The following is a 72,089-nucleotide window of genomic DNA, read 5'->3' as shown; positions in this document are numbered from 1 at the left end:
TTTTTGGAGTAATTCTCACATAGGGCAAAAATCACGTGCTCACAGCTACCCCTCTTTGTCTGAAACCACGAAGAGTTTTCGTGCAAAGATAAAGTGAGCAGATACGAGCGATTTTTTTGCCCATCCGAGTACTCCGTGTGAAGTAATTTTTTGAAAGATTTAACTGAACCTTTGCTTCAAAGGTTTCCTACATATCCCTGGCTAAAAGGGAATCAGGCTAATGTAGTTCGGGAAATTTTGGTAGCTGGGACTACCATGGGACTGCAATTTTGATGTTGCTGCTGTTGTTGTTGATGTTACCGCTTACTGACCTCTTTATTACACCTTGATGAAAGATAAAGAAGTTATACTAAGTTATGATCTATGAATTACAAAGATTTATTCTCAAATTTGGCCATGTGACTGTTGTTGCCTTGTTGTTTTGCAGTCTTGCTGTCTTGTGTTTCCTCTGATGTTTCTTTGCTTCTGACTTGACTCGTATTCTCTCTTGATTGCCGAGTTTGAACTGCTCATTTCCTTCTTGTGAGCTCTGCATTACTTTTCCGTCGAATCTTGAACTGCCTTCCTCTGCTGGGGATTTTTGTTGTTTACCGCTGGGGATTTCGGTTGTATTCCTCTGCTTTACTGGCTTCAACTTCAATGTATTCCCCTGCTGTATGGGCGGGCTCCCAGATTCAAAACTTGAAAATAAAACGTCATTCCTTTCTTCAGGAGGGCTCCTAACCTCAACAACAACTTTGAAAAACAAATCGCCATTCCTTTCTTCAGGCGGGCTCCTGACCTCAACAACAACTTTGAAAAATAAATCGACATTCCGTTCTTTAAGCGGGGCTCCTGACCTCAACAACAACTTCGAAAAGTAAAGCGCCATTCCGTTCTTCAGGCGGGGCTCCTGACCTCAACAACAACTTCGAAAAATAAATCGACATTCCTTTCTTCAGAAGGGGCTCCTGACCTCAACAACAACTTCGAAAAATAAATCGTCATTCCTTTCTTCAGGCGGGCAACTGACTTCAACAATAACTTCGAAAAATAAATCGTCATTCCGCTCTTCAGGCGGGGCTCCTGACCTCAACAACAACTTCAAAAAATAAAATGTCATTCCGTTCTTCAGGCGGGGCTCCTAACCTCAATAACAACTTCGAAAAATAAATCGTCATTCCTTTCTTCAGGCGGGCTCCTGACCTCAACAACAACTTCGAAAAATAAATTGTCATTCCGTTCTTCAGGCGGGCAACTGACTTCAACAACAACTTTGAAAAATAAATCACCATTCCGTTCTTCAGGCTGGGCTCCTGACTTCAACAACAACTTCGAAAAATAGATCGTCATTCCGTTCTTCAAGCGGGACTCCTGACCTCAACAACAACTTCGAAAAATAGATCGTCATTCCGTTCTTCAGGCGGGGCTCCTGACCTCAACAACAACTTCGAAAAATAAATCGTCATTTCATTCTTCAGACGGGGCTCCTGACTTCAACAACAACTTCGAAACATAGATCGACATTCCATTCTTCAGGCGGGGCTCCTGACCTCAACAACAACTTCGAAAAATAAATTGTCATTCCGTTCTTCAGATGGGGCTCTTGACCTCAACAACAACTTCGAAAAGAAAAAAATAAAACGTCATTCCGTTCTTCAGGTGGGGCTCCTGACCTCAACAACAACTTCGAAAAATAAATCGCCATTCCGTTCTTCAGGTGGGGCTCCTGACCTCAACAACAAATAAAGCGTCATTCTGTTCTTTAGGCGGGGCTCCTGGCCTCAACAACAACTTCGAAAAATAAATCGCCATTCCTTTTTTCAGGCGGGCTCCTGACCTCAACAACAACTTCAAAAAATAAATCGTCATTCCGTTCTTCAGGCGGGCAACTAACTTCAACAACAACTTCGAAAATTAAATCGCCATTCTATTCTTCAGGCGGGGCTCCTGACTTCAACAACAACTTCAAAAAATAGATCGCCATTTCGTTCTTCAGGCGGGGCTCCTGACCTCAACAACAACTTCAAAAAATAGATCGCCATTCCGTTCTTAAGGCGGGGCTCCTGACCTCAACAACAACTTCGAAAAATAAATCACCATTCCGTTCTTCAGACGGGGCTCCTGACTTCAACAACAACTTCGAAAAATAGATCGCCATTCCATTCTTCAGGCGGGGCTCCTAACCTCAACAACAACTTCGAAAAATAAATCGTCATTCCGTTCTTCAGATGGGGCTTCTGACCTCAACAACAACTTCGAAAAGAAAAAAAAATAAAACATCATTCCTATCTTCAGGTGGGGCTCCTGACCTCAACAACAACTTCAAAAAATAAATCGCCATTCCGTTTTTCAGGCGGGGCTCCTGACTTTAATAACAACTTCGAAAATAGATCGTCATTCCGTTCTTCAGGCGGGGCTCCTGACCTCAACAACAACTTCGAAAAATAGATTGCCATTCCGTTCTTCAGGCGGGGCTCCTGACCTCAACAACAACTTCGAAAAATAAATCGACATTCCGTTCTTCAGGCGGGCCTCCTGTCCTCAACAACAACTTCGAAAAATAGATCGTCATTCTGTTCTTCAGGCGGGGCTCCTGACCTCAACAACAACTTCGAAAAATAAATCGTCATTCCATTCTTCAGATGGGGCTTCTGACTTCAACAACAACTTTGAAAAGAAAAAAAATAAAACGTCATTCCGATCTTCAGGTGGGGCTCCTGACCTCAATAACAACTTCGAAAAATAAATCGCCATTCCGTTCTTCAGGCGGGGCTCCTGACTTTAATAACAACTTCTAAAAATAGATCGTCATTCCGTTCTTCAGGCGGGTCTCCTGACCTCAACAACAACTTCGAAAAATAGATCGTCATTCGTTCTTCAAGCGGGAATCCTGACCTCAACAACAACTTCGAAAAATAAATCGTCATTCCTTTCTTCAGGCGGGCAACTGACTTCAACAACAACTTCGAAAAATAAATCATCATTCCATTCTTTAGGCGGGCCTCCTGACCTCAACAACAACTTCGAAAAATAAAACGCCATTCTGTTCTTCAGGTGGGGCTCCTGACCTCAACAACAACTTCGAAAAATAAATTGTCATTATGTTCTTCAGGCGGGCTCCTGACCTCATTTTCCTTCTAACTTGAATTATCTTTCTTCAAAACCACTTCCCTCAAAACTTGTATTGTCTTCTCTGCGAACTGCTGGGGATAACATTTTTTCAAAAATATGTTATCTTACTCCTTCAAAGGCTACTTCCCTTAAGATTGATGTTTCATTCCTCTGCAAACCGTTTCCTTTTGCAAAACTGGTCTTCTTTTTTTTTTCTTTTTCTTTTTCTTTTTTTTTCTTTTTATTCTTCCTTCAAAGACTACCTCTCTTAAAACTCGTGTTATCTTCCTCCTGACATTGCTTTCTTTAAACTTGTTTTGCCTTCTCCCGAAAACTGCTAGGGATACCGCTTTTCACCAAGCTTGTGTTAGACTTCCCGAAAATTTCTGAAATGAATGAAAATTTTCTGCCCCAGTTTGACAATCTTTCTTGTGGTGCATATTTCCGTCGTCAGTAACATTCCCTGTCCCTGCTGGAAATCAAAGAAAATTTAGTCAGTTTTAAATGTGGTGGTTGGTTGTGTTACTCCTGTTGGGGATGCTATCAACCATTTTCCATCTATGCGTTGTTTGACTATCTTGCAGCTTGGCTGATACCTTTCGACTTTCTTGACGATTCCTTATTCACAAACCTCGTGTATTTTCATGACAGCTGATTTTACTTGAAGATCTTGCATGTTCATTGATTAACCACTTCATCCATCGTCTGTGTTACTGAAATACCTTTTTCGGTGCAAACCCAATATCTTCTTTTGCGGTACTGTCCGTGAACTGGCATTTCCCCAACCTTTGAGTCTCCTATGAATTTCCCAATTATGTCCATTCCTTTCCGCGATGTTCTTTCTTGCTGGCCTTAGCCTTATAACCCTCGATTTCTGCTGGGGATATCTTTCTTGACACTGGTCCATCCTTTTGTCAATCTCATCATTGAATATACCCTCGGTTCAATCCCCCTGGCCCTCTTTTTGTTGCATTGTCCCTGAATTGATATGGACCAATCTTGGGTATTTTGCGCGAACCTCAAAGCACGTTGACTACTACCAGCTCATTGCGCTTGTTCTTTCCTGACTTATACCACTTTGATGTACTAGTCAGATCTCGTCTTGCATAATTAGAAAGCTGATGGCAAATTTTGAAGTCATTTCTCGCTTGTTCTGACCAAAGAGACTCAAGAAGAGGAAATGACAAGGGTAAAAGGAACAGAGTAAAAGGCAAAAGGAAGAGATGACTCCTAACGAGAAAAACTACAAAGTAAAACCTATCAGATGTGGATACCAACTCTATTGGCCATGACATGCACATGTGGCCTATCCTTCATCATTAATCGCCTGTCACAATCTTCGTCTGGTGCTTTCCTATTTGATTCTCAATCTTTATTCGACTTGTAGTGCCCGAAGGGTTTTCACTATCAAGCCTCTCTCATTTTGATTTTTCTCTCAACTTATAGCCGCCTCAAGGTGCCCGTGAAGGTTTTCACCGATAAGACTCTCTCATTTTATTACTTTTCTGTCGGAGATCAGAGTGTTATTCTCGACTTCCATTTGTATGACTTGGCATCTTTCGAAGACTGGTCAAAAGGTCTTTCTTGGGACCGTAACGTGGGGTTTTGGATAGGGCTAGAAAGAAATGGAATTAGCGGCTCCAAACGAATCAATTTGGGTTCAAAATTTACAACCTTCGGAACTAGATTTCTTTACATCAAACACAACTTCTGCCCCAGTTTCTTGCTTGGGGATTTTTGATTTTTTGTTACACTATGTTACACTATGACCGAGCCGTGAGGCGCCTACGTATCCTTCTTTGAGGAATCAGGTCAAACGTAGTTCCCAATTCCTTTTTTTTGTTTTCCTTTCCACTTATTTATTATTTTCTTCTTCTTTATCTTTCTCTTTTGCTCATTTCTCCTTTCTCCTTTATCTTTTGTTGTTTTGTTGTTTCTGTTGTTTTCTTTTCCTTTTTCTTTTTCTTTTTCTTATCTTCCATGCTTGTGTTTTCTAATCTTTGCTACTGATTCCGAACGAGGGGTATGAAAGAAAACCAATAAGGCTCAAAGGGTTAATGAAGGATAAAGTGTTTAGGTAGAAGAATAAAATGCCTTCGTCATTCCAATCTTCAAAGCATGCCAAGCACAAACAACACAATCAAACATTTTCCACATCTTCTGATTGTGCCGGACTTGATAACCATACTCACACACTCGCCTTTCCATTTGTCATTTTTAAAGCATCGTTGGGCAATATTCTTACTTTCGTTACCATGAACGGCCCTCTTGTCAATATGGCTAACTTGCTTTTATGGTTTTTCTTTATGTTTTACTTGCCCTAGTTTCACGTGGCTCAGACTTCAAATGATCTCAAGCTGTTCTTATTTCCCTTAAGTGTCCCGACCATCTCCCAATGGCTTTATAATTAACTCTTAAGATTAGGCCCAAACTGTGCGTGCATGTCATGTCACTAGAATCGGCGTTGAACAAAAACAAAACAAAAGGATAAAAAGAACTAAACAAAGAAGATGACTGGAGGTAACAAAAGACCGGAATTTGCATTAGACAAGCGGTGGAACGATTCGTATAACGAAACAAGCAAAACAACTGGGGTACAACCTAAAACAATCCTAGACAACACTAAACAAACCGCTATGACAAAATGGAAGGATAAGAAGGTTTGACACAAGACAATGTCTGGATTGCAACCTTGCAAATAACCCGGACAACAGAAATGATAACAAAATGAACCACCAAAACTCCTCCCTGACCAACCAAGAAAGGAGCGTCTTTCCAATTGCCAAGCTCGGCATCTTAGCCACAGAATTCGGCATCAACATTACTGGGACCTCCACCAACTTCCATCTCATTGTTCTTAACAAATTGCTTTTGGGTTCCCTTTGCGGGCTCGTTCTTAAGAGCAACCTCTGATAGCACTGAAAACTCTGCAACGCGCGGACCTCCGAGGATCTCAGAAGACTTCTCATAGTCCTTTTCAAAACAAGTCATATTCGACGTATGCATCTCATTACGAATAGGCGACGGACTTTGGCTAGTGTCGGTTGCATCTGGATTTTGCATGGCAATGTCACCTGCATCAATAAGCTTCTGAATTGCTTTCTTCAGCTTCCAACACTTCTCTGTGTCATGCCCCGGGGCGTCTGAGCAATATGCGCACCTTCGAAAGAAATCAAACTTCTTTGATAGAGGGTTTGGCATTTTTATATGAATCGGCTTCAACATGTCCAATTGCTTCAACTTTTGGAACAAACCGGCATATGATCCTCCAATATGGGTGAAAGCCTTTTCTTTTTTCAGCAACCTCTCATTCTTAAATGCTTGATTGGGCCGAAAACCTGATCCAGAGGGCTTTCAGTAGGCTTGTGAGGGTGGATAGGCATTTTGTGGAGCTGGGTACTGGGAAAGTGAAGCATGTTTTGGGGAGTCCTGTGGAGAGAAGTAGCATTGGGGAGGGGAGTACTGTTGGGAGAATATAGTTGGACGACGAGTGATGGAGCTACTCGGGTGGCTGGGAAAGCTGTTATAAGTTGGTTGATATGGAGGGTATGGGGGATCATCCGTTATTGTGTTAGGTGTTTGGGTAAAGACAGAGTTCAAGAAGCTAGGCGGTGGCGGGGGTGGTGCTTTCCCAGTCATCCATGCCTGATAGATGTCTGCCACATGCTCTCTTAACATTTTTACTTCTTCTACCAACCTGTAGTCCTGTTCAACCAACCGCTTTCGGGCATTGGTACCAACCCACTCAGTTCTGTTGTTCTCTGCCATTGTCTTTTGCCTTTGTGTTGCAGGGAAGCGTTACTTTCAGGACCACAACCAACCACCTTTCTAAAGATTGAAAAGGATCAAAAATGAGAGCAACCGGTTAGCGTTAGGGTTTTTAACAGATAGGAAAAACACACATTGAGGATGCAATGCAACTAGGCAGTTAACCCTTTCTATCATGCATTTGCTTCAGTTACGAGCGTCATTCTGGCTTCTTATAATTGTGCTCCTTTTGAACGCCTTCCTTTTTTTTCTTTTTTTTCTCAATTTTTCTCTTTTTTATATATTTTTCTTTTTTTATGGTGGTCGAATCTTATGTGGATTGCCTATGTATCATGTCCCCGCATGAATCAGACCGGGCGTAGTTCTTCCACAAATGCGAAAAAAACAAAGACACCATTTTTGGATTTTTCAATCTTTATTAGCAAAACGATCTATTACAAGGCAAAACACTTTTGAAAGGAAACTGACGGATTTGACACAGACTACAAACTTTATGCAAAAGGGAAATTACAAACTCCAACGGACAACAGACTCTGAAGACAAAGAAAATACAGACTTCAAATTGTGAACGTCTCAGAGTTTTTTAATTTTGGCGCCCGCGGGGCGTCGTTCGGCCTCGCCGCGGGTTTTGGTGCACAACCCCTCTGCAGATCTTTTAAATCTTCCATAACCTGGTGGACATGAATCATTTTTGAAGCAAAGAAGGTGGTACGGGACATATCATCACCAGCTAGGCACTTTATGGTGATATAGTGCCTGATATCATCGATTCTTCCCTTGATTCTGTCCCTTTCCATAAGCAATCACTCTATTTGTTGATTCCGTATCCCCAGCACTTTGAGCGTTGTAAAAGAGTTGATCCTGAAACCCATTCATCTGTTTCTCCATCCGGGCCATCAGATCATAGCAGCGCTTCCTATCTGTTCTAGCCTCTTGGGCTTGTCTAAAGATCCGCTCTTTGAGAGTGGATATTGTTTTTCTCAATATAGTGATGTTACCTTCGTAGTACCTCTTTATTCGCCGCGTATGCTTTGCTCGCGCTTAATGTACCCCTCGAAGAAATCGGCCTCGGCTTTACAAGTTGTGAGAGCTTGGTACATCTCGGATGTCATCATAGGGCAAGCGTGCTTTTGTTGCTGGTAATCAGGGTTTTGACGACTCCTGCCACCTTTAAATCAATATTTCTGTCTTTCCGGGGAAACACCACAATGCCTAAGGATGCTACCATGAAGGCGAACCGCCTATGTTCATCTTATTTTGTCTGCCTCCCTTTGTTGCAAACCCCGCTTTTTGGATCGTCGAACCCTCCTATATGCCCATGAACTGCAGAGTAGAAAAACTTTATCCGACTCAGAGTACGAGACTCCCTTGCTTATCCTTAGTAGATCAACGAACTGGTGTGTGTTGACGGCTCTTGGAGCAATCAGATATTTGTGCCTTAGCCCCTCAGTAATGTCCCTATAACCTGCTACCTCTTTTGGGGTGAGTTTAAAATCTTAATCTTCAGCAACCCAGTGAGGTCTCCCAGGTATAACTTGACCATGTCGCGCCCTGATTCGCACCATATGTGCAACTCCCAAAGGGATCTTGTTCACTATTGTTATGTGTAAATTTTGATTTGTGCTTATTCTGCACATTTATTAGGGTGTTTAAAATTTAAGACTTATTTGACTCAAAATAAAATTAACACCCATTTTTCAAAAATAAAATAAAAACCCGATTTCGCAAATATGGCCTTTCAACGCTTCGAGAACAAAGATTTTAAGGCTGTGTTGGCTCACTGATGAAAGCCTTGCAAAAAATGACCACATGTGGCTGTTCTTGCAAAAACGGCCTTCCGGCGCCCCTTTTTAAGGACATTCGGCTATTTCTGACAAGAATGGCATTACTCTAACTATTTTCCAAATAACAATAAATTCTGTTCTTTTGGCTATTTTTGCAAAAGGGGAGGTTGGACCCGATGAGGGTTGCCTACGTATCTCACATCTGGTGAGAATCAAACCGGCGTAGTTCGGGCCGATAAAACAAACTCTTTTTTTTTTGAAAAACAGACTCCTTTCATTGGCAAAATAAAACTATATATATCTTTTTCTTTTTACCCTTTTTTTTCTCCCACTTTCTCAAAAAAATCGGCAGAGTTTCGACACTATCTGGACATTGTTTTTTTATCTTTTTCTTTTTTTTTTCTTTTTTTTTTCTTTTTTTTTTTCAAAAACAGGCGATTAACTCTCCTTAACCCTCATACTGCTATTTCGCTTTCCTTAAAAAGTCGGTCAGCATGCAAGTCCGAAGCAAATAAATGCACAAGTAGAAGCAAGTAAGATGCATCAGGATGGTCATTTTTATTTTTTGGTACACCTGTCCTAGACAGACCCAACCCATGTGTTGAGCCTCCAAAGTCAAATGCACGTGATGCAAACAAACGTTCCTACTAGGGATCCGGCATAAAGCTGAGTTATTCTAGGTTCATAACGTGGGTATTTGTTCTACACTGTGTACCCGAGCAGACAACTCGAGTCGAGGAGGGGGCTACATACCGGGAACCAAAAGGTCATCCGGCTTAGTAACTTGTCCGGCCTCTTTCTTATTTCAGGTATTGATACTAACAGAATAGAGAGTCTCGACCAGCAAGCACATCCCCGGAGGTAAGAAGAGAAGGGTTTCGGCACAGTTTATATACAGTTCAGATAATATCAAAGCGGTAAAGTAGCATTTAGCACATTAGGCCCAAACATGCAAAAATCAGATAAAGCCAAATATAACAATTTATCTAAGCTCGAATTCTGAACCCTGAACTAGAGGTTCTGGGTATAGTCCCCAGCAGAGTCGCCAGAGCTGTCACACCTCCTTTTTCACCTACACCCCCGCTAAGAGACGTAAAGGGAGTTTTTCCAATTAAAGGACAATCGAAACGGAATTTTATTTAAAGGTTCAGAGTCGCCACTTGAGAGATTTATGGTGTCCCAAGTCACCGGTTGAATCCCGAATCGAGGAAAAGAATGACTCTGTTTAACAGTCTGCGCACCAGAAATCCGGATAAGAATTTTGTTAATCCGGGAGAAGGTGTTAGGCATTCCCGAGTTCCGTAGTTCTAGCACGGTCGCTCAACTGTCATATTCGGCTTGATTATCTGATTTTATACAATTATGAACCTACGTGCAAATTTTAGCTGTTTACCGCTTTTGTTATTATTTATTCAAAGAATTATAACATCGTGAGAATGCATCTCGAATTGCGCCACATAAATGTACCCGCAATTTTCGATACGTTCCAACTTATTTGAGATTTGGATTTGGGTCACATAAATGTGCACCCGAGTTTATGAAGATAACATTATTAAATATGCGCCTAAAGATACTAACACGTTGTTATTTTGAGAAAAGCCGTAAAGTTCGCTATGCGACCTGTCTCAAAATCTAAGCATTTGAAATAACTGCCTGTTGAGGGCCCCGCAGTTTGTGTATTCTTGTTTGTCGAGGCTCGTCTCATTCATTATTTTTTTAAAAAGGAATTTGCAACATCATGGAAATGCATCTCGAACCACGTCACAATCAATGTACCCGTGATTAACGACACATTTCGACTTCGTTGAGATTTGGATTTGGGTCACATAAATGTGCACCCGAGTTAAAGAAAGTAAATTATTAAAAGTACGCGCCTAACAGTGACTAACGCGTTATTACTTTTGGAAAAAGACCGTGAAATTCGCTAAGCGGCCGATCCCGAGTTCTAAGTATTTAATATATATACAATCGTGAGGGCCCCGCAATCGGTGAGTTTTACTAGGCGAGGCTCATCCCATTTATTTTGAAAGGACAATCCTAAAGTGACTACATTTTCTATTAAGTTCGTCTGTAAAATAAAAGAGAAGAGATCCTAATTAGTTACATGTTTATAAGCTCGTGCCTCTTATTGTTTATTAGATTAAGACAAATGCAAACGGAAAATTGCAACAGAGCTTACTCAAGGGAGATCGTATGGTTCGTTATTCTATTAGTTAATAACACTAAAGTTGAGATTATGAATAGAACACAAGATTGACACCCAGTAATATCAAAACTAACTAACTAGTCGTTGATTAATTTAAACTAACATTATTAGATGAAATGAACTATTGGAATTAACTATGTGTAATACATAGCCATTTTTTTTTACTCTTTTTACGACTTGTCGAAGAAATGCGTCAATGCTTAAAAAACTGACATTAGGCTAACATCAATCACTAACATTTGAGAATATTAGTTACTAACATTATTCACATTGCTATTTAAAATGATGTTACCTACTCAAGCGAACTCGCAATTTCAGAACTAACCCTATTAAACCAACATGCTGATTTCCATAAACTATTTGAACCTGTTTCGTGGCATAACCTATTTGAAACTATTGCACGACTACTGAAAAAAAGAATTAACTACACTATATTTCGTAACTAGTAATCACAAACTAAGATTAAATACAATTGATATTCACATGTTTGTAGAAATAGATTCAACAATTCAGTTTATGCATTCTAGAGTCATTCTAATACATGCTATGCGATATCAAGTGAACTACTGCTTATACATTAAATTAAACACAAAGAAACATGAGACATCCAGAAATCCATTCCAACAACTCTTTACTGCCTTTCCATTAAATTTGAGAGCTTTAGAACATGTACCTGGATAATGAAAATACAAGAAGATGAAGGAGCAGTCAGCAACAGTAGTAACACAGTAAAACAACAGCAACCCAACAGCAGCAGTTCAGACCAAATTCGAGGCTCAGAAAAATTTGAGGAAAACCAAACAAGCTCGATAGAACAGCCCCAAAAGTTTGTAAAAGACTAAACAACAACAACCAACATCACCACAAACAGACTCAACCACGCGTGTATTAAACCCAAAACTGAACTCGTAGACCAATGAACCAATTAAGCATTCAAAAAGGAATCAGGTTCACTGTCCCGAATTCGAGTTACTCCTACAGATGCAATGAAAACCCTTATCTTTCTTTTTGTTTTAGTCTTTTTAAACTCTCCAGCACTCTTTTAAGATTTTTAGAATCTTTTTTCTCCTCTAAAAAACCAGCCCCTTTTTTTCTGTCTTAAAATGACCCTATTTATAACCCAAAACAGGTATGGGCAACATATTTTAATCAATCCTTTTTTAAGCTTTTCATACCATTATGTTTTGTTCCCCACATTTGCATGTCTTGTTCCCCACTATATTAAATAAATGTATTAGTTCTCACTACCACATGTCTTATCTTTATTTAGTTCCCTTATTCCCCACTACTGCATGCTTTGTCCCCCACTATATTAAATAATGCATTATTGCCCACTACCATATGTCTTATCCCCCACTATGTATTAAACAATGTATTAATTCCCACCATCATATGTTTTGTCCCCCACTAGGTATTATTTTAATATTATTAATGCCTAGTGGACGGAGCACTCAAATTAATCTTTTTTTTAAGACTCATTTCCCATACTACCCCTGAAACCACTGAAATTACCATTTTACCCCATCCACTTTGATCTGTATTACAAACCATATCAGCTATAACCAATTCATCTATTTAATTATCCAATTAATAATCAAACTCTGAATAAACAAACTCGCCAAACAAACTCCTAATCGACAACGTTCATGAATTAACAACAGAGTCAAATTCATATCAGAACAAACATAGCAGAACAAACAGGTAAATCCAAATCACTAAACACAATCATCAATTGAACTCAAACTAGATCAAACAACATCATAACAAAGATGAATGATTCAGAACAAAACTATGTTGAACTACTACGGTCAGATTTCAGACTACGATTGATACACAGATACATGGGCTGAAATAACACAATTCTAAGTTAAATCCTGTACAAAAATGTAGGAATATTGAAAGTATATCGACGATGAACCCTGAAGTTAAAATCTAAGGACCAGCACATAAAACACTCGACATTAAATTGTAGTCTATATTCCTGGGTTCGAATTCAAACTAATACAAACTAACAAACTGGGGTTCCTACATTTAAACCAGAACTAGCAAACTTCAAACAAAATGACCATGAATTATCTATAATACAAACAAAGACCTGGGTTCGAATTCAAACTAACCCATCGGAACACAAACACAATCAGAGCTTGAACGTATGCTTGTTCAACATGTATTCCCGGAATTTAGCAGTCCTGTGGGCCATCTTCGAGCCAAGGCAGCATGGGTTGCAGGACAATATGCCCATGTTAACTTTTCAGATCCAAATAACTTCTGCAAAGCATTACACAGTGTTGTGGCTGGAATGCGTGATCCTGACCTCCCTATTCGTGTTGATTCTGTTTTTGCTTTACGATCGTTTGTTGAAGCACTTGAGACTATCGTTGACAAGTTTGGTGAGGAGATGGCTCCTTATGTTAAGGGGTCGTTGGCGTGATAGTGGAGCTGGAGCAACAATGGCTTGGAGATGTTGCTGCTCGACGGAAAAGACTGGTTGATGGTCAGCTGGCGACGGGCTGGCTGTGCTGGTCGTGAGGCGGAGCTGGGGCGGTGACGACGTGGTTGTGGTGGACGTGAGGAGCAGTGACTGACAAAGAAGAAGAAGCAGCAACGGTTGGTTTGTTTTGGGCGTTGAAGGGGTCGTTTGGGGACGATGAAGACGGGAGGGCAGTCATGGGGGTGGTCGTTTGGACGACGATGACGAAGAAGGCAGCCATGGGGGATGCGCGTTTGGATGAAGATGAAGAAGAAGGGCAGCCATGAGGGTGGTGGGTTCGAAGAAGAAGGAGAACGAAGAGGGGGCGGGTGTTTAGGGTTTTGGGGGTTGAAAAAAATGAAAAATGGAAGAATGGGGGGTTGGGGTTCGTTTGGGTTATGGGGCGGACCGGGTCGGGTCGACCCGGTGGGGGTTTGGTTCTTTGGGCTTGTGGTTTAAAATTGAAGAAAAGGCCCAATCCGATTTTCTTCTTCTTTTATTTCCATTGCTTCTTTTTCTTTTCTTTTCTTTTTTTTTAAAAATAAAACTAAAATTCTAAAAATTCTAAATTAACCTATAGAACTAAATTAATTTATAAAAGTACTAATTAACTCTTAACAATTAAGACACAATTACATAGCAATTAACGATAAAATCACACAATTTGGACATTAAATGCTAAAACTACGACGTACATTATTTTTATGATTTTTTGTTCTTGTAAAACAAACTTAATTGCTCCTAATTGTAGAATTAAATCCTAAATGCAAATGCGACATATTTTGTATTTTTTATTAATCTAATAAATAAACATGCACAGACAAATACAAATAATTATCCAAAAAAGCCACAAAATTTCTCAAAATTGCGCACAAAGGAAATTATTTTATTTTGAATTTTTGGGAGTAATTCTCACATAGGTCAAAAATCACGTGCTCACAACACATATGTCAAATTCCAACATAATAATAGTAACTTCCACTACAACTTAAGATTAGAAAACACAATAAGTTTATAACCACATTTAACAACGAAATTTCACTTTAATTGCATCACTCATTATATGTCAAGTTTTTAATGAATCATTATTTTTGTATTAGGATGTGTAGTTTAAAAAAATAGAATAATAAAATAAATAAAAAATAAGATATAAGCAATTACACGGAATCACAAGAAGTAAAGGTAGAGAAATAAAAGATAAATAATGTACAAAGAAAAATATTTTTTCAAAATAAAGAAATTAAAAAGTAAAATAATAGAAATTAAAAGTTATAAATAAAATAAATTAAAATAAAAACAAAAAGACAAGAAACTAAAAAGCAACCTTGTAATTACACAGTGTAATTACTACCAATTCTCACCTTTCCTTTGAGAATTGGAGAGTGTAATTACACTCCTCCAATCACACCCAATTTTATGCTGTAATTATTTGGTCAAATAAATATACCAAACTGTGTAATTACACCCAATTACACTTAAATCCAATTCCTAAATGGCTTTCCAAACAGGCTCTAAGAAAATTGTCCAAGCCATAAAGGCTTTTCAAAACCTACAAATACGTTAAAATCCAAATCCATTAAGGCTATCAAAAGGTCAATTAACTTTTCAATAGTAATGTTCAAATTGCCCACTAATGAGCATTCAATAATCAGATTTATTTTGACCCAATTAAATTCAAAATTAAAATATATTTTTGATACAAATATAATTAAAATAATTACTATAATAAAGACTCAATAATATAATAATAAGAAAATGAATCTAGACATAGTTGTAGAATATTTCTATTTGAGATATCAAAGTTATTTTCCTATCACAACATACTCTACATTTTATTGAAACATCATACAAACATATGCTTTACTGATTTTTTACAAAACTCCAATAATGGTTAGACTTAAATTGTGATGTGCATTTTACAGTAACCAGTGATCACATAAGTTCTCCTTATTTCCCCAAGTAAAGTTTATATTATGAGGTTCTTCACAAATTGATAAGTATTACGCTTGATTGTCGATATATTGTACCTCTCTTCCTTTATTCGAGTTTCGAATTAGCAATGTGAGCAAGTTCGCACGAATAGAGTTCCAAATAAGTAAAGTACATTATCACAAAAAATAATTATTTTTCCAAAATTTTAGTAAAATTAGGATGTTAAGTTTTTCTTTTAGGAAAAGAGTGCGCAGTTGGGACTTGGGGTTGGGGAAAGGAAAAAAGTTTGGTCCGTGATGGAATATTGATTAAATACGACTCCGCGATTTAAGTTGTTTCAGTGTAAAAATTACAAAATTGGAAGATTCACAAATATTTTCAGAAAACTTTATCATACTTTAATATGTTTCGTTTTCACCGATCAGACATTTGTTATGGAATAATTGTTTGTATGCCGTAAGATTAATGATCTAAATCTTTAGAAGTCAATCTATATATAATTGTTTGGTACTATAAAAATTTTATTTTACGGAGTTATAATTTAACTTTTTTGGTATGTTATGATTCGCCACCACCTTTTGCATTGGAGACCCACCACTGTGAATTCACCAATGACTAGGGTTAGACATAGTTTTCATCCCTAGTATGAATCCCATAAGTATTTCCTATCGAATTATCACTTATTTGCAAAATATTTTTCCTTATCATGCCTCCTCACTACAATCAAAGTGTTTTATTGTAATATTGAAAAGTCCTACTATTTCATATTTCTAATAACTTAACAGTAACTAAAATGGATTAAAATTTTGAAAATAAATGACTAAAATATCACACGCACAAACACACACTATTTGTTCCCCAGTTCTCCTTTCTCACTTTCTCTTTTGCACAATCGGTTGGTCGCATCCGCATATGAAATTCCCGATTTGTCCTCAACCATGCCGGCCTCAGCATCATCGGCGCCGCCGCCTCCGACTCACAGCCGTCGCGAGGATCTAATCGGAAAATTGAGCTCTTCCTCCACCGATACAAAGCTCAAAGCCCTTCGCGACCTCAAAAATCAAATCATCGGTAACCGTACGAAGAAGCTTTGTTTCCTCAAACTCGGTGCCGTTCCTTTAATTACCACTATCCTCTCTTCCGCCGCCGGTACGGCTGGTTCTGCATGTGCCGGTGATATCGTGGAACTTAACGATTCGCTTATTATTCAATCGGCTGCTGCTATCGGTAGCTTTGCGTGTGGCTTTGATGACGGCGTTAAAGCTGTTTTAGATGCCGGTGCTTTTCCTCTTCTTCTTCGCCTTATTTCTTATCCTAATGATAAGGTAAATTTCCATTTTTTTGTTGCTCTTTTACTCTTTTTTGTTTGCGTTTTGGCTCTATTATGAAGCAAATTATTAGTTGTATAATTTCTTTCAACATTTAATGCTAGATTTTTAAATTTTTATATTTGCCTAATTCTTCTGTTTGTAGTACCAGAGTTAAATCTTAATTTCGAATTTTCAGCCTTTTTCGCGCTTACATCTAATTTTCAGATTAAAATCTTTAAAAACTTAGGTGAAATAGATTCCTTCGTTAGATTTTAGAATCTGAACAGAAAATTTATAATAGAACAAGGTAAGTTTGATTCTTTATATTTTCTTTTCCCTCTTTGCTTGGTTTTACATTACTTATGTGGCTAATCAGTTTAAAATAAGTTGAAAGTAGTTAAGGGGAAGAGTAGATGAAGTAGTTGTTTTACTGTTCTTCAGACGAGGCCTTACCTTTTGACTGATATGTCCCATAATCATTTTTTCACGAGTATATTTCATGATTGGCCTTACTGAGATCTGATGCAGGTGGTGGATGCTGCTGCTCGTTCCCGTAAGTTTATTTATCAGTCAAAGTTAGCCCCAAGGTATGATTTTCTGCAGGGGAATAATATGACATTCATCTGGTCGCTATTGAATAGTGAAAATGAGAATGTGACTGGACTTGGTGCAAGTATCATTACACATTCTTGCCAGACAAGTTTGGAGCAGAAGGCATTAAGCGATTCTGGTGTTTTAAAGAAACTCACTTACATGCTTGGAGGGTCTGTAACTCAAACAGATGCTAGTCTAGAGTCTGTTGCCACTATCCTTAAGGGAAATCCTGACGTCGTTTCAAAGTTCACGGAGCCTGAAAATGGAGGAGCATTGGAGACTATTACTGAATTGACCAAGGATAAAAGTGCCCGGACAAGATTGCTTGCTTGCATATGCTTGATTGTCATAAAGAACTCTGCTCCCTCTTGCCTTCAAAGTTTACGAATCAAAACAAAATTGATATTAATACTACTTGAGCTTCTTGAGGATGATCATGTTGGAGCCGAAGCTCCTTTTGCCTTGTCTAGTTTAATTGCAGAAAAGGAGGATTTGCAATTATTAGCATTCGAGGCAAATGTTATTGATAAGCTTGTCAACCACCTGCGAAGAGGTCCATTACAGTCGAGACGTTTAGAGGGTATACTTATTGCTTTGGCTAACATGTGCTCCAGATTGGAACGGTGCAGGGATCGGCTTCTGTCATTAGAGGTCAGTTGCTTCACAATGCATAAAGACTTGTTTTGTCGTGTATATTGTCATTGTGTGGCAGTGAGGCTGCAAGGGAAAAAATTTAATTCTGATTTCTGCACTTGGGCCTTGTTTGCCTGTTCCCGACTTCGTAGATAAAGAAAGTAATGGATATTAATCCACTGAGCTGAATCTAGAATTAAGCTTTTAAATGATAAATGCTGATAGATTCAGTTGAAATGAGTATGTTAATTCTACATCTTGTAAAAGTAAGTGGCATAAATTTCATTTCATTTTTTGTACTTAGAGCTGCAACTGAATCAAATGTAGCTGAATCCTTAACTGTTTCACTTTGCTCAAATCATTTAACTTGAATTGAAGTGTTGGTTAGATTTGAGCTCAAGTTGTATGCTTGAATGCATATATGATAGGCTTGAGCTCGTCTCATAAGCTTGGCAGTTAATTGAAACTATGGACTGAATTTGAGCTTGAATCATCAGTCTTGTATAAAATATTCTTTGTAGATAGCTGAAGTTAAACGATGAGCCTGGTTTTGGTACAAGGGAGAACAATAAAGGAGTGTTTTGAGATGCAAAAAGCGCAAAGTAACCGGACTTCAAGCGAGAAAGGAAGTGCACACCTCATTGAAGTGAAGTGCATATTTTTGCAAAAATACACAGAAGAATTACCGTCATGCACAAAATAAATTTTCATACCATTAAATAACAACTTATATTAACTTACAAAGTCGAGTAAATAATATAAGCATAGAGTCAATGCAGACCAAGGTCACCAATGTATTTTTTATGTTAAAAGGAGGATAAATGCGAATTAATGCACAAAAACTAAGTCATAACACAACAAAAGCAATAGGAATTAATCCTCTTCCTCCTCAAGATTGATCATATCCATCAATATCTTATAATTGTATTTGCCGTCTTCCTCCATTTTCATATTCTTTATCTACTAGAGTCTGTTTTGATGACGTAGAAGTTGCTATTCCTTACTCTATTTATTGGAGCTTGAATTTTGGCTCAAACCATACAAGTCCCTGTCACTTCACTTCCCTCAGCAACATCACCTCAAGTCAAAGCAGAAACATCTTTGTCATCAAATACTAGACTGGAATTGACTAGCAGACAAACATGGTTGAGAACTAGGATATGCTGCTGCAGATGAAACATGCTCATCAATCAGCATGTGTCCAAATTAAACTTAGTTGCATTAACAGTTGAGGTTGCTAGAAGTTTTGTTAGGAAAAAAAACAGCAGACACATTAATGGAGAACCAGACAGTGCTTTAACAAGCAGAACATGCTGAAGATGTTTGATACTATGTTTAGTTGTGTTAATGACTGAGGCATGCTGATATAAGTGTGTCATAAATAAGTCTGGAGGCCTTTCTGTTTAGGAACCTTCGAGTGATGTGGAGGACATGCACCAAATTTTTGATAGTTACTTCTATTTATTGATGCAGGCTATGAAGCTTGTAGGTGATGCCCTGAGTCATGACAGTGGTGAAGTGCGTGCTGCAGCATGTATATGCTTGAAAAATGTTTCTCGCTCAGTCAAGGTTTGTGATAGTAATAATAGCCAAAATTAATTCTTATTAATGGCTATTCATGTAATGATCTTTGCTGACAAACTACTTCTCAGAATCTTAGTGCAGGTCTATTTATGAATGAAAGCTTTGTTGTTCCCTTGGTTCGGCTTTTAGTTGATGATTTGACCTGTGTCCAGGTAATTGTTTTTTTTTTTTTTTGCTTGTGTTCTCCTATGAATCTGTTTTTGCAAACTTTGGCACCATCACTGATGCAAGGCTGCTGGCTTTCATGTCCTATATGTCGTTGAGCATTATCCTCATAGAAGTTGTGTTGATTGGTTTGAAATTGTATGTTCATGTTAGTCTGGGATGGGCATTGGTGCATTAGTAAAGTGAAGCTTAGGAGATTTTGACCTTATGACAGCAATGTTAATTATATAATGTTCTTGGTTTTAGTGACTAATAGGTCATACTAATTAGTTATTATAATGTTTAGTAGTTGAGGACCTGTGATCACGACGAGTTCTTTAAGTTTGATTGCAGATTTGTATGTTAGTGTGGGGTTAAGTGTGAGATTTGGAGAATATCTAGTTTTAGAGGAACCCCAGTTTGTCCTGATTACTAGAATGAAGTGATCCAAATGGAGCGGAATGAATATAAAAGATATATGTAGTTGATTCAAGCTAGTTTGGGATTGGAACGTGTGTTTTTGTTGTAGTAATAGAATATTAACAACTCGCACCCTCCAAGTCCTTGCTTGCAGGATTGGGAAGGTGGGATGGGGTGGGGGAGTTTTTCTTCCTCTTTTTTAGACCAGTTAACATAGGAGTGCTACATGTGAGTAAGACACGCAAGAAACTCACAATTAGTTAGAATATTCTCTCGGGCACCACGATAACACTTGTAAAGTGGTGTTTAAAGCATTTAATTTGCAACTCAATGCCAACTTTGTCACAGGCTAAGCTGAAGTGTGCTCCTTAAAATTTTGAAGAGAGTTGTCAATTGTATTCAGTTAATACTTTAGAGGATCTATGAAAGCCATGTTTACTAATATTATTGTAAGATGTTATATACATGCACCTTTTTCATTGTTTTTGTTTCAACTGTTCGAAGAGATGCTGCATCTGATGACTTGAAAAGATCTTTTGCACTAGTGGCCCTAATCTTTCTTAGGTTGAGCTATTGAGAATTTCATAATATGTTCTTCAATCCTCTACTAGCAGGTTTCTGCCCTTGATGCCATCAGCAACATAGTGGTTGATTTCTTGGCGCATAAGACAATGTTTATGCAATGTGGAGGTGTGAAGCAGCTTGTTCAGCTTTCGAAGTCAATGGATTCAACTATTAGGGTAAAAGCCGTGTGTGCTTTAAGGAACCTGATATTCCTTGTGAACAACAAGTGTAAAGAGGAAATTCTATCAGAGCTCACACAGTTGACTCTGAGAAGCCTGATCTGTGGTAATTTTTCTGCTATTATCTGTTAACTGGCAAATTTATGGTTGTACAGAGAGATCTTCATTAGAAGTTAACACTTTTGGGTTGCAGATCCTGAGGCTTCTGTTCAAGAGCAAGCTCTAGCTTTGGTTCGTAATCTTGTTGATGGGCCTCTAGATTCTATCCAGCACATCTTTGCTGAGGACGCTCTTCTGCTGCATGCTGTGGGACAGCAACTGCAGAGTGCTTCAAAAGCTCAAGTCCTCATTCAGGTAAAAACTTCTGCTCTTTGTAAATGTAGATGACTCAATCCTTAAATGTATGCTTGACGACTGGAAGTAAAGGTTCTAAGCAAGCTGCTGAAAATTTTTCTGGTCATTCTGCCAGATTTTCACAATTGTTTTTTTATAAGAAAGATTTGCATAATTGTTTGTGCAGATGATGAACTGTAATGATTTGATTATTATGTGAATACTTGGGGAGGCCGATATTAAATGTGTATCTGGTTGTGATGGCGATACTGGCAAAAAGATCTGTTCCTTATGTAGTATAAAATAAAATAGATATCACTATGGTGGAGGTGATATCTTTAGGTGGCTAAATAGTTTTTTTCCTTTTGGTGATGAGCAAAAGTTGTGCTAATGTGCATAAATCCATACCGGGGACTGTACAATTTTTATGTTGCCTTATAGGCGAAGAATTTAAGATAATCGTGCTTCCAAAAGCTTGGTTGCCCAAGTGCAGATGTGTGTTTGCTAGAGAAATGTTGTAATTGTGGATGAACTGGCTTTGAAATAGCAGTAATTGCATCAAGTTATAGATTAAGGTTGATTTGGTCTTCACGCACCTTGGCATGTATCTCTTGATGCAAAATTACAATCTCTACCATTGCTTGCTGTCAGATCATCTTTGGTTGAATATAATGCTGTAAAATAGTCACCAAAAATAGCAACAAATTGCTTATTTTGTGTGTGAGAATGAACTTCACACATAGTACTTTCTTTATGGAAGAAGAAGATTAGGCATTTCAAGCAACAAATGTTTTATTTCTCAATTCTGCTTGCACAGGTAACAATGCTAGTTTTCTTTTCTGATAGTTCCATTGCTAGTTTTCTTTATCAACAGATTACTTAACTGATGCTTTGCGAATAATGTCCAATTAATTATGGGTTCTGAACATCTCTCTCTCTCTCTCTCTCTCTCTCTCTCTAGGGTATGTACGTCTTTACAAATGTGGCATCTGGAAATGAAGTGCACAAGGAAGCCGTTATGCAAGAGCTCTTTCCACCGTTAGCTAATGATTCTGAATCAATTATGTTCAAGTTTTTACATAGTGATGATAGCCGGTTACGTACAGCTGCAGTTTGGACTCTAGTGAACCTTACTTCTCCAAGCAGTTCTGGTGCATCTGGCTGGGTGATGAAACTACGGAATGCCGGCATAGTTTCCCAGTTGAAAAATATGGTCAATGATCCTTGCCTTGATGTAAAGGTCAATGCAATTATTCGGATTAAACTATGTTTAGATTATTCGTTTGCTTGTCAATTAAATTTTGTTTGAACTCTTTGTGCAGCTTAGAGCGAGGACAGCTCTAGGGCAATCAATGACTTCTGGTGATGGTTCTACATGACTATTATATTTTTATCCTTAATTCAGTGGTTGGCGAAAGATTCTGGTGCAGAATGATGCTTGGGCTTCAACATGTTTTATATAATGCCATGTCTGCAACCTTTGGGACCAAGGAGAACATGGTATGCATTCATCAAGGCCGACTTAAATTTATGATTAATTAAGTCGTAGGAACATCTCTGTAACTTTATAAATAGGCATAGAGATCTGGTTTTCCATAAACAATGAGTACTATACATACCTCATGGGGCTCTATGGTTCTGCAAAGCACTTGATAGAAACTGTTAACGAACCTCCCCCTTTCTCAGTAAATGGAAGTTTATGAAAGCCTTCAAATGCATTAGATATGTTTAAATTTTAATCGAGAATTCTGAGGGGAGTGTGAAAAGATGCTGTCTTGGCATGGCAAAATGTGATTGTTAGTAATACGAGAATGGTTATAAATAATATAGATCCTTATTCTTGACCATATATTTAGTCAAGTTGGAACTAACATATTTTCTTTCTTGAGAATCACAAGGAAAAGAAAGAAGACCATTCAAATTTGTATCTCCCTGCTTAAATCTTCAAAGTCAATACATTGTCTAGCCCAAAAACATACCGTAAATACCGTTGATTAACTCATCAAATTTCAGATATGCAAGAAATAGTAGGGTTTGCATGTAATTTTATTAAATCTGTCTTAGCAAGGGGTCTTATCCAGGAAAGCTAATTGACCAACAAAACCCACCCCCTCGTTCTGAGTGGTAGACATGGTTTGTAGGTTTTTAATCTTTGTCGGAGATATGTTTAGTTTAACCTACTAGAAAGTGACCAGAGACTGGCCAAATTTGCTTCTGCTTCAACCTCACTTCTTGTTGCAGGTTTAAGCTTTCACTCCAGCATTTTTCAAATTCAAGGCTTTTGCTTGGAGTTGCTCGATTATTGATTGTGTGGCCTATCAGGCCATATTCAACTGTATCATTCTGTGCCCCAGCCGCAATTTTGTATCTTTTTTTTCCAAGTGTAATATTGTTTATGATTGTTGCACCTGTTATCTGTACCCCCCTATAAGCCCTTTCATTTCCCGTTGTGGGGTCTGGTGCTGGGGATAAATAATTAGGTGTCATTATTGTGCCCTCCTCTCTTTTTTCCATTTTAGGGGTTTTAGTTTTAGTATTTAGGCTGCTTAAACACGAGGGATTGTGTTAATATCTATTTACCGATTTTGCTGAGAAGCGGTACTTTCTATCCTGCCACTGGTCCATATATTTTATTCTAATGTTAAGAGAATTTTTTTCCTTGATCTACCTATAGCACAAGGTATATAGTATTGAAATCCACTGTCGAGTTGAAAATTAGATTCCACTTCACCTTTTTATCTTGGCTCGAGTGTTTGTACTGAAGATGATGGCTGATTTCTGAAACTTGACGCATTATTAGCATTTAGCCATGAGCCTTCTCATATTTTTGGAGAATTGACCTCAGCTACTCCCTTTGCTGAATGCTTACAATCCGGAAAGCAGAAGTGTCTGGTTGACATGGCTATTTTAGATTGCTCTGTACTCAGCAATCAGCATCTCTTATAGTTGAATTGAGCTCTTATGCATGAAGTACAAATATATGTGGTGATGAAATGTGTGGTGATGGGCTCGGGCCAACTTTAGGCTTGGGTAGTCCATGTAAACAGGGTCCTTCCCAAGGCCGGCCTCTTATCGCTCGAGCCAAGCAATGAGCAGCCCTATGGGCAGTTGGCATCTCATTGCAACTCCGACAACAAGCATAGTTTTGTCTTAGTATTATCTATAGTTTTCTCTCCAAGATTTAGACCATCTAGAATTATCATTTCTTGTTTGAACATATGTTTACTCTTCATGGAGTTTATGTCCATAGCTTTTAGGTTTTTTAATGAGATTACTAGTTTGTCTGTCCTACACTACAGACAGGTTGAAACTGATTACATGAACCAGAGTTCTCTTTTTCGCTTTCTACCACGAGATGTTACTCTTGATTCAATTGCCCCTCCAGTGGCATTATGTCCCTCATATCTGCTTATTTTGAAGTTTCTTCTGTTTATCTGATCGTGGAGTTTGTTTCTGGTGCCTTAAAAAACCTACATACAACAAGAAGCCCGTATTTTCCCACAAGTGGGTCTGGGGAGGGTGAGATGTACGTAGCCTTACCCTTACCCTAGAAGGACGGAGGCTGTTTCCGATAAACCCTTGGCTGGAGAACGGATAACAAAAGTAATGGCAACAAGAAGGAATAACAATAAGATAAGAATATAGAAGCCAAGAAAGCATTTAAATTCTAGGTAATAATAGCAATCTATGACTAAACGGATATTGTACTAACACCAATGCTAGCGAACTAGGAAAGACAAAGAGATAAACTCGACTACCTACTAGCCTTCTGCTTTAATCATCGACCTTCATACCCTCCTATTTAGGGCAATGTCCTCGGTCAACTCCAATTGCGTCATGTCCCGCCTAATAACCTCGCCCTAGACTTTTTAGGCTTACCTCCACCCCTCCTAATACTCGTTGAGGTAAACCTCTTGCACCTTCTGACTGGGGTTTCTATACTTCTCCTCCTAACATGTCTGAACCATCTCAACCTCGCCTCCTGCATCTTTTCCTCCACAGAAGCCACTCCCACGTTATCCCGAATAACTTCATTCATAATCTTATCCAACATGGTATGTCCGCACATCCATCTTAACATGCTATCTCAGCTACTTTTATCTTCTGGACATGAGTGTTCTTGACCAGTCAACACTCTGTGCCATACGACATAGTCAGTCTAACTACAACCTTGTAGAACTTACCTTTTAAGTTTCAGCGGCACATTTTTATCACACAAGACACCGGAAACGAGCCTCCACTTCATCCATCCAGCTCTGATACGATGTGTGACATCCTCATCAATCTCCTCGTTACCTTTTATTATGATCCAAGGTACTTAAAACTACCTCTCTTGAGGATAACTTGTGTATCAAGCTTCACCTTCATGTCCGCTTCTTGGATAACGTTGTTGAACTTGCATTCCAAGTATTCCGTCTTGGTTCTGCTCGATTTGAAACTCTTAGACTCCAGGGCCTGCCTCCAAACCTCCAGCCTATGTCATCAGCAAATAACATCCATCATGGCACCTCTCCGGAAAAAACCTACATATGAATCGAAATTAGTATCATGTTACGTAACCTATATATGCTTTTGGAGTTGCCTCTGATTCTTGTTCTCGGTTTTAGTTGCCTTAGTTCTCTTTTCTGCGTCCTAAAAAATGCTACAGCATTCTATAACAAGGTGCTCGTTTGTCCTCGACAAAGCTACATGTTCGATCAATTCAGTCACTCCTCGTTCATTTCTTGAGCATAAATTTACAAAGTATCTCTTACCTATTTTTCATTCTGTCAACATGGTAAGTAAATTTATATTCTATATCATCATTCATTCCTCTTTATTGGACTATCGGAAACATCCTCTGTGCCCCAAGGTAGGTGTAACGTCGCCTATATCTTATCCTGCCCAGGCTCCACGGCCTTGTCCGTTGTTGTTATTGCATCCATTCCTATCTATTGGTATAATGTCTTAATCAGACACAGGATTTACCCTTTCTAAGGCAGTACTCTTTCGACCGACTCTTTCAACGGCTGGGACATCCATCGTCGCGGATCAAAAGAGTTTAGGGTCTATGTACAAGAATATTTGCATAATCAAGTTATTTATAAGGCGACTCTATTATAGGCATTAATTTTTAACTTGAAAAGCATGGTAATTAACCCTGCTACAATAAGTTAAATTACACTTGATAGTGTAAAGAAAATTTTATATTTTCACTGTATATGACAGATCCTTATTATAATCGTTAGTTTAGTGGCCACTCCTTTCCCCCACAAGAAGGAAATGTTTTTGAAAAGAAGTATCACTGGGTCTCTCTATATTGTTGATGTGTAGATGAAGAAATACATGAACTACATTAGGAAATTAATCATTTAACATATACATGTGAGAAAATTTAAGAAATTCTCAGAAGAGAACCAATAAGTTTCTTCCCATTGTTTCATAAAAAATGTTACTTCCAATTTTTGCTAAAGCTAATGAAGGACGATATTAATATTGGCGAAGAATGAAGATACTATTAGCATTACGGTAATCAAAGGGACATGCGTTGTATTCGATAGACCCTCAACTTAAAGCAACCATGCATAATCACTACAGTACGGAGAAAGAAAAAGGGACACTATAATAATCATTAGCCAATTCAGTTCAAGTTTGTCATGATTGTAATTTCAGTTTTCACAATAGAAGAAACTCAAATTCCAATAGCAAAGAAGTCAGGAAGAGAGAAAATTTTCGGGAATGTATTTTTACATTAACATCTTCCAGAGAAAAGACTACAGAATATAAGTTGGGAATTGCAGTGCAACAAAGAAACTGCAATTTCTAAGACTCCAGGCTGATCTATCATTTCCAAAAGAAGTCAACTAATCTTGAATTATAAAAAAAAAAAAAAAAAAAAAAAAAAAAAAAAAAAAAGGCAGCCCAGTGCACTAAGCTCTCGCTATGTGCGGGGTCGGGAAAGGGCCGGACCACAAGGGTCTATTTGTACGCAGCCTTACCCCTGCATTTCTGTAAGAGGCTGTTTCCCACGGCTTGAACTCGTGACCTCCTGGTCACATGGCATCAACTTTACTGGCTACACCAAGGCTTCCCTTCTTGATATACTGAATATGAAATACAAAATCCCTTTTATATACAGCTTAAGTTCAAGAATCCCGGTGATCTCGGAAGAATACAACATAAACTAATTTGCTGCAAATTTCAGTGAGAAGTTAATAGAATCTGAAAGAGAAAAGTGAAGTGAAATCAACAGTGCACAACGAGTTTCTTTCACCCAACTCTCTCCGAGTTCGTGTCATCTGATGGCCAAATCACAGTTTCCATGAGCCGCTCACGCATCACTTCCACATTCTGATCAGATATTCGGTTGTAGATCTCCTCGTGATCACATTTCTACAATGGATCAGCGGCAAAAATAAAATAAAACAAATAAGTATGACAGTTCCATGTCCAAAAGTTCTGAAGCAAAAGCGTTTTAGTTCTTACTTTTATCCATTTCGCATACAGACTGAGCCGTGTTACCATCACTTTTTCAGCGAGTTCTTGCTTCTCCTGTCAAGAATATCGTAAGAAGTTGTCAGCTCACTTTCTTTTTCTTGTGAGAGTGATTTCTTTTCTCTTTTCAAAAGCTTTGTCAAGAGCTCGGAGGTCATTTCAAAGATGCAAAGTCCATAGTTACTTAAATTAAGACACTTGATGTACATAAATGGAGGTCAAGAAGACTTACCTTAGCAAGGTTGCGAATAAAACGCTTCCCATCCCTAAGCTTATTTACTGTAACATAACTGTTGAAAACAGATAGTCAAGAAACAAAGTGAACAAGCTCAAACGATTGACATCAGTACTGCAGTGATTACTGCTCTCTTTAGCCGTAAAATATCAAGACCAAGTGAAATAACTCTAGATTTAGGCATTTCTGTTTGATAATCTGAGAACCAGTAGACCATAGGACACACTCTTATTCATTAAAAAGATACTTTCGAGAGGAAAATATGTACTTACTCATTGAACCATTGATATTGTGGAGAGTCCATTTCATTAAGCTGGTTCAAAATAGTCCTCACTGCTTTAAATGTGAAGTAGTTAAGAATTTGCTGCAGAAAAATGCAAGTGTTTCAGATCTTGTTAAGCAGCAAAATATGAGAATACTTCAGAATCAAACAAGGATTATGTCATATTTGGAAGGTATATCCCAAAAATCAACCGACTAATTCCTTATGCCAGAGATTCTCCTTGATATAACAAAAATTTTTGGCAGTTAAACAGATACAGCTAGAGATTCAGAAAGAAATAGCCCTTGAACTAACAATAGTATCAGTCTGAGAAGAATAAAAAGTTCGAATTCTGTCCTCACAAGGTTGATCCAAGTGTAACATACCATTTAGAGGAACATAATCGAAAGAGTTTATCATCGCATGACCGTGCAACTTTCTCTATCTCCTAGTACTGTCTTATATGCAAATCTCTACATAACTATTCAAAGAGAAAGTATATTCAACTGCTACCTGGGCATTGGGTCAATGTAAAAAGGTAGTACAGCTAGGGAAGTGTGGTAGGTGTACGTCACAAGTTTGAATTTCCTACTTAGGAACCAAGCCTGGGATTTAAGTGGAGAAGGTACACAAAGATTCAAAGCTGAAAACACTGTTACTGGAAAAAAAGACAACAGAGAGAGGGAGAATATATTCAACCATGATCATATTGCTGTTCTCCTGGATATCATAGGGGAAGATGGAATTAGCAAGGTAATGAGCAATTCATGATACCAGAGACAGAAATATTGAGCTGCATTTTAGGTAGCTAGCCACATTTTGTTTTTCCAGAAAAATTAACTAGTATCTGAAGTAAGTAAAAAGGCATTACCAAAGGTTATTGGGATTTGTAATTGTGAAGGGATTTCAGACTAGTCTCATTTTCCGTACTCATAAAAACTCTCGAAAGAACATAGTCCTTTTCTTGAAATTCAACTCTCAACTTGATTAATGATTCAGAACTAATGACTTCCAAGAAGAAATGCATTTGGTACTTATTTTACATGACATTTAACATGAGTAGCTTACTGTGTTGTTAAGCAACATGTGGATCAAGTTTAACATAATATTTAAATCATAAAAGGCGTATGGGTTTATTAGCCTAGCTAAAATACCCACTTTAACTCATGAGTAGACTGAATTTTAGTCAAAAACTAACAGTGATTGAGGAGGAAATTTTTTTGGTTAAGTCAGTTACTCGGTCCTTGTTAGCTAAATTGACTGAAGGGCTAAGCTAAAGCAGAAAACAAGCAGCCTACCCCTATTTGTTTAGTTGCAGGGAAGCTTAATAGAAAGAAAGTTAGGCCGCTCTCAGTTTTTTTTACTTTTTCGTTGGGTGAGAGTGTTCATATCCTTTCTAAAAGGAAAACCACACATTTATAAAATCTTCAAATCGAAGAGTTATATCTTTAGTAGAAGATGAAGTATTTGCTAGAACTCTTTATCAGATTATCATTCTAACCATTGTTTATTCAGAAGCACGGTTTAGGAGAAGCTTACATTACCAAATCCAAAATTACAACTTCCCAAGAACTATCAATCTTGTCATCAGCTAGTAAGTATCACAACAGCCTACCACGTTAAAACGATGCGAAAGAGCAGGTGATACTACGATAGACTGTATTATGGCACATCTGCTTCAAATCTTTGATACAATGCAAACATTATTAACACAACAAACAATTCAAACAGTTCATGTTCACCACAAAAGAAAGATCAGAAGAGAAAAATAACTTAAAACTCGCAAGCAAAAAAAATTCAAACAGCCAATAAACCACTGCACTCCTCTCTGAATGCTACATTTGGTTGGGGTGAAAAGAGGAAAAGTGGGAGAAGGGAAAACAAAGAGGATGCTTCGGGTCTTCTTCCCTTTCACAAAGAAAGCGATCGAAGAGCACAAGTAAGATTGGGCGGTTTCAATGTTCGTCCATCTCCCCTTTTTTAACCCCTCAAGAGTTGGAAGGAAAGTAGGAACCATATACATTTTCATCCCCTTGGGATTATACCAAACACCAGAGGTTAATTACCAAAACTCCACCTAAAGGAAGTCAAACAATGAGTTTCTCATTACTTTACTGCTCCTTCCCCCTACTCGGAATCAATAATGGTATTCAATTCCTAGAAGAACCTAACTACAAAAAGCGACAAAGGCAGGCATTCTGATAAGTAAATTCAAAAAAAGTGTTAAACAGTGCCACAACTAGTATTTAGACCTACAACCTAAAGTAAAATTAGAGCCATGTTTACCACTACACTTGAAGATTCCCTTGTATCAAACTGTCTATGGGATTCATAAGAAGATCTTATTACCTCAATGCAGTATAATTTTCCGGGAAGGAGATTCAATTGAACCCCCTATAGGGCATGTAGCTCCGCCCCCGACTACAAGTACCGTTTATATGTAGTTTCAACATCTAACCACATTTTGGTGTTTGTTTCAATAAGATGGTGGTGTAAATGCATTTTGTATCATTGAGGAAAGAGTGTAATATAGCTACCGTTTAATTCCAATATATACTCAACATTTTTGTGACCAATCATACCTACAAATTTCACAAGTTATGCGTGTTTCCTTTGAACAAACGAGTGCAGAACAAAATGTTCTAATAAACATAAGTCTCATAACCATATTTAAACAACAACTACGTCTCAGTCTCAAACTAATCGGAGACAATTATATAAATCCTCTAATTTCAAAATAAACTAGAAATGTTAGAGCTTGCTCACCGTTTTGATATCATCAAAGCCATATTCATACTGTCCACCTAAATCACTGACAACCACAAGATTCCTCCTACTCTTTTTCTCCTTCTTTAAATTCTTGTAATTACCCTTAAATGCTTTTGCTGAAAACCTCAAATCTACAAAAGAACTGCTCAATTCCATTGATCCCAAACGTGGCAATTGTTTCCTACCAATTGATGAAGAATTCTTATATAAAACTGAATCCCCAACACTCAATTTGTTACAAGTAGGCAAAGCATCCAAACACAAACAAGGACTAGAATGTGAATCCACCATAGATGAACCCACAACAGACAATGCCCCCACCATTTTAACCAAGATTTCAAAACCAAATAATAATTCAAGAAAATTAAAAGATACCCAAATGAAAACAAATGGAAAAATGAAATGGGGTTCCAAAAAAATTGGAACTTGGCAAGTAAATTCACAAGTTCATGCACTTAGATAAGAAGACAACTAGGTGCAAAGTGAGGGGGAAAAATCAAGAAGTTGAGGTATTTTTATTTGGACAAGCAAAAGGAAAGTAAAAGAGTAGAATTTTTCCTTGAAAATGTTTATTTATCAGAATTGAAAAAAGTTTTGAGGTCCAAATTGTTCCAACCACATAAGATGATTCAACGTAAGGATCAAGAGATTCAAAGAGAAGGTGTGTTTAGCTTTCTTGGTTCACCTTCCTACACACAGTTGGACGGTTTGGTTCCAAATGGTTGGCATTTTTTAGCCACGTGTAAGGACCAACGACTAGATTTTAACTACTATAAATAACTAACGTGTTCAATTTTTTTTAGGACTTCCAACAGGCGTGCATGTTACTTGTGGGGGAAAAAAATTGTTACTTGTGGGGAAAGTAGAGAGAAAACAAAGGTGTCAAAATATAATAGAATACCAATATCGAAAGTACCGTGAAACTTCTCTATAACTTTATGTTTGTTCTGAAATTTTTTGATTTTTATAGTAAATGAATATTATACATTACAACAACATTTGGTTGTTATAGACAAACATTATCCAAAAACTAATTATTTTCTTTTATAATATTATATATAAAACATTAATACATTATTAATCTCAAAAGATATAAATATTTCACGAATTAAATGCTTAAGAAATATAATACATTATTAAATTTTTTTTAACTAAACGCACAAATATTTAAACTCTAAGGCACACAATTAAAAAATACGAATAGATTATATGTGTACTTCTTCAAATAAAAAAAGAATAATATGCATATCTTCAAAAACTATAAATAGATCTCTTAAGTATCTTTTGGCATTTTTCTAATGCAATATATATCATTTGTAGATCTTTAGTTATAAAAATATTTGATGTGCATATGTTCATGGAACATACTGCTATCCTTAAGATAATATATATAGCTATTATAAGTTGTACATTAAAGTTATAAAATATTTGCTTAAATATTTAGAATTGTTATTAGTAATAATCTTAGAAAATCTGCATGGCTATTATAGAGGGGTAATTTTACAAAGAGTGTATTGTCATAAGGATGGTTGTTGTTGTTATAGGCAGAATGTTGTTATAGAGAGGTAAAATATAACATAAAAATCGATTCTGAGAAAAATTAGGCTTTTATAATGAATGACTGTTATAGAGGGATGTTGTTATAGAGAGGTCTGACTAGTATTAGTAAACAATACTGCACAAATACATTACTGATAGTAAAATGTACGTATTATTGATATTGTTATAGGTAGATTTACCCGATAACTTATGGATTCGTAGGAACTCAATATCTTTTATCCAAATCATGTAGATATATTAATTAATGCATTATTATTGTATATATCTATAAGTATTTGATTGTGAAATCATTATTATTGTTATATTATCTTAAAATCGTTATAAGAATCATAAACTTTTAATTCTAAATTCGTCTCTGGATATCAATATATGAGTCGATACAACTTAAGTATATTGTTTGACCCAAAATTTAGATCTAGGTTTAAACAATTATATTATCTAATAGAATAGAGTTAATCTTAGCCAATATTAATACCCAAAAGATTATTTAACTGATTTCATAGCAAAATATCGTGAGTATCGTTCAAATAACAATAAATGCGCAATAGTGAACAATATTCAATGATCCAAGAACAAAGGGAATAACATTAAATAGTAATAATTGATATATAATGGCATTTATGTAAATAAATGCAAGTGAGGTAACTAAAAAAAGACGAGATTCTTTGGTATTCCTCCTGACCATGATAAGTGATTGATGAGCTTTTGAATATTCGGATTCTCCTTGGTTCGTGGGAGAAAAGCCAGATACAGATCTGAAGAAAAAGTGTATTTTGTATGTATGTACTCCCTCCGTTTCAAATTAGATGAGGTACTTTCTTTTTTAGTCTATTCGAAAATAAATGACACATTTCTGAATTTGGAAATAATTCAACTTTAAACTCTATAATTTACCCATTTTACCCTTAATGAGAAGCATTTATAACTGTAACGATCCGGCTGGTCGTTTTAAGAACTAACGCCCCGATCCCCTATTAACTGCATTCCCCGTGTTTGTTTCTGCTATTGTGAGTTACCGGGAAGATTTATTTGGAGTTTCGGAGAGTTTTGGGACACTTAGCCCCTAAAAGATAGTTTAAATTTTAGAATTTGGACCATAGTCGGAACAGTGTGAAGATGACATCAGAATGGAATTCCGTTGGTCCCGTTAGCTCTATTGGGTGATTTCGGGTTTAGGAATGTGTTCGAATTGTGTTTTGGAGGTCTGTAGCTTATTTAGGCTTGAAATGCTGAAAGTTGAATTTTTGAAGTTTCCGGTTTGATAGTGAGATTTTGATATCGGGGTCGAAATGGAATTTCGGAAGTTGAAGTAGGTCCGCTGTGTAATTTAGAATGTGTGTGCAAAATTTCAAGTCATTCGGACGAGGTCTGATAGACTTTTTGATCGAAAGCGGAATTTGGAAGTTTTGGAAATCTTTAAGCTTGGATTGGAGAGTGATTTGTGGTTTTAGCATTGTTTGATGTGATTCGAGAGTTGGAATAAGTTCGTATGATGTTTTAGGATTTGTTGGCATGTTTGATTGAGGTCCCGGTGACCTCGGGTGAGTTTCGGGTGCTTCACGGAAGCTGAATTGGACTTAGGAAAATTTGGAGTTTGGTTGAACCTGTCTTAACCGCACCTGCATGAATGTGACCACAGGTGCGACACCGCATATGCACTTGGAGGACCGTAGGTGCGGTCTGAGACATTTTAGGATTGGCCGCAGATGCGGCCCAGGCATCGCAGAAGCGGCACCGCATCTGCGCAAAGTAGATCGCAGGTGCAGAAAGTTGTTGTTTAATGAATTATCACATATGCGATTTTAGTTCCACAGGTGCGGTCCCACGGCCGCAGAAGCGGATTTGCTCGGCAGAAATAAGATATTTCGAGGGTTTGAAATCAAAAGTAAGAAAATCGATTTGGAGCTCGGGTGAGGGCGATTTTGGGAGGATTTTGAAGAAAAAATCAGTGGGTAACGATTCCTAATCCCTTTCTAGTTATATTCCTATAATCTAATGTTAGTTTTGTTATTTAATTTTGGATTTGGGATGAAAATTGAGGAAAAGTGGAAAAAAGTTCTTAGGCCTAATTTTGGGGTTTTGATCTAGCTTTTGATGTCGGATTGGAATAATTTTGGTACCAATAAACTCGTGAGAGTATAAGGATTTTTATAAATTTTACCCGATTCCGAGACGTGGGCTCCAGGGCATTTTGGTCATTTTTCCTAATTTCGCGTATTAGCTTAGAATTAATTGGTTGAATTAGTTACTTGAAGTTATATTTACATTATGCAATTACTTTGAATAAATTTGGGCCATTTGGAGTCGGATACTCATGGCAAGAACGTGGTATTGAGTTGATTGAGCGGGTTCGAGGTAAGTGGCTTGCCTAACCTTGCGTGGGGGAACTCCCCTTTGGATTTTGGTATTGATGATATATGAAATGCCTTGTATGTGAGGTGATGAGTGCGTACATGTGTTAATTATTGAAAATCCTATTTTCATTAAGAATTATAACTAGGTTTTCTTTCATGTTTATGCTACCTGCAATTTAATCCTGCTGAGCATGTCTAATTGACCTAATTGCCTTACTTGCTCAAACTTTGAATTCTATGCAGCATGCTAGGTTAGAAATACCCGTTTACCTTGGTATGTAATTTGGACTGAATTGAATATTTTTCGTGTTGCTGTTGTGTGTTTACTTTGGGACTACGGGACGGTATCCAGGGAAATCCCCCTACATGTTTACTTTGGGACTACAGATTTGTATTTCGGGAGATCCCCCTGCACTTTCATATTGGAACTACGGGATTGCAACTGGTAGATTCCCCCAGTACTGGGTATTTACATTTGGGACTACGGATCGGGATTCTGGTAAATCCCCGCTCACTATGAGTTGGACTATGGGACGGTATCCCGGGAGATCCACTAGATATTTATATTTGGGACTACAGGACGGTATCCTGGGAGATCCTCGGTTGTTATTTCTGTATTGAGCTGCATTTTTATTTTGTGATTACTTTTCCCTCTGTTGCAGTTGTGTTACTCTTATTATCATGTATTACTTTAAATATTGTTTCTTTCCTTATATATTATTGTTCATGACCGGTAGGGCCCTGACCTTCTTCGTCACTACTCGATCGAGGTTAGGCTTGGCACTTACTAGGTACCGCTGTGGTGTACTCATGCCATTTCCTGCACATGTTTTTCATGTGCAGATCCGGGTACTTCGACTCAGCCCTACTACCCTTGAGGTGAGGCGATTCTCTAGAGACTTCGAGGTATATCTGTCATGTCTGCAGACCGAGGAGTCCCTTTCCATTCTCTTTTACAGTTTTAGGCTTTTAGCCCTTCTGTACTTATTTTGATTTAGACATTTTGGAGTTAGAACACAATATAGTATCCATAGCTTGTGATTCATGGGTTTTCGGGTTTTGGGAAGTTGTTCAGTTTGAAAGTTATAATTGTATATACCGAGCGGCATCTTAAATTATGTCATTCCGCAGTTTTATTCATAGAAGTCATGAATTACAAGCTGGTTTATTAGAGTCTCGCGGATCGGTACAGAGACGTCTGTACTAATCTACGAGAGGCTATGTAACTGTTAGGAAAATTCCACTTCATTTGATTTCCTTGTCGTGCGAGATTTTTGTTATCACAATTCTAAACTTCGGTCTTCTATTCTCTCACAGATGGTGAGTCCAGCAGGCCTGGACCGAGCCAATCACAGCTTCCAAGTCCTTCCAGAACTTGTTTTGAGTATGGTGACACATGCCATACGGTGAGGGATTGCTCCAAACTTAGGAGGGGTGCACCTCCATAGACTTCTCAGCCACAATGTGCCCCGCAGAGTTCTCAGGCTATGATTACAACACCAGTTTCTACCCCACCTACTCAGCCAGCTAGAGGTGGAGGTCGGGGAGGTAGAGGTCACCCTAGAGGGAGATGCCAGGCCAGATATTATGCCCTTCCTGCCCGTACCGAGGCTATCGCCTCTGATTCTGTCATCACAAATATTATCCTGGTTTGTCATAGAGATGCATTAGTTTTATTCAATCCAGACTCCACCTATTCTTATGTGTCTTCTTATTTTGCCCCGCATTTGGGTGTATCTCGGGATTTATTGATTTCCCATGTTTATGGATATTCTCTTGTTGTGGACTGCGTTTATCGATCATGTTTGGCTGTTCTTAGTGGTTTTGAGACCAGAGCTGATTTATTGTTGCTCAACATGGTAGACTTTGATGTTATCTTGGGCATGGACCAGTTGTCACCCTATTATGTTATTCTTGATTGTCACGCCAAAACCGTGACGCTGGCTATGCCAAGCGTACCGCAAGTTGAGTGGAGTGGTGCTTTAGATCACACTCCCAGTAGAGTTATTTCTTTCCTTAAGGCTCAACGAATGGTTGAGAAGGGGTATGACACGTATCTAGCTTATGTGAGAGACGTCAGTATTGATACCCCTACAGTTGATTCAATCCCAATAGTACGAGATTTCTCTAATGTGTTTCTAACTGATCTTCTGAGCATGCCACTCGTTTGTCATTGTCTTTATTGATGATATTCTGGTATACTCCCTGAGTCAGGAAGATCATGAGCATCACCTGAGGACAGTGCTTCAGACTTTGAGAGAAAAGAAGTTATATTCAAAGTTCTCGAAATGTGAGTTTTGGTTGGATTCCGTGGCATTCTTGGGTCACGTGGTGTCGAGTGAGGGGATAAAGGTGGATCGAAGAAAGTGGAAGCAGTGCAGAGTTGGCCTAGACCATCCGCAGCTACAGAGATCCGCAGTTTTCTTGGCTTGGCGGGTTATTGTTGTCGATTTATTGAGGGGTTTTCATCTATTGCAGCACCTATGAACATGCTGACCCGGAAGGGTGCTCCGTTCCAGTGGACAGAAGAGTGTGAGGCGAGATTTTAGAAGCTCAAAACAACTTTGACTACAGCCCCAATTTTGATATTGCCTACAGGTTCGGGGTCTTATACTGTCTATTGTGATGCCTCGAGGATTGGCCTTGGAGCGGCATTGATGCAGGACGGTGGGGCGATTGCCTACGCGTCCAGACAGTTGAAGGTACATGACAAGAATTATCCTGTCCATGATCTCAAGTTGGCTGCTATTGTTCACGCCTTGAAGATCTTGCGTCATTATTTGTACGGTGTGCCTTGTGAGATTTATACGGATCACCGGAGTTTGTAGCATCTGTTCAAGCAGAAAGATCTTAATTTGCGCTAGAGGAGGTAGTTAGAGTTGCTGAAGGACTATGATATCACTATTTTGTATCACCTAGGCAAGGTCAATATGGTGGCCGATGCTTTGAGTCATCGGGCGGAGAGTTTGGGGAGTTTAGCTTATTTACCAGTAGCGGAGAGGCCCATGGCGATGGATGTTTAGGCTTTGGCCAGTTAGTTTGTGAGATTGGATCTTTCGGAGCCTAGTCGGATCTTTGCTTGTGTGGTATCTCAGTCTTCTTTGTTTGATCGTATCCAGTAGCGCCAATTTGATGACCCTCATTTGCTTGTCCTCAAGGACAAGGTTCTGCATGGCGATGCCAGAGATGCGACTATTGGTGATGATGGGGTATTGAGGATGCAGGGTCGGGTTTGTGTACCTAATGTTGTCGGGCTTCGAGAGTTGATTCTAGAGGAGGCCCATAGCTCGCGGTATTCCATCCATCCGGGAGCCACGAAGATGTACTAGGATTTGAGATAGCACTACTGGTGGAGGCGAATGAAGAAAGATATAGTTGGGTTTGTAGCTTGGTGCCTCAATTGTGAGCAGGTGAAGTATGAGCACCAGAGACCGGGTGGGTTGCTTCAACAGATAGAGGTTACGAAGTGGAAGTGGGAGCGGATCACCATGGACTTTATAGTTAGGCTCCCACGAACTTTAAGGAAGTCCGATACCATTTGGGTGATTATGGATCTGCTGACTAAGTCAGCGTATTTCATTCCTGTGTATACCACCTATTCTTTGGAGCGGTTGGCGGTATTCGGGAGATTGTCCATCTGCATGGTATTCCAGTTTCCATCATTTCAGATAGAGGCACTCAGTTCACATCACAGTTCTGGAGGGTCGTACAGCATGAGTTGGGTACTCGGGTAGAGTTAAGCACAACATTTCACCCTCAAACGGACGAACAGTTCGAGCGCACTATTCAGATTCTTGAGGATATGCTCCGTGCGTGTGTGATTGAGTTTGGAGGGTCTTGGGATCAGTTCTTGCCATTGGCGGAGTTTTCCTACAACAACAGTTATCAGTCCAGCATTCAGATGGCAACGTATGAGGCTTTATATGGTAGGCGGTGTAGATCCCCGGTGGGTTGGTTCGAGTCGGGTGAGGCTAGATTATTGGGCACATACTTGGTTCAAGATGCTTTGGAGAAGGTTAAGGTGATTTAGGATGGAATCCACACAGCCCAGTCCACACAGAAGAGTTATGCGGACTGGAAGGTTCGTGATGTTTCCTACATGGTTGGAGAGCGGGTCTTGCTTCGGGTTTCACCTATGAAGGGTGTTATGAGGTTTGGAAAGAAGGGAAATTGAGTCTGAGGTTTATTGGGCCTTTTGAGATATTGAGGCGTGTTGGGGAGGTTGCTTATGAGCTTGCCTTACCTCCCAACTTGGCAGGAGTTCATCCGGTATTTCATGTTTCGATGCTCCGGAGGTATCATGGTGATCCGTCGCACGTGTTGGATTTCATTTTAGTCCAGTTGGACAAGGATCAATCTTATGTTGAGGAGTCGGTGGCAATATTGGACAAGCAGGTTCGGAAGCTGAGGTAAAAGAACATTGCATCGGTGAAGGTTCAGTTGCGGGGTCAGTCGCTCGAGGAGGCGACTTGGGAGACTGAGCAGGATATGCGCAGCCGTTACCCTCATTTTCTCCCTACTTCATGTATGTCTCTACACTAGTTCGAGGACGAACAAATGTTTAAGTGTGGGAGGATATAACGACCCGACCAATCATTATAAGAATTAGCGCCCCGATCCCCTATTAACTGCATTCCCTATGTTTGTTTCTTCTATTGTGAGTTGTCGGGAAGATTTATTTGGAGTTTTGGAGAGTTTTGGGACACTTAGTCCCTAAAAGAGAGTTTAAGTTTTAGAATTTGGACCATAGTTGGAGCATTATGAAGACGACCTCGAAATAGAATTTTGTTGGTCCCATTAGCTCCATTGGGTGATTTCGGGTTTAGGAGCGTGTTCGGATTGTGTTTTGGAGGTCCGTAGCTTTTTTAGGCTTGAAATGCCGAAAGTTGTATTTTTTAAATTTCCGGTTCGATAGTGAGATTTTGATATCGGGGTTAGAACGGAATTTCGAAAGTTGGAGTAGGTCCGTTGTGTAATTTGGGACGTGTGTGCAAAATTTCAGGCCATTCGGACGAGGTTTGATAGACTTTTTGATCAAAAGCGGAATTTGACAGTTTTGGAAATCTTTAGGCTTGGATTGGAGAGTGATTTGTGGTAGGGGTGTGCATTCGAATCGGTTTATCGATAAATCGAATCGATTATTTGTTATCGGTTTATCGATTTATCGATTTCGATTTCAAAATTTTCCTTATCGAGTTATCGATTTCGATTTTATCCTTTTCGGTTATCGGTTTATCGATAAACCGATAAGATATACTAAAAAGACAAAAAAAAAATTTATTTTTTTACCCTTATTCTATAATACTTGTCCTTTTACCCTAAGTCCCTAACCCTATTATTTTTTCTACCACATTTAAGGAATGATCATATTTAAAGCTCAAGAGAATGAAGTTCAAATTAATGAAAAACAGAATTAGCTGTGATGATGTATTTTTTTTATACCGTTGGAGTGTTGGTGGCATACATTTGATCCCTTACTTTAGTTTCGTTGCATGTGCTTATTGACACAATTTTTATGTTATAAACAGTGTTCGTCTTATTTTAGCTTCTTTTTGTCCATATTAATTAGGCATGTTTATAGCGATATACTTTCCGTGGAATCATGCAAATTTTCTTATTGGTGTAATCGATAACCGAATCGATAAGCCCCAAAAATCGATAAATCGAAATCGAAAAAATTGAAACTTTATTGAAACGATAACGATAAGCATATTTACAAATCGATAATCGATAAGTAATTATCAATAAGGGTCAAAATCGAATCGATAAATCGAATGCACACCCCTAATTTTTGGTTTTAGCATTGTTTGATATGATTCGAGAGTTGGAATAAGTTTGTATGATGTTTTAGGATTGGTTGGCATGTTTGGTTGAGGTCCCGGGGGCCTCGGGTGAGTTTCAGGTGCTTCACAGAAGTTGAATCGGACTTGGGAAAATTTGGAGTTTGGATGAACATGTCATAACCGCACCTGCATGAATGTGACCGTAGGTGCGGCACCGCAGATGCGCTTGGAGGACCGCAGGTGCGGTCTGAGGCATTTTAGGATTAGCCGCAAATGCGGCCCAGGCACCGTAGAAGCAGCACCGCATCTGCACAAAGGAGATCGCAGGTGCGGAAAGTTGTTGTTTAATGAATTGTCGCATATGCGACTTTAGTTCCGCATAAGCGGATTTGATGGGCAGAAATAAAATATTTCGAGGGTTTGAAATCAAAAGTAAGAAAATCGATTTGGAGCTCGAGTGAGGGCGATTTTGGGAGGATTTTGAAGAGGAAATCAGTGGGTAACGATTCCTAATCCCTTTCTAGTTGTATTCCTATAATCTAATCTTAGTTTGGTCATTTAATTTTGGATTTGGGATGAAAATTGAGGAAAAGTGGAGAAAAGTTCTTAGGCCTAATTTTGGGGTTTTGATCTAGATTTTGATGTCGGATTGGAATAATTTTGGTACCAATGAACTCTTGAGAGTATGAGGATTCTAAATTTGTAAATTTTACCCGATTCCGAGACGTGTGCCCGGGGAGTATTTTGGTCATTTTTTCTAATTTCGCAGATTAGCTTAGAATTAAGTAGTTGAATTAGTTAACTGAAGTTATATTTACATTATTCAATTACTTTGAATAGATTTGGGCCATTTGGAGTCGGATAGTCGTGGCAAGAACGTGGTAGTGAGTTGATTGAGCGGGTTCGAGGTAAGTGGCTTGCCTAACCTTACGTGGGGGAACTCCCCTTAGGATTTAGTATTGTTGATATATGAAATGCCTTGTACATAAGGTGACGAGTGCATACAAGTGATAATTATTGAAAATCATGTTTTCATTAAGAACTATAAGTGAGTTTTCTTTTATGTTTATGCTACCTGCAATTTAATCCTACTGTTAGCTTAGGGAAGTATGTCTAATTGACTTAATTGTTTTACTTGCTCAAACTGCTTTATTTGAATTCTATGCAGCATGCTAGGTTAGAAATACATGTTTACCTTGGTATGTAATTTGGACTGAATTGAATATTCTTCGTGTTGCTGTTGTGTGTTTACTTTGGGACTACAGGACGGTATCCTGGGAGATCCTCCTGCATGTTTACTTTGGGACTACAGATTTGTATTCTGGGAGATCCCCTGCATTTTTATATGGGAACTACAGGACTGCACCCGGTAGATTCCCCCAGTACTGGGTATTTACATTTGGGATTACAGATCGAGATTCCGGTATATCCCCGCTCACTATGAGTTGGACTACGGGACGGTATCCCGGGAGATCCACTGGATATTTATATTTGGGACTACAGGACGGTATCCTAAGAGATCCCCGGTTGTTATTTTTGTGTTGAGCTGCATTCTTCTTTTGTGATTACTTTTCCCTCTGTTGTAGTTGTGTTACTCTTATTATCATGTATTACTTTAAATATTGTTTCTTTCCTTATATATTATTGTTCATGACCGGTAGGTCCCTGACCTTCCTCATCACTACTCGACCGAGGTTAGGCTTGGCACTTACTTGGTACCGTTGTGGTGTACTCATGCCCTTTCCTGCACATATTTTTCGTGTGCAGATCCAGGTACTTCAACTCAGCCCTACTACCCTTGAGGTGAGGGGATTCTTTAGAGACTTTGAGGTATATCTGCCGCATCCACAGACCGAGGAGTCCCTTTCAATTCTCTTTTACAGTTTTAGCCCTTCTGTACGTATTTTGATTTAGACATTCCGGAGTTAGAACATAATGTAGTATCCATAGCTTGTGATTAATAGGTTTCTGGGTTTTGGGAAGTTGTTCAGTTTGAAAGTTATAATTGTATATGCCGAGGGGCATCTTAAACTTTCATTATGTCATTCCGCAGTTTTTATTAGTTTTATATGTTGTATTTTTTTCCTTTTTTTGCAATTGTTAAGCTCACCTAGTCGTAGCAACTAGGTGACGTCACGATAGTTCACGGAGTGCAAACTAGGGTCGTCACAATAACCATACAAATGTCATGGTCCCACAAAGCTTTTACCCATTAAGCTTTTAAGACCACAAGTTTCAAAAGTCTTCTTTTTCTTTTTCTTAAACTCCGTGCCGACTCAAACTACCTCATCTAAATTGAAATGGAGAAAGTAATAAAACAAGAATCTTCAGAGTACGGATGGACCACAAAAACCTTAATAGTACGGATGGGAGGAATATTCCTTAGAATATTCTCTATAATATCTTATCTCTAAAACTAGTTGTTACTGCCCTTCTAAAAGGAGTCCTCCCTCTACTGAGTTAGCTCGACCTCGTCTTCATCCTTCTCGTCTTCGTCATTTGTTGATCGATGACGTGTGGCAGCCTTCGAAGGTTCTTTTAATATTGACATGGCCCACACATAACTAGGATAATTTTAGCATATACAGTTAGTCCCTCCGCTTGTCGAGGTCGTCTTTGTGGGCGAGTTCAATGAGCAGATAATAGCGTTCATGGTCGTCTTTGTGGTCAAGTTAACTAAACAGATAACAGTGGCCGTGATTGTTGTGACAAACAAGCGACGTGGCTCTTTGTGGGATGCACGTTTCAAACCCTTAAATTTTCTGGGTGATTTGTTGGAACCATCTGGTCCATGAGAAGAAGTGACATCATGACATCATGACATCATGCGTCATGATGATGTTGATTCCCGATGCATCACATCGATTCACGCGTGACCTTTGATTGGTTCTGTCATTTTGATTCTAGTGCCAATTATGATAAACTGTTTCAGATTTAGAGATTTAATCTCTATAAATAAGGATTGTTTCTTCATTATTGAAACTTTACTTCATTTCATACTATCTTTGCTCTCATAAACTCCGTTTCTTCTCTTGAATCTTCTTTGCCTTATGATATTTAACTTTCTTTCATACTCTTATCTTCCTTAATAACCATGTCTAACCTTTCTTCTAATGTTGATGAAGAGAGTCACGACGTCCCTTTAGCTGTTGTGTTCCCTGCTCACGGGGAGGACACTCTTGTTGTTGCAGAAGATGAATCTCTTCCTTCAGTGGAGGAGATCATCCCTCGTAACCTTGAGGCTAGGTCCGACTTTCAAGGGTCGCCAGATGCGACGCTAGAAAAATTTCTATCATCGATGGGGCTTAAGCACTTGGCTGAATTCAAAGCCAAGTTTGGACTTTTCCAACCACATTGAATTGATCCCTGCTGATGAGGACGAAGTGCACGTTCACCGTCCCGAGTATTGTTCTTTCTATGCCTGCTAGTTTACTATTGGCTATTCGTTCCCCTTCTCCCGTTGGTGGAGGAGTTTGCTGCCATTATGGAATTTGCCCTGCTTAACTCGCCCCTTATGTTTATAAGGCCATCAAGATACTGTCAAAATTTATTGATCTTGACAGAGTCGAGGTGACGGTGCGACACTTAGTGCATCTATTTGCACCTAGCTTCTATAGATGGACGATGTTGAAGCTTCATCATCATGGGAGCAAGTGCTTGGTGGTGAAGATGGACGATAAGGGTAGTCGGCAATTTTGACTTGACTGCTTCTATATCAAGACTTAGTTCATTATGGCTAACGTTGACGTTTTCCCTGAGGCCCGGAACCATACACGTAAGTGTTCGAGTTTCTTTTGTTTTTACCTTTTGAAGTATTTTGTCTATTTTGACTTCGTCGAATAATTCTTCTTTACATGTAGCCAATAATCGTCCTCCTCCTCTAGCGATATGTATTGCTGACTGGGTCGGGCAGGTTCTCCCCTACACCATGAGGATTCATGACTAGACGAGCTTGTTTCAAAAGTTCAGATCGGCCCTCCCTTTGAAAGGTAATTTTTCTCTTCTGGTCGTGATCGTTTTTTATATTGGTTTGTGTCGTTGTAAAACCATATGCTTCTTCTTCTTCAGGTTCAATTAGGGAGTTTTCAAGAAGAAATAGGGTGCCTATGCCTATATTTAGGAGGTGAAGGGATTCCACGCCTTCTGTCTCCGCTCCTGTCGTGGCTATTGTGCCTTATGAATCTGGCCCCATCCCAATTGTTGCACCAGCTCCTCGGTCGTTTTCACTTGTTGATGAGGATAATGAAGTCTCCCTCATGATGGGGACCTAAGGCCTCGCAAGAGGAAGGTTGCGGATGTCGAAGGGTTCCCTTGGCCATTGATGGTGACTTCATTCTACGGAAAACGGTGACAATACACATCGGAGATGATATTGGGGTGACCTCTGAGGCCCCACAACTGTAAGAGGCGAATGCGGATGTGTTGTTATGTCCTGAGGGGGAGATGGTCATGGAGAGGACACTTGGTGTCGGCTCCGTGCTTTGTAAGGCAGGAGGGGGCTTCATCTTCTAAGCCGACAACGGATGCTTCTCCAGTAGTCGAGGACAGAGGAAAGGACATCGTTGTTGAGGGCGATAAGTCAGGTTCCAACATAGACCCTGACGACCCTATGATGATTGATGAAGGACTTACCCAGATCGAGGTGAGGATGGAGGGAGGCTCGAGGACCATCACGATCCCAATCGATTGTGATTTACTAAGAAATATTGAGGAGGTGGTCCCCACTCTCTGTCCTCTTTGTTCTGATGCATAGTGTGTGACCCTTAAGGAGATAAATGACACTACCCTGCAAAGATTATTGTCGGTCTTACTCTCAGGATAAGTATGGTAGTTGTCATTCTTTTTCCCATTGCCTTAACTCATTTCCATTTTCTAACTTTTGCATTTTCTTTTTATTTGCATATTGGTATTCTGGAAATTGAGAGTGCTCGGAGAGAAAAGAGACATAAAGAAATTTACGTGAAGTTGAAGGGTAAGTACAAAGAGTACTGTGGAAAGCACCGGAGACCTTCAGAGGCGGCTTCACGAGGAGGGTGATGTGCCATCCCTAAGAGAAGAACTGAAGAAAAAGGATGAGGAGCCAATGATGACAGTGTAGAGATTCAGCATTCTTGAGGGATTGTTGAAGATAAAAGAAGAAGAGCTCGAGCTAAGTAAGGGCATGGAGGCCTAATGCAGTGACCTTCAGACTCATCTGGTTCAACTACAAAGCAGTTGGATAAATACCAGCTCGAAATCGACACTTTTAGGGGGGAGCTCATTGAGAAGCAACAGATGCTCGAGCAGGTAGAGTAATCCCGACTAGATACTCGGAGAAGGATTGACATTCTCGAGCTGGCAAAAACGATCCTCCGTTCTGAGCGGGATAATGATTTGTCAACGGCTAGGGCTAAAGAGGAACGACTTGAGGAGAAGAGTGGGGAGCTGGACAAGGAAAACTTTGATCTACATGATTGAGTTACTGCTCTTGATGCCAAAAATGCCCAACTACTTGTGCGATCCTCTTTGTTTAATGCTTCTCATTATTATAACATTCCTCAAGAGTTGTACAATGAGTGGATCTATACTGAAACCCGGTTGGATGTGCTCCATGATTTGAATATGACGGGCTCCATTTATGAGACTGCCCTAGAGGATGCTCGAGTCAAATCTTGTTCGGCTCGACTCGGCTCGCTTGTGATTATGATCCTTCCACGCCTCAACCTGGTTTTGAAGAAGATGAGGAAGAGGTTGTAAACCATCTCGCGGATAGTGCTTGATATGACTCCACTTACGGTCTAGGCGAGGATGGAGAGGGCATAGGAGGCCGGGATGGTGATGGCCACTAGTTGGTGCTTTAATTTCTTGTATATTTTTTGTTGGCGTATTCAGATGCTCTTGTGAAAACACTTAATCTGAATATCAAAGTTAACTTTTGTTTTATACGTACCTTTTTTAGTTCCGCATTTTGTTTCTATACTTGCATGTTTTACTTTTGTACTTACATATTTTGCTTCTTTATCCCTTTTGTTGTTATCCTCTAGGTGGCCATAGCCTTTGGGTCTAATATCTATGGGCTTTATCGGCCCTTTATTTAAACAAGTCAAGTATATCTCTTAGTTGAGATGTGGCCAAGGGTCGATAGGTGTTGTTCAAGCTGGCCGAACATACCTTTAAGTTAGGTCATGGCCGAGGGCCGATAGGTGTTGTTCGAGCTTGTTCAAACTTAACCTTTTATTAAATCATGGCCGAGGGCTGATAGGTGTTATTTGAAATTGGTCGAATTTAACCTTTCATTATATCGCGACCGAGGACCGATAGGTGTTGTTCAAACTTGGTCGAATTTAACCTTTCATTAAATCACAGCCGATGACCGATAGGTGTTGTTCGAGCTTGGTCGAAGTTAACCTTTTATTGGAGCAGTTTCAATAAAAGTGTACTTCTGTTATTTTGATGTTGTTTTGATTATATTATTTTGCCCTAGGGCAATTTTTGGAAAAAGTTACAAGTTTTGGGTGTTGGCTGGCGTTCCAGTCCCAGTATATCTAGTCCCATTATTGTTCGACTTGGAGAATCTTGAGGAGACGGCTAATGAAAAATATGTCTCCTCTCATGTACTTCATCTTGAACTGTCCTACTCGTTGCCTCATTAAAAACCTTCTTGATAAAATCCTATTGGGACAAAACTCAAGTAAGGGACAAAAAGAGTATAACTTAGAGGGCATTTTTTGTTTTTTAGAAGTTGAAGTACTTGAGGTGGTTGATATTCCAATTGTTTGGCAGGGGTTTCCCTTCCATGGTTTCCAGTTGGAACGAACCCTTGTCTGATTTTGCTATGATTTTATATGGTCCATTTCCCAACTTTCCTTCTCGTGGATCCTTGTTTGCTTGGATTTTGGCTTTGAGTACGTAGTCCATGATCTAGAGCAGTCAGACCTTTGCCTTTTTGTTGTAGTAACGCTCTGCTTGTTGTTTCTGGGCGACCATCCTTATATATGCCATATATCTTCACCCATAGACCTCGCCGAGAACTTGCCTCCTACTCTCGTCATTACCGGTACCGCTTTTATGGGAGTACCTCAGGATGGGTTCTCCGACCTCGACTGGTATAACTAATTCTTTTCTATAGACTAGAGAATAAGATGTCTCTTCTATGCTCGTCTTCGGGGTGGTTCTGTGCGCCCATAATACATCTGGAAGTATTTCCAACCACAGTCCCTTAGCCTCTTCGAGTTTCTTTTTCATGATGTTCAATATGGACTTATTAGAGGATTCTACTTTTTGTTGTTGGCTGGGTGATAAGGAGTTAAAAGTGCCCTTTTAATATGCCATTTATCGAAGAACTCGATGGGTTTTATTCCCGTGAGTTGGGGCTCGTTGTCATAACTTATCTCTTTGGGTAAGCCGAATGGGCAAATGCTATTTTTCCATATGAAAGTAGTTACCTCTTACTCATGCACTTGGACGAATGCTCCTGCTTCCACCCACTTAGATAAATAGTCAGTTAAAACTAAAAGGAATTTTATATTGTCTCGTCCTGGTGGAGGTGGTCCCACGATGTCCATTCCCCATTTAATGAAAGACCACGGAAAAATGATGGAGTGGAGGTGCTCGCCTACTTGATGAAATATCAGGGTGTATTTTTGACAGCGCTCGTATTTCTTCACAAATCCTAGGGCATCTTTTTTCATGGTGAGCCAATAATACCCGGGTTGTATGAGGCATTTGACGAGTGATCGATCACCAAAGTGACTGCCGCAAAAACCTTCATGGACTTCCTTGAGGACGCGTTGGGTTTGGTTAGGGCTTAAGCATTTTGCCCAGGGACCATCGTATGCTCTCTTGTATAAACCGTTATGAAAGAGGTTGTACCTGGCAGCTAGCATTCTCAGCTTTTTGGATTTCTTATTATTATTTGGAAGGGTGTCATCCTGCAAATAATTTATAATACAATTGCGACATTCCCAAGTTAGATTTAAAATTTTTACCGTTGTGTTGTCCAATACCACTACACTCTTATCCCCAGAGATTACACTTTTGGTAGCGGTGGCTAACTTGGCGAGACTGTCTGCTTCGACTTTCTGATTTTATTGAATTTGATCGAGCTGGCACTCGTCGAAACTGGGTAACAATTTACAGATCTCAGTCTGATAATTTTGCAACCTCTGCTCTTTGATTTGAAAAGTCCTAGTAACCTGGTTGACTACGAGATGAGAATTGTAATGAAACTTTAATCGCTTCGGTCCGTACTTGAGTGTCAGTCTTAATCTTGAAATTATAGCCTCATACTCGGCCTTGTTATTAGTCATGTCTGAGCATCTTATGGATTCAAAAATTATCTCCCCGGTGGGAACCTCGAGTACGAGTCCCATCCTGGACCCGCATGCATTGGATGCGATGTTACTCTGCAGGACCCAAAGGTCTTGTGTCTGAAGAGAATCCCGAGTGGCTTCCTTTTCAGCCTCCGACATTAATTTGGCATTAAAGTCTGCGACGAAATCTTCGAGTACTTACGACTTTATTGTTGTGCGAGGTTAATAAGTGATGTTGTGCTCGCTTAACTTGATGGCCCATTTGGCCAGCCTCCCCGACAGCTTGACTTTGTGTAATATGCTTCTTAAAGGAAAAGTGGTGATGATCGAGATAGGGTGGCACTGGAAATAGGATCTAAGCTTTTGTGAAGCTACGACTAGGGCCAAGGCTAGTTTCTCAAGGTGAGGGTACCATATTTTAGCATCGAAAAATGTTTTACTGATATAATAAATGGGAGATTGCGTACCTTTGTTTTCTCAAACTAAGACCGCACTTATTGCTACTTCTGAGACGGCGAGGTAGACGAGAAGACATTCCCCATGTTCAGGTTTTGAGAGTAGGGGTGGTAATGACAAGTACGCCTTCAGTTCTTGCATTGCTTGTACACACTCGGGCGTCCACTCGAGGCCATTATCCTTTTTGAGTACGCTGAAACACCTATGACATCTATCAGATGACCGATTCGTCCTATTAGTCTATGGACTTGCTTTTTAGTGGTAAATTATTCTGGTATCTCATCAATAGCCTTGATTTAATCTGGGTTGACCTCAATCCTCGTTGATACCAAGAAACCTAAAAAATTTCCTGAGGCTATGCCAAACACGCATTTCTATGGGTTTAATTTTATTCCGTACATTCTTAGTATATCGAAAGCTTCATTTAGGTGGTCGATATGATCCTCTGCCTTCACGGACTTGACCAGCATGTCATTGATATATACCTTCATGGTTTTGCTAGGTTGATCTTTGAACATCTTTGTGACCAACCTCTGATAGGTGGTCCCTTCGTTCTTTAACCCAAATGGCATGACCCTATAACAATATGTTGCCATGGGTGATGAATGTGGTTTTTTCTTGGTCCGCTTCCTCCATGAGTAATTTGTTATAACTTGAATAGGCGTCCAGGAAACTTAACAGCTCGTGCCCGGCTGTTGGGTCGATGAGTGATAGTGTGAATGAATCCTTTGGTCATGCTTTGTTTAGGTCTATGAAGTCCACACACATCCTCCATTTCCCGTTTTTCTTTTTGAGCATCAACACATTGGCTATCTAGTTGGGGGTACTTCGCCTCCCTGATGGATCTATTTGCCAAAAACTCTCCACTTCTTTGTTGATGGCCTCATTGATGGCGGGGATGAACTTTTGTCGGACATGCCTTATCGAGGGTAGAAATGGTCAACATTCAGCTTGTTTGTAGAGATTTCTTTGGGGTTACCTGGCATGTCTGCATGACTAAAGGCAAACAAATTTGCATTAGTTATTAAGAATTGACTAAATTTACCTGGTTTTGGGAGTTTGCAACCGATGTAGGCCTTTTTGCTGGGGTCGTTATGATCTAGTTAAACGGGGTCGAGGTTCTTTATGGTTGATTCAGTGGCTTTGACCGCCTATGGATCCATAATGGTTTCCTTGGCTTTGCCTTGTGGTGACCTCGACCTTGTTGATTGCTATGCTTTATTGTCTTTTTCCTTCTTTTGTTGAGTTGTCGTGTTGTCCATGGCGATTCGGTAGCATTCCCGAGATGTACGTTATTCTCCTTGTATGCTGAATATTCCCCAAGGTGTTGGAAATTTGATCACTTGGTATAAATTGGAAGGGACGGCTCTCATGGGGTTTATCCATGGTCGCCCCATGATGGCGTTATATACGGTGTCCTGTTCCATGATATGGATGTCGTCTCTAGAATTACTCCACCCAGCGAGAACATAGATTGTGATTTCTCTCGAAGTCCGTTCAACTGCATTGTTAAAACCAGTTAGTGTGATGCAACGCGACACTAACCTTTCCTCGAGTCTCATCTGTGCGAGGACTCGGGGATAGATGATGCACGCTCCACTTCCGTCATCTACCATAATTCTCTTAACATCAGTATCTAAAATTCGTAAATTAATGACAAATGAATCATTATAAGGGAAAGTCAAATCGTCAACATTTGATTCATTGAAAATGATACTTTCTTCGAATTCATCATACCGTTCGTGAGTGATCGATCTTTTGAGCTTGTGGGTGGTGGTGAATTTGATGTTTTTGATAGAGGCGTTGTCACTGCCACTAATAATCATATTAATTGTTCGAGCCGGTGAATGGGGCTTTAGCGGACCTGGACGTTCTCGAACCCTTGCCAGGGTGTTCCTGCCCTTGTCGTTGAGCTGAGCAGTTCTTTGAAGTGCCCTTACTTTAGTAAGTTTGCGACTTCTAGCCTCAGGGCAATACAATCTTCTATTTTATGTCCACGTTCTTGGTAGAACTTGTAGAGGGCATCAGATTTCCTTATGTTTGGGTTCGACCTCATCTTAGGCAGCCATTTAAGCTTTGTTCCGAGTCTCTCAAGAGCGTAAATCATTTTTGTAGGTGATACGCAAATATTGTGAGCAGATAATAAGGGAGGCATACCTCTGTTGTTCTTGTGAGTTCCTGATCTCGTCCTAGATAGGACGTCTTCATAACGAAAGGTGGGTACAAATATCCTAACATATGGCTGGTATCGCTCCCTACATGGACGCGATACTGGATGATCTCTCCTCATATTATATCTGTGTTCTTTCTCGGGCTCGGATTATACCGAGGTGAGCCATTGATTTGGTCCATTGAGGTCGTTGTCGTCTGCTCTAACCTCAGCACAATAGGCGTTATGGATTTCATCCCAAGCGGTCGATGGATACTTCATTAACCGACTCAGTAGCTTTCTGGTCACCTTCGAGCCTTCTCTGCTCAACCCATTCTGAAAGGCTGCGACGGCCATTCCTTCAAAAATATTTGGTAAGGTCATCCTCACCCCTGTTGAACCAGGTGAGGAAGTCCCTCAATCCCTATACTAGGGATTGCTTGATAGTGAAGATGTTTTTTACTCTTGTTTTAACTTTTTGGCCTCGACGTGTGCCGTACGAACTTATCGTCCATCTCTTCGAATGTTTCTATGGAACGGACCGGTAACTATGAGTACCATGTCACTGCCCCTCCAGCGAAAGTTTCGCCAATTTTTTTTAGCAAGATGGAGGGCATCTACTCTTTGGTGAGGTTGTTGCCTATCACAATGGTAACGTAGTGAATTACATGATCTTTGGGGTTGGTCGTCCCATCGTATATTCTGAGATATGATGGCATCTTGAAGGTTTTGGTATGGCGTGTGGAGCTGCTTCCTCACTGTACGACTATTCTATGAACCTATCGGCGTCCCTTTATGGCAGCAATTTGGGGCCGCCAAGTATTTTGTCTACTCGTTCCTGGTGCTCTTTCATTTGGTCTCTGAGCGCCTTGTTTTCATTCTCTATTTCTTCCATTCTTTTAAGCACGGTGGCGAGGACGCTATCACCTGTATTGTCAGTAACATTATGATTTTTACCTGAAGTTAGAGGGTCTGGTTAGTCGTCTTGTTCGTCCCCTCGTTTTGTTGCATTGACTCTCGTGCTTTCTGTGGTCGTGCATGGAGCTTGTTTACTGAGTATTCTGACTAGAGTATCAATTAGTCATGCTTCGAGGAGCTTTTTCATAGCAGGTGGCATCCTTTCTCCCGTAAACGTGTTCCATTTGGTTTTGTTGTGCTGCAGAAAGAGGCATGCGACCTTTCTCGCCTAGGGGAGGCAATGGGCATCAATTCTTCGCCCTATGTGTCATAGCCTTCGTTGATGGCGTTCATGAGGTTAAGGGGAACGTTATGTGTTACTCTCGTCTAGTTTCCTTGGTTACCTGCCATGGAAATTTTTGTGCGCACACAGAGGATACATAAACCTTGTGGTTTATTAGATTAACAAGTCACGTAAGTTGTATATCTAGTGGAAACAAAAAAATGGTTGAGAAAATCCCCACAGACGACGGCAAATTGTTTGACCCAAAATTTAGATCTAGGTTTAAATAATTAAATTTTCTAATAGAAGAGAGTTAATCTTAGCCAATATTAATATCCAAAAAATTATTTAACTGGTTTTGTAGCAAAATATCACGAGTACCATTCAAATAACAATAAATGAGCGACAGTAAACAATATTCAATGATCCAAGAACAAAGGAAATATCATTAAATAGTAATAATTGATATATAATGGCATTTATGTCAATAAATACAAGTGAGGTAACCAAAAAAAGGATGAGATTCTTTGGTATTCCTCCTGATAATAATAAGTGATTGACGAGCCTTTGAATATTCAGATTCTCCTTGGAACGTGAAAGAAAAGCCTGATACAGATCTGAAGAAAAAGTGTATTTTGTATGTATATAATAAAGCAAGAATCTTCAGAGAATGTCAATCTGTTATTTTTTACAATGAGTGTTCAATCCCCCCATAACTACATATATTTCTATATATAAATACACATGAAGCACAAAAATACTAATAGTACGAATGGGATATCCCCTAAAATATTCTCTGATATCTTGTAACACCCCGCAAATTTGAATCAGTTGTGGATGCATTAAATGAGTATTAATATGATGATTATCAATTGGATGTGATAATAAGTGTACGAGGAATATCATAGGTGATTTGGGGTCCAAGGAGAGATCTAAGTCTAAGCCAAGTTGGAAAATTACATGATAGACTAAAATTCCAAATGAGTACGCACAAGACCAAACTTTGTACGAGCATATTTACATTTATATAATGTTTTATGTGATACACAACCTATCAAATGAAATATCTTTGAGTCTAGTTTCTAACGCTTCAAACCGTTCATCATTTGGACACTCCTACCAGAAGTTATGATCAAATTACCAAAACAGCGCAGAATTTTACACTACCGCGTCGCCCCATGCAGCGCGGCTGTGTAAATTAACAGAGCACCTCCAAATTTCGTTTTTAAACACATTTTTCGCATGCCGCCCCATACATCGCCCCATGTGCCGCGGCTGTGAAAATCTGCGCTTTTTGTCAACCCGACCCTATTTTGATATAAAGCCTTTAGGGGTTATTTTCCCCACTTTATTTGGACGAATTTTAGGATTTTCCTCCACCCTCTCAAGACCTCCAACCCCTCACATCGTCAAGGTAAGTAATCTCCATTATCTTGGTGTGAATTTCATCATTTATACACTAGTATTGATGAAATCTACACATAAAATACTTAGATCTTCAAGGGATTTCTTCAAGAACTCAAAGGAGGGTTTTGCAAGATTCTTCCAAAAAGGTAATCCTACACCCTTAGACTTACATATATGAATTTATTAAGGGAATATGAGTATGAATAAGTATTGGAACTCTTGGTATGGCGATTAGAAATTATAAGTTCCCAATTTAATTACCCAACTATTATAGAGAGTGAAAGATGTTTATTTAATGGAACTCTATTGGTTAAGGGTGTTGTTTACCTTATGGGTGATAATGAATAATATTGACTATAACCATTTGAGACTTTAGAATTTATCCAAGAGCAAGAGAATGGGTTATTGGGTGTAGGAACACCATTAATAGGGATTACGAAGCTTTATACTTACCAAGTGTTTGATAATATGCCTAAATGACTTAAGTTATGGAATTTATTACTAATATTGGGTTCCATTGGATGTTGCTATTGTAGATTGAAGGTTCTTAGTATTGTGGATCATTGTAGTATCAATAAGTGGCGAAATTAAGGTATGTGAGGCTAACTCTATATGTTTGGGAATGTTAATGATTCTCCCTACACTACGTTTCTTTTATGACGCTACTAATTGCCTTAGAAATATAGTTAAGCCCAGTTCCTTGAATAGTTGTAAAACTTCTATTCTCTAGCTTCATAACTCGTTCATGACTTTCATTCTGAACGTTGTGGGCTCAGTGCGTATTCAATATAGACTTGGGTTTGATGCCCCCGAGTCTTAGTATAGATTACTCAGTATGCCATAAATAGTTAAAATTTCAGTATTCATAATCAGTTCAAGAACACATGTCTCAGTCTAGTCCCATTCAGTATTCCAGTATTATGTAACCCAGTATGATCCAGTATTCCAGTATCATGTAACTCAATGTGATTCAGTATTTCACTATCATGTATTGTAGTATGATTCTCAGTTACTGATTTTAAATCCTTGAATGTTGAACACTTGTATTTGGGCCTGAGACCGCAGTTTATGCTTTATGCATTTTTGGGCCTGAGGCCGCAGTTTATGCTTTATACATTTTGGACCTGAGGTCGCAGTTATGTATACGTATACTTGGGCCCGAGGCCGTATACTTGGGCCCGAGGCCGCAGTTTGTGCATATATATATATTGGGCCTGAGGCCGCAGTTTAATATTCAGATAAATAGGTTGTTCATCATTCAGAAGAGGGAGTATTCATATCCTTACTTCCTTTCAGTTCAATTATTAGTTACCGTTCAGTTATCAGTTATCATATACCAGTTATCAATTATCAGTTATCAGTTCAATTACCAGTTATCAGTTTAGTTATCAGTTATTAGTTCAATTACCAATTATCAGTTCAGTTATCAGTTATCATTTCAGTTTCAGTTTCAGCATTTATAATTCTTTCTTTCAGTTGCTTTACATACCGGTGCAATTCAAATGTACTGACGTCCCTTTGCCTGGGGCCTGCATCTCACAATGCAGGTAATGATTTACAGGTTGATGATTCAGAGCGCTAGGATTCTCGTACCAGCTATTTGGTGATCCTCAGTTCTTTCGGGGCATTATCATTACCTTACAGCCTTTCAGTATTTACAGATAGTCAGTGTTTTCAGTACTTCAATAGAGGCTTCATAGACTAGAGTAACAGTTAGACAGAGTCACAGGCTTTTCACATTAAGCTATGTTGGTTACAAATATATTTCAGAAATGTAATAGTATTTCCGCACTTTGATTTATATCATTTAGACTTTTAGTATATCAGCATGTGTTAGTTATCTTCCGCATTCAGTATGTTATGATATCACATGTTGATTCAGCCAGCCAGTTGGTTCGCTCGGTCACATGTAATCAGGCACCGAGTGTCGTGTTATGTCTAGGCCCAGGTTCGGGGCGTGACATATCTTATCTCTAAAACTAGCTGTTACTGTCCTTCTAAAACGAGTGTTCATCCTCGTCCCTCTACTGAGTCAGCTCGACCTCGTCTTTGTTCTTCGTCAGGTCACTTCGACTTCGTTTTTGTTCTTTGTTGGAAACATATCGATGACGCGTGGCAACCTTCGAACGTTTTTTTTAATGTCGACATGACCCACACCTAACTAGGATAAATTTTTAGCCCATACATATACTAGTACCAAGCATGTGGAGGTAGAACGAAAACGAACAACCATAGAAGTCTTGAAATCAAGAGTTAATGAGCGTTCCGTGAGATGAGAGATTAATTGGTTGAGAATGGCTCAATGGAACATATGCAGAAAGAATTCACTTATATGTGCTCCACTTCGCAAAACCACTAAGATTATCACTATTTAACTTCAACCCAACAATGATAGACTACAATTACAAGATAAATGAGTGTTTGACAACTAATTTCCCTTCATGAAGAATTAAATTTTCGTGTAATAACTTTTAACTTTACTTTGTCCAAAATTGGCAAAGATTTAATTCCCAAATCCCAATATGAAAATGAAAATGGTGGAGCTAGTGATGTTACATCTAAAAGTAGATCTTGACAAATCCGTTAATTTTCGGATTAAGGGGCAAATGTTACTTTTTTTTCAAGGGAAAAGGGCCAAATATATCCCTTTATTTTCGGATATTGTCCACATTTAACTTCCGCTATACTATTCGGTCAAATTTATCCATACCGTAATACTATCAGGTAAAAGTTATGCCTACTATCAACAAACTTTTAAAAATCATCCCTTGATCTGTTAAGTAATTCAAAATCTCCCAATTTTTTTTTATTTAAATCACTTGTTCTTCTTGCTCCACTATTCTTAGAAATTACTATTGATGTGAATGTTAAAGGTACTAGACTATATAAATTATTTATGGATATTTTTAATTACCAATGCACTCACTTCTTGTCTTGTGATAATGGGTTTGGAATTGGTTTAAAATTTTATTTATTTTTCAACCATATACATACTGTAGAATTCAATGAGTCTATTTATACATTATGTATGTACATGTATATTCGAATATATTTTGTTATTGTCTGGTTAGTATATAGTCCGATCGACTAACTTAAGAGTACACAATGCGTAGACATTTAATTAAAGCAATGTTGAATTCGGCAATATAAAATCTCCAAGGAACTTCAACTTTTATCCCTAATACTTGCAAAGTCTCCACACCTTTGGTGCAACGAATTTATTAAAGTTGGGATGTTGTAAATACTTTTGGAATTTAGACAAGCTGCCTAATTTAGATTCTTCAATTTACTATATTTTGTTTACTAACCGTTGTATTATTTTAATATTTCTTTTTCTTATTTTTTTTCAATTAAGAAAGCAAGTAAATGCCAATTATTTCGAAAACAATGGATCACGAAGAAGAATAAGTGGACTTAATTAAAATGATTTGAGAGATCCTGGGTCACCTGACTGATTGAGGGATAATTTTGAAAGTTTGTTAGTTTGACTGGATAGTATAACGATAGTGGTGAATTCGGCCAGATGGTATAATGGAGATTAAATGTAAACAATATCTGAAAGTAAAGAAGTATATTTGGCCTTTTTGCCATTTTCTAGACATCAATGATTATCTATGTGATCGAGGACCGAAATAAACTAACCCCAAGACATTGAGGACCAGTTTATTATTTTCTCAATAATTTCATTTCACTTAACCCCCTCCCCTTTCTCTAAATATAAAAAAGGTTTAAAAAGTTGAAACGACGTCGTTGACCTCGTTGCAGCTTACCACATAAACAAAAACGCCATTCTGGTTGCCTCTCGAGAGGAAGTTCCAATTGAAGAACCCTAAACTTTTCCCCAAAAACCCCGTAAAGAAAAATCGATCTGGAGCTCCAACAAAATGTATTACAGAGGGTAAGCACCCAAGTTCTTCTTTAATCCCAAATTTGATATTTATTTATATTTCCTTAGAAAATGTCACCTTTTTTTTTTTTTGTAATATTCCCTTTTTTTTTTGTTATTGGGGTCGGTATGATTTTCTTGGAATTTATTTGTAGCTTGTCTTTATTGTGCTTTTTGATTGTTTTCTCTTAGTGGGTCAAAAGGGTAGGATTCATTCTTGATACATTGATGCAAATGAAGGGAAATCATGCTTAATTATTGTCTTTTATTATGATTTTTGATTGTTTTCACTTGTATTTTGAGTTTTTATGAGATACCCACCAAGAAATTTGCTTGTTTTGTTGTTGTTGTTGTAATTTACACTTATATAGTTGACCAAATAAGTGAAATTGATGCTTTACATAGGGCAGATCCGGGATATGAACTTTGAGATGCTACTGAAAAATATTGGAGTTAGTTATAAGTGTGAACTAATGAACTAGCCCTTTTATTGGTTATTGGGACATTAACACTTACTAATAAGAGTTTCCGGTGATCTATGAAGGATGAAAGCGAGTCACTATGCTAATTACTCATCCACAAATCAGCCGTTCCCGTAGGTTCTTTTCTCAAAGAATGAAGAATTGGAGGAGGGATAGAGTTATTGGGTATTTAGTAGATTTTGACATATACGCAGGGTATGAGCCAAAGCCTAGTGAACTCGGTCAAACCTGTAGTTTATACCGTACATCCTACAACAACAAAAAGGGAAGCCCGGTGCACTAAGCTCCCACTATGAGGCCGGATCACAAGGGTCCTAAGTTGTTCGGACTCGGGTGCAGGTGTCCGATACAGGTGCAGATCTAGAGGTCGGATCCTTTATTATCTAAATTTTAAGATTCGGGGATATGGATCCTGATACGGATACGGGTACGGAGATTCGACTAAAAATAATTTAAATATCTAAAAATAGTGTTATAAAAATATGTCTAACTTATGAGACATTATGTGTAAACTTATAAGAAGGTATTCTGAGAAGGAGAAATTATTGATCAAGAGTAGAATCCAATAAGGAGATAAAAGGAAATGTACTAACATAAAAAATTCTATATTCAAGGTATTCCATTTTCTTCAATTTCACCCTAGCTTTTATTTTGATTTCATAAATCGTAGTATCTGTCCCGAATTTCTCCATCGATTTTGGTCGAAGTGCCCAAAATCGGTTGACCAAATCCGGTACGGATCCCACACCCACACCCATATCGTGTCGACACGGGTACACCATTGAAAGTGAAGAGTCCGGACAACTTAGCAAGGGTCTATTGTGCGCAGGCATTTCTACAAGATCCCCCCGCCCCCACTCTTACAGGAAAAGAAAAAAGAAACTTTTATATGCTGTTGGATGTGATAGGAAGTGTGCATTTTTGCGAGATATGAGTCCAACGCATAAGTAGATAGAGTGGTAACTAGATGCATGTACAATATCATAATGGGTGATAAGGTCTTGGATTTTGCTATCTCTTAGGTGAAGACAAAGCAATATAATCTTCTAAATTTTGTTTGACTTTGTTCTTTGATCTATCTGCTCCGTTCATTAGTCTATCTTCTTTTTTTCAAATGGGATAGGATAATACCTGTTTTATTGATTTTGAGTTGGATACTGACAAAAAAGTTTCCTTTCATTTTGATTTAATGAAGAAACTACGTTGACGGCGGTGATGCCCGTGAAATGGGCTTCAAAAGGCAACGCATAATGGATCAAGGTTCCTCATATTATGCTACTCCTCCGGGTTCAAGTTATTTGTACAATCCTCCTCCTCCTCCACCTCCCCCTCCATACTCTTACACTGGCCAGCCTCCACCTTTCCCTGTTGTTCGACTCCGGGGTCTCCCCTTTGATTGCTCAGAGACTGAGATTGCTGATTTCTTGCATGGTTTGGATGTAATTGATGTGCTTTTTGTCCACAAAGGTGGCAGATTTACAGGGGAAGCATTCTGTGTTCTGGGATACCCTCTTCAAGTTGATTTTGCTCTTCAGAGAAACAGGCAGAATATTGGAAGGAGATATGTTGAGGTTTTCAGAAGCAAGAAGGAGGAATACTATAAGGCTATAGCCAATGAAGTTTTTGATTCTCGTGGCGATTCAGTTCCGAGGGCTAGATCTACTGATGAAAGGAAAGACTTAGCAGAACACACTGGTGTATTATGGTTGAGGGGATTGCCATTCTCAGCTAGCAAGGAAGATATTATTGAATTCTTTAATGATTTTGAACTTGCGCAAAAATCAATCCATATAACAGCTACTTTTGAGGGTAGACCTACCGGTGAAGCATATGTTGAATTTGCTAGTGCAGATGATTCAAAAGCTGCCATGGCCAAGGATAGGATGACAATAGGGAATCGCTACATAGAGCTCTTCCCTTCATCACCTGAGGAGTTGGAGGAAGCACTTTCAAGGTGCAGGTGGGTACTAAATTCTTTTTCACTTTCAATCAGTATTTAATATGTTTTCTCCTGTCTGATCTGGTGATATCGTGTCTATTACCTAAAATTGTTGGTTTGATAGCGAGATTCCTCTTCCTTGCTCTCTTTCTTTCTCTCTATCCCCATTTTGTTAGTTACAAGTAGATCAGAACCGTTATTCTACGATGTAATATTGTGAGTAGGTCATTTCAGTGGGGAACCAAAACTCCACATCCTGTTACTTTATATCTCACTGTGTCAATTATGTTTTTTACCGTTGAGATGAAATGGTAATTGCATTTTTACACTTGTCGACATGTTTTTTATTTAAACTTTGTTAGATGTCAAGGAAGTACATCAGGGGCATGTTTCTTGAAAACTTACAGTAAAGTAAGCCAATAGGAAAACTTTCTTGTACATCTTTGTTTGAATGAAAGTGAACGTTAAATAGGAACACGATCTTCCTTCAAAATTCTTGCAATTTTCGTATGACCAGTTTTGGTGTAAAGTCATTTTTGGTGTGAAATTGAACACGTTTTCCAGAGTTCTTTAACTTACTATAAAGCAGAAACATTACAAGGAAGTTAGGTGTTTGATATTTCCTTATCAAATGGTGCCAAGTTCCATTGTTTTAATTGTTTTATTTGGAATTTTATTTTTAAAATGGACAAACGGATTGATAAATGCATGCGGATGCCTGAAAAATGCATTTGCATCCAGTAATCCATTTTATACGGCACTGTTTTTCTTTTTGGTTAAGTTAAAAAAGATTTGACATCTTTCAATTAATCTATCATTAGAAACTCTTTCAAGTAACATTCACATCTTACCCTTGATGATGTACTTAAATGAATGACTTGGCATATGGAAGATCACAAAATTCTAATGATACATTAAGTATGTTCGATGTATGTAGCTTATATGTTGAATTTTTTTTTCTTTATTTCAATTTTTTTATAGTTATACTAAATATATTTGGAGAAGACATCTTGGAAGTTTGTGTCTTAGTTGAGGATTAAGTAAATGAGGCAAATAAGTTTAAGGAACTGGTCAATGGCATCCTCAACACTGGGACAGTCAAGTAACCGATTGCAGTTATCTGTGGACTATATGCTGAGATAAAACTTTTTGTAGGTGGTGCCTGCCTTTTGTTTCTCATCATTGAATATTGTGGACCTACTGCAACATTTTATGGAGACTATACCGATATGCCTTATTTTCTCTCAGCCAGTGATTTTAAAAGCGGAAAGCGCAAAAAAGTGATTTCCATAGGGCTTGAAGCGAAAAGCGAGCAGTGAAACTTCTTTAAAATGAAGTCACAATTTATGGATTAAAGAATACCATATATATACCATATAAAATTTTGTTGCTATATATCATCTTGTTAATGGTAAAATGAGAACTTTAGAAGTTTTTTTGGATGATGGTAGTGTCCGTCCAGCTTTTGTGCACCTCAATTATTGGACCGAGTACCTGCTACCTTCCATCAACACAGGTACCGTGTAACCCTGTCCACCAAGGCTTGGAATAATGGGAAGAATTTATCTAGTGTTTTTGGTCTTCGTTGGGTTTTGAATCCGAGATCTCACGATTCTCCTCCTACTTCATTGACCGCTAGACCACACCTTTGGGTACTCAATGGGAAGTTTAGAGTTGAATTTTTGTAAATATAGAAGGTTATCATTCTTCTTGGCATAGACTAAAGAGATAAGAGGATCACATAAAAGGGGATGGAGGTATATATCTATTCCTTTGATATTCCCATAATCAAACCAAAAATTCAAAAAGTTAAACAAGAAAACTTTGTACAGTCAAGCGTGGATGTTTGTCCTTTCGAACATCTACTATATCTCTCCTTCCACAAGCTCTACATAATACACTGTGTGGTAGCTGCACAAAACTTATTTACTTGTTGATGGGAATCATATCCCAAACAGGAGAAACTCTTCTGATTATGAATTGACCAATTTTACTCAGTAGAGGAACAAAAACTTTTCTATACTTCTCTGCGTATTTCTCTATGAAGAAATAGCTGATTTGTTTTTCTTTTTGTGATTGTTCGAAGAAATAGGTGATTTCTTCAGCAACTCTCTCCTGTCGGTGATAATCTTCAACAACTTGTATAAGTTTATTCAATTCTTAGTATTTGCATGGCGTTCTAGACTTGATGTCCTATTAGTGGTCCTGACTTGTGACTACAACATTCTGTTGATATGGAGGATTCTGGTTGATGCTTAAACCTCATAAGTTCAAGAATTGATTCTGTAGTGGTGAATGGTCGAGCTAATTATTGATATGATATTCAACCCTCCTTTCATCGGCAACTTTGAAGCAAGTTTTAAAGTAATGTACTCACTAGCTTGTTATTTGTCACTATACTCCCGCTTCAAAGGATAATTGCTTTTAACACCATCTTTTCATTAGCCATTTTTGCCGATGATTATTTCTATGTAGTCTTTGTTATCCTTTGCTAAACTCCAAAGACTTTTGGACAGTAATTTTTCATCGCATAAGAGAGATTCCTCACCTCCAGTGCGGCTTCCTTTTTCTAATTGACGTACTCATGCCTAATCCCCCTTCTTTTTTAATTGACATTCTGTTTCCCATCTTACCAACTAATGTTTGGGTTCATTCCTCCATTCTAAAGAAATTTACTCTATATTTGCAAGTCATTTTTCCACGTTAGATGAAATGGGGAAAGCAAACACAATGAGATGGCAAACACAAAATTCAGTAATTTGAGAATTCATTGAAAATACGGCGAATGCCAATTTATTTTAGTTGTTATTCACACAGTTACATTATGTCCGCTGTTTGGCATGAGCCTCTTAAGTTTCGTTAAAGATTAAGGGATAGTTCTTAGATTTAGAGATTTAGCTAGTTAATAATGCAATGAAACATGTCCAAATGGAGTAAAGTGGATATAGAAGATTCATAAAGCTGACCTCAACTAGTTTACGGTGGCATTATTGCTGTTATTGTTGTTGAACAACGCCCCACCCGTCACAGGGGCCAATAGTGGCTATTCCCGACTTGCCATCGGTTACTCGAACTCCTAACTTCATGAGGTAGAGGACCCTTTCCAGTAGGTTATCTCTCTCTTGTCTTGGTGCCGATTTATTCTCCTTTTTATTTTTAAATTATTTTAATTTTTTGTTTCAACTATCTTTGGGTGGACAAATGAGAGATTTACAAAATTATATGTGGAGGGGTTGTCTTCAAGCCGTCCCTTTCGGGGTGTGCTGGTGATGTATGCTTTATGCAGACCATTTTTGAAGCTTTGTTTTAGTCTCAGTGATACATATTCGAGTTGTGGTATATCATCTTGGTCATGGTCAAAACCTTCTATTCCAATGCTTAAAATAGTTGATAGTTTGTTTATTATTGATAAATTTCCCTTGTGAAAGAGGATTAACTATGTTGATTTGTTGTTTTATCATGTCCACATATACACGTCTTGTATGATCTTGTTAGTAGTTTGCTTTCCCTGACAATATCACATCTTGCATTGTAACTTTTAAGGGAGAAAAACACCAGAAGTGAATAACATGCCAAAGAGCAAGATATCTCTTAACTCTGGTTGATGCAAATAGGGGTTTCGGTAAACTTGGTAGACGGTAGCCATCGCCTATTATGCTAGTGAGATTGTATAATCTTCCTAGAGTGAATATATCTCTTAACCTACTGCATTGCAACAGTGAACACATTTCTATTTGTGATGTGTCCTACGACTTCAGAGGTCACTTTTCTATAGAAACACAAGCTGCTTTATCAAAATTGTGTCTATATGAACTTAGAAAAAACAGAATCTATTTGCATTTTTACTGACTTCGATAAATTACTGACAACTTTGATATGCTGTTTGGACATGACTTGTGTTGAGGATAGCATGCTTCATCTTCCTTTAAGCAAGGATTTAGGTATTTAAGATATAGCACATGATATCTTTGCTTCATAGGAACTGACTTTCGGAAAAAGGATAACCAAGGAGCTGACGTTTGGTTAACGTTATTAATCTGGTAATGCAGGACTTTATACATCATATCAAACGTTGTATAAAATAATACAGATCATTATACCATGATTGTTTTTGCTTATAGATGTAACCTACCGACACCTTTCCCTTGAGGCATTATCTGTGTTTTTTTTTGTTGCTCACATTATCAGAATCGATAACTGATTTATTTAAACAAAAAGGCGTCAGGAATGATAACTGACTCTAGAGGCACGAAGCTTACAAGTTCTCAATTATAGGGATTAGAAATGACTCAGCCAACCCTTCAACTTTCCTAGAGGCTAGAGCTTGCCTTTATTGTACCTAACCTTCGATACACATTCATTATATGTTCAAGCATATTATCAGGTTGGCGGTTGCATCCTGTTCTGAATTTGTTGTCTTAGTGGTTTTCCTGATGTAGTGCCATTTGAAGTGAATGAGAGATTGTATAACCTCTACTACTAACACGAAAAATATTTGATATGACCTTGTATATCAGGGTACTGGAGAAACCACTGGATGGGAAGGAAATGAATGAAGAAACTTGTATTTTGCGGATGAGGGGTTTGCCATTTTCTGCTGGGAAGGATGATATCATGGATTTCTTCAAAGACTTTGAGTTGTCGGAGGATGCAATTCATGTCACATTTCTTCCAGATGGAAGGCCAACTGGAGAAGCTTTCGTAGAGTTTGCAAGCAATGATGATGCCAAAGCTGCACTGGCGAAGGATAGGATGACTCTTGGAAGTCGTTACGTTGAGCTTTTCCCATCCTCAACCGAGGATATGAATTATGCTGTATCAAAGGGCCGGTGATAAATTTTGGTTTTCATTAGTTAATAATCTAAATGTTGTAACTTGGCGATTTGGTGATAGTATTATGCGAGGTTGACTTTATTTTTCAGTAGAGATAGAAGTGACTTTTGGAAGGTGAAGAACATGGTATACTTCTGCATTCATATATTTGCTCATGTTTTGAGTTTCATTAGTTTATGGTGTCTTACTATTTCTACTTGAAAATGCGATTTTTCATGATTATCTTTTAGCCTTTTGAGTAAGTTTATTTTATTTCATATGTTTCTAGGAGATTTTTAGTCCCGCCAGAGGTTTATATGTCAATTAAAAATATATTTGGTATAATATTGGTCTGGCATGAGCTTAAATGGTGTGAGATTCATATAGCCGATTCAACTTGGTTGCGTGAGAATATGTTGCATGAAAATCATGGTTATAGTTTCAGGGGTGAAGCTATGTTGACCCAAGGGTGGTCAATTAACCATCCTTCGCCGAAAAATTATACCACGTATAAGGTAAAATATTACTTGTTATCGATTAAAAATAAACCTTGAACACCCTTGCATAGTTCACTGGCAAATGATGTTCAAAATTTGAACATCCTTATTGAATTTTTTGGCTTTGCCACTGTATAGTTCCACCACAAGCTCATGATTTTGGTTTCTAGAGCTTAGAAGTTCTCACTATTTCTGCCTGAAACATTGTTAAGAAAAAGGACTAGGATGTTACTATTTATATAGAGGAACAAAAAAAACTAGCTTTTGGCAGATATTGACTACCATTGCTTTTCTATTTAGCAGTGTAATCCAATCAAGTGGAGTCTGGGGAGAATAATAAGTATTTAGTCTTAGAGGACGTTTGAATTGGCTTTTAAGCTGGTTAAATCAGATTTTAAGCTATTTTTAGCTTTTTTTAGTGTTTGGCAAAATCAAAAAGTACTTAAAATAAGTTTAAAATTGTTTAAAACAAGCCAAAAGCAATAAGCCAAGCAACCTCAACTTATTGCTTTTTGGCTTAAAAGCTATTTCTGCTGAAACGCTACTCTTTTTAAGCCAATCAAAACGGGCTCTTATTTCTACCTTGTGCAGGTACAAAGGCTGTTTCCATATTACAAGAAGTCATAAACAATATGGTGATCATAATCTTTTGGAGACTATGTTAACAAACAAATCAATAGTATACATGTTCTTTTCTTATTTTTTAAAAATATCTCCAACATTAGTGAAATAGAATTTCTTAGTTACACCAACGTTTGGTTAATCAATATACATTCCAACAAAAGTTTGTAAAAAAATAATGTCCCTTTTTAAAGAATTATTTGCAATTCATTCTTTTTTTATAATGGTGATGTCCGAATTAACTTGTACACATTTCAACTATTTCAAAGGATATTCGTTACCTTCCACAAGACCACAACCACATGTCCGAATAACTCTTGGCATCAAGGTTATGCGGAGAAAAGAAATCACTTATTATTTTTTGTCTCAATTGAAATTTAAATCGTAACTACTTCCCACAATTTTTAGCTTTTCATTGCTACTCGATCACATCATTGGATGCTATTTAGCAATTCATTTTAAAAAAAAAGTTAAATGTATTTAGAATTCTTTGAGTAAGCATAAAGACAATGAAATCTAAACACCTGCAGCTTGTGCTCATGTCCAATGGAAAAAACAAAAACATCAGACATAGAATTGAGTATCAATTTAAATTAAACTTAGTATTCCAAAGTTCAAAGAATTCAGTGAAATGCACGTGTGGGTACATTAATACAAAGATTAGCCTGACATTAAGGGGTATCCTAAGTTCAATGTGTCCTTCTAAAAGATAAAGCCAACAGATGAAATTATTTAAATAGTTGCTGAATAATTGAAGTTTTAATTAATTAATTAATAGGTTTTAATTGAAAAAATTAAAAATGCCTCCGTATTTTCACCGACAAAGATAGTTACTGCCACTTTGGCGACTTGCATGATATTTTTTCTTTTTTATTTAATATAAATTTCTGTCTTTTTGTGTTTAATTTCTATGACTTATATTATTATTGTAATCGTTATGGATATGAACAAATTGCTAGCAGCTGTCCTTCAGAAAATTGGACACACTTGTCAGTAACCTTATCAATATCATAGGGACTTTAGAAAAATGTCTTTCCCATTTTTATGAAGTTCTTTAAAAAAAAATGTACACATATATGTACACATATACATAAATTATGTCAAAACAGTACTCCTTCCGATCCATCATAAGAATAAATTCAAATATTGGTGAGGCAATGGTCGAATATATCCCAACACCCTTCTTATTTTCACTTACTAGTATTAGTACCCGCGCGGATGCGCGGACACTAATCATGTTAAATATTTAAGTTATTTGGGTTGTATGTAAATAATCTTAAAATTTACACTTTCTCGGTAAATATAGATAATCATTGGATATTAACTACATGAAAAAAATTAGCCATTTCTTCTATTTTTCTTTTTTGATATCATTCTTGCCGGTGTCATTGGATCCTAAAAACAGTCAGGAAGCAAAATAATAACTCATATTTATGGCAAAATAATCAAATGTTGAGACAATGAATGACTCTTTGGATAAAACTCAACTCCTTTACTACTACTTGAACTCTTATTTGATGTGTTGATATCTCTTAAAAAATATTTCTTTCTTAAAATTTCAGTTTCTAAAACATTATTTTTCAATAATGATGTAACTGAAAATATTATTCTTAATTCAAAACTCATTTTAGTTGGCTATCTAAAAATATAAAAAATTCTTTAGCTAGTGAATTTTTTTTACTCCATTTTGATATTTGACATTAACCATGTTAAATATCTAAGTTATTTGAATTATATGTAAATAACCTTAATATTTAAACCTTCTAAATAATTATAGATAATCGTCAGATATTAATTAAGACACTACATGAAAAAAAATTAATATTTTCTAAATTCTCGTAGTGATAATTTTATTTTTGCACTATTCTCGTAGGTGTAATTGGAACCTAAAAATAGCCACAAAGTGAAATAATAACTCATATTTATGGCAAAGCACAAAAGTTGACACGATATAAACGATTCTTTGATTACGGCGTGACTCTTATACTACAACTTAAATTCTTATTTGGTATGATTTTATCTTTCAAAAAATATTTCTATTTTGAAATTTCAATTTCTAAAACTTTATATATATTATAATAATGATTATCTTTAAAATGATGCAAGTGAAGAAATTATCCTTAATTAAAAATTCACTTTAATCGGCTATCTAAAATTTTAAATGATTCTTTGGTCGGATTTATTTCAGTATGACTCCGCTTTAAGTTTATCGATATCTCTAGCCCCAGAATTTGAATTTTTAATACCCTATATATACAAAAAATTTGTTCTTTGAATCATTAAATGTTAAATTAGTTTTTTATTATTATAAAATATAGCATATATTGGCTTAAAAGTGTCAAGTAGGTTATTTTTCGACACCATACTTGGCTTAACCTCGATGCAAACTACTCAAATTGCATTCCAATTCAAATTCGAAAATCATATCAGTTTGTTAGTAATAGTGATTTTTCAAAAATGACACATAATGTAAATTAAAAAAAAAATCGAAGATATCCTTATCTTATAATCTATGTATTTGAGTTGGAAAAACAATATTTGAAATCGATGAGATTAACTTTCAAATTTTTTATACTCAACAAAGATGAAACATAAGAAGAAATTTGTTGTCATCTTTTATTTCTCATTTTTAGAACTTTCTAACATTTTTTTCAATATTTATTTTCTTTTATCTTATTTTTTATGCCATTATTTCTGTTGTTATAAAAAATTAATTTATTTCACTATAAAAGGATGAGTTTTAATAAAAATTGTCCGCATATGAACTTTAATTATATTTTTAGTCTTTGGTTGAGATTATTTCATATTTTTCTTTTATCTAATCAGCCTAAATAGGTGCTCAACCGACCACTTAAATTAAAAAATTGAATGATGTATAATTTATATATAATATGTGTATAATCGTGTGTTGTCCGTATATCATCTATGTATATTAGCTATAAAAAGTAAACAATAAATATGGTTGGATATTATGTAAATATTCCAAAGATTTCGATTTTTTGAGTTTATCCATGATATAACTTTTATTATAATAATTTTAAAACTCTCTACTAATGTTCAAAAATATCTTATCTTTTTATTATCTTTGGATTAAAAAAAAGTAAAGAGATTTTTCGAAATAATTTGTTTACATTTAAGAAAATATATATTTCACGTCATACCAATTTTTTCTTTATATATACTTTTTGTTACACTTAAAAGTCGCTATAGAAACTATCAATTAGAAACCAATTTATCTCTTGTTGAGTTTGAAAAAAAAAAACCTTTCACATAATCTAATAATTCAAAATTAATATTCTTCAACGAAAAAATATTATACCCTTGCAATATTGGTTTGACTACAGCTAAATGAAGGGGTTTCAGCTTATACTCTTCAATTCCTTGAATGTGCTAAATTGAAATTAATGATAGCAATTGTATAGCCAAATTTTTGTTATTTGTTTGATGTCTATTTATGCAAATTGACTCTTTAAACAAATTTTATTGAAGAAGAAAAAAGAAACAATTTTTTATAATACTGACTGATTTTGTGATGTTTCTTTCTCCAACATGTATGTTAACTTTATTATATATGTAAGTAAACTTTTATTTGGTTTTGTAAACTCTTTTTTGTTATTTAGATAAACATAGACGTGTGCCCTATATTACATTTATTTTAACATAATTTCGTTTTATTCAAATCTAGCTACAGTGTTTCAAAGAACTATACTTATAGGATTTTAAATGTGAAAGAGTTTTATAGTTATATGGAGTAGAGGCGAAGTAGTTTTTTAAATAATTATAAAAAATAACAAAGTTCCTACATGATTGCATATGATCATTAATCGAATTAAGTATGAAAACATGATAAAAAAGGGATAGATTTTATTTTTAATTTAAATTTAAATTTTAGAACTTTATCTATAAATTTAAAATTATCTTTTATTTCAAATTTCGTATATATATATATATAGAGAGAGAGAGAGAGAGAGAGAGAGAGAGAGAGAGAGTATATTTGTATTTAACTAACATAGTCAAATATAGAATAAAGTTACCATATACTATTGACATTTATTGACTTGCCACTTGGCTTAATCATAATGCCAATTATATATGGTAACTTTCTTGTTTTAATATATATATATATATATATATATATATATATATATATATATATATATATATATATAGATATAGATATTTAGATGTCAACAAATATTAAAATCAAAAGTTTAACGTATTAATTAAGTTTAAAATTTTGGCTATGTCTCTGATCTTTTTCATTTTGCTTTGTGCTTAGGAACTTATCCGTAAGCCAATAAATGTATATATGTCACCAGAGGCGGATCCAGGATTTTAAGTTTATGGGTTCCTGTCGCAATTTCAAATTAATATACAATAATAACTGAGTTCACAAATAGATATTTATAGATATTTAATAAATTTTTTAACAAAAATACATGGTCTATGCAAAAGTTACTGGGTTCCCGAGAACCCGTATACTACACGCTAGATCCGCCCCTGTATGTCACACATGCGTTTTTCTCACTTAACTATAATAAATTAAATATATGTTCTCACTTTATTAGATTACTTAATTATGCTAAGTCAGTATAATTAGGTATATATATATATATATATATATATATATATATATATATATATATATATATATATATATATATAAACATTCACAAAATTATATCAATATAAGGGGAAGAGGTCCCCTGCTGATTGTCATCAATGTCTACTATTGTATCAATATTACAAACATTAATTTTCCTTTCAAAAACCGTTCCTAAGATGTTTGTCCACACTGCGTCATTTGCAAATATCGGAGTAACTGCCAAAAATTGAGTTTGTGTCAAAACTTCCTTCTTAGCTCCTTCCTTTGCGAGGAGGTCCGTCACTTGGTTCTGCTCCCGATAGTTATGGTAGTTATGGCCTATGACAGGGTTCCCCAGCTGCTCCATTAGATACATGCATTCAGAAATTATGGGGTTGTGGGTTACGTTACCATGCTTTGATATTTCGAGCACCACTTCAGAGTTGGTGTCAATCAAAATAGGTGACATGCCTTGATCGAGAACTATTTTTAGCCCCATCCATAGGCCTTGAAGCTCTGCCCTAAGACAATCAGTGTTTGGGAGCCCCTATCACGTATGTATGTGTGGCTGCCCAACTTTATGTATCCATAAGTTTAACTTAAATACGCAATTAGAACAAAAGAATTTTTACACAATTAGGTCATCTAAAATATAGTTATAATTAATTGTCCATATTCCATAATTAATCGAAATACTAAAAAAGGGAGAAATAGTCTGATAACATGCTAAATTATTATATTGATAATGAAAAAGGTTTTGAATCCTTCTTTTTAACCTCAAAATCAGAAAGAGAATGTAAAAGCAGCTGGTCATGGGATCATGGGCATTAATTGTGGACTTCAATATGCACTGTTTTAGAGAAGCAATTAGACTAACAAGGAAGAAATAAACTAATGTAAAATTAATTAAATTCGCACTTAATCCTAGTTTGAGCTAATCTATGACTTTTAGTTACAAGTCTGACGTTATCTTGTTAATTTCTTTCTTTATTTTTAATTTTGAGTCAAATACATTGAATATGACTTGACCAGCATAATAAATTTTTATTCTTGTTTTTTGCACTATAGTTGATTAGCTTAGATTGGAGTAGACTAAAATTTGAATAATAGTTCCTTTTTTCTATTTTTTTAAAGCTTGGGATTCTTCGTTACTAAGTGAATAGATAAAGGGAAAGAAAAAGGGTGTCTCCAATTTGAACTTTGCTTAATTTAAGGTTTCATAACCATCAACAAACACCATGGGCAACGGGCAGGCTGCCCGAATCTTAATTAGAAAATAATTAAATATTTTTTATTAAAACCCATAATTCATTTGAAAATTATTTGATGAATA

The 72,089-nt window shown here is 37.6% G+C and overlaps 3 protein-coding genes across 7 annotated transcripts; 2 read left to right on the top strand and 1 right to left on the bottom strand.

The window, feature by feature from the left end:
* Positions 1-16,007: 16,007 nt before the first annotated feature.
* On the top strand, positions 16,008-23,677 carry LOC107821401 (uncharacterized). Of its 4 annotated transcripts, none has more exons than XR_012702367.1 (9): positions 16,008-16,578; positions 17,092-17,808; positions 19,264-19,359; positions 19,443-19,526; positions 20,553-20,787; positions 20,875-21,035; positions 21,976-22,254; positions 22,337-22,514; positions 23,256-23,677. XR_012702367.1 is itself a non-coding variant. In XM_075237399.1 (8 exons), the coding sequence occupies exons 1-8, from the start codon at positions 16,192-16,194 to the stop codon at positions 22,391-22,393; spliced, it is 2,010 nt and encodes a 669-aa protein (XP_075093500.1). In that variant the 5' UTR covers positions 16,077-16,191; the 3' UTR covers positions 22,394-22,731. The 4 variants fall into 4 exon arrangements, 2 of the variants coding, with proteins under 2 accessions (XP_075093500.1, XP_075093499.1); XR_012702368.1 differs by having other exon boundaries at positions 16,077-16,578; positions 21,976-22,248; XM_075237399.1 differs by lacking the exon at positions 23,256-23,677 and having other exon boundaries at positions 16,077-16,578; positions 21,976-22,248; positions 22,337-22,731.
* A 3,395-nt stretch (positions 23,678-27,072) lies between these two features.
* Positions 27,073-31,514, bottom strand: LOC107821402 (chaperonin-like RbcX protein 2, chloroplastic). 2 transcript variants are annotated; one of them, XM_075237397.1, is made up of 6 exons: positions 31,440-31,514; positions 30,752-30,935; positions 27,996-28,087; positions 27,721-27,778; positions 27,480-27,545; positions 27,073-27,386 (listed from the first exon to the last, which is right to left on the bottom strand). In XM_075237397.1, exons 1-6 carry the CDS (start codon positions 31,481-31,483, stop codon positions 27,264-27,266), a joined length of 567 nt encoding a protein of 188 aa, XP_075093498.1. In that variant the 5' UTR covers positions 31,484-31,514; the 3' UTR covers positions 27,073-27,263. The 2 variants fall into 2 exon arrangements, with proteins under 2 accessions (XP_075093498.1, XP_016503320.1); XM_016647834.2 differs by lacking the exon at positions 31,440-31,514 and having other exon boundaries at positions 30,752-31,371.
* A 26,165-nt stretch (positions 31,515-57,679) lies between these two features.
* LOC107812664 (uncharacterized) lies at positions 57,680-65,241 on the top strand. Its single transcript, XM_016637814.2, has 3 exons — positions 57,680-57,832; positions 59,498-60,262; positions 64,759-65,241. Exons 1-3 carry the CDS (start codon positions 57,819-57,821, stop codon positions 65,072-65,074), a joined length of 1,095 nt encoding a protein of 364 aa, XP_016493300.2. The 5' UTR covers positions 57,680-57,818; the 3' UTR covers positions 65,075-65,241.
* Positions 65,242-72,089: the final 6,848 nt, after the last annotated feature.

Source organism: Nicotiana tabacum, chromosome 18, assembly GCF_000715075.1.
Source record: "Nicotiana tabacum cultivar K326 chromosome 18, ASM71507v2, whole genome shotgun sequence".
NCBI classification, from domain to species: domain Eukaryota; kingdom Viridiplantae; phylum Streptophyta; class Magnoliopsida; order Solanales; family Solanaceae; genus Nicotiana; species Nicotiana tabacum.
This window is presented reverse-complemented; position numbering and strand designations above follow the sequence as displayed.

What these genes read in the sequence shown, in the direction of transcription:
- LOC107821401 (XM_075237398.1), top strand. Translation starts at nt 16,192, where the DNA reads ATGCCGGCCTCAGCATCATCGGCGCCGCCGCCTCCGACTCACAGCCGT. An exon ending in ATGATTTGACCTGTGTCCAG is followed by an intron (nt 19,527 to 20,552) that starts GTAATTGTTTTT and finishes CTCTACTAGCAG; the next exon opens with GTTTCTGCCCTTGATGCCAT. An exon ending in TCTGAGAAGCCTGATCTGTG is followed by an intron (nt 20,788 to 20,874) that starts GTAATTTTTCTG and finishes TTTGGGTTGCAG; the next exon opens with ATCCTGAGGCTTCTGTTCAA.
- LOC107821402 (XM_016647834.2), bottom strand. Translation starts at nt 31,078, where the DNA reads ATGGTGGGGGCATTGTCTGTTGTGGGTTCATCTATGGTGGATTCACAT. An exon ending in GCTTTGATGATATCAAAACG is followed by an intron (nt 28,088 to 30,751) that starts GTGAGCAAGCTC and finishes ATTTTTCTGCAG; the next exon opens with CAAATTCTTAACTACTTCAC. An exon ending in TGTATGCGAAATGGATAAAA is followed by an intron (nt 27,387 to 27,479) that starts GTAAGAACTAAA and finishes GATCCATTGTAG; the next exon opens with AAATGTGATCACGAGGAGAT.
- LOC107812664 (XM_016637814.2), top strand. An exon ending in GAAGCACTTTCAAGGTGCAG is followed by an intron (nt 60,263 to 64,758) that starts GTGGGTACTAAA and finishes CTTGTATATCAG; the next exon opens with GGTACTGGAGAAACCACTGG.